The 70,884-nt window shown below is 43.3% G+C and overlaps 3 protein-coding genes and 2 long non-coding RNA genes across 7 annotated transcripts in view; 1 reads left to right on the top strand and 4 right to left on the bottom strand.

Annotated features, from left to right (window-relative positions):
• Positions 1-11,279: 11,279 nt before the first annotated feature.
• Positions 11,280-19,832, bottom strand: LOC119717681 (uncharacterized). Its single transcript, XR_011811567.1, has 4 exons — positions 17,446-19,832; positions 13,735-13,867; positions 12,268-12,428; positions 11,280-11,708 (listed from the first exon to the last, which is right to left on the bottom strand). It is a non-coding gene; the product is annotated as an uncharacterized lncRNA (long non-coding RNA).
• Positions 19,833-20,222: 390 nt separating this feature from the next.
• Positions 20,223-32,068, bottom strand: MFSD1 (major facilitator superfamily domain containing 1). Of its 2 annotated transcripts, XM_027464713.3 has the most exons (17): positions 31,893-32,068; positions 31,707-31,759; positions 31,184-31,296; positions 30,800-30,842; positions 30,430-30,497; positions 29,694-29,802; positions 29,362-29,464; positions 28,607-28,705; positions 27,871-27,982; positions 26,973-27,029; positions 26,331-26,487; positions 25,729-25,826; positions 25,315-25,427; positions 24,768-24,815; positions 23,980-24,040; positions 21,941-22,055; positions 20,223-21,688 (listed from the first exon to the last, which is right to left on the bottom strand). In XM_027464713.3, exons 1-17 carry the CDS (start codon positions 32,032-32,034, stop codon positions 21,629-21,631), a joined length of 1,551 nt encoding a protein of 516 aa, XP_027320514.1. In that variant the 5' UTR covers positions 32,035-32,068; the 3' UTR covers positions 20,223-21,628. The 2 variants fall into 2 exon arrangements, with proteins under 2 accessions (XP_027320514.1, XP_038039312.1); XM_038183384.2 differs by lacking the exons at positions 20,223-21,688; positions 21,941-22,055 and adding an exon at positions 22,240-23,039.
• Positions 32,069-38,666: 6,598 nt separating this feature from the next.
• LOC106019553 (uncharacterized) lies at positions 38,667-55,857 on the bottom strand. The gene is made up of 6 exons (XR_011811513.1): positions 55,734-55,857; positions 50,847-51,177; positions 49,366-49,417; positions 48,644-48,856; positions 47,864-48,063; positions 38,667-40,648 (listed from the first exon to the last, which is right to left on the bottom strand). It is a non-coding gene; the product is annotated as an uncharacterized lncRNA (long non-coding RNA).
• Positions 55,858-56,786: 929 nt separating this feature from the next.
• RARRES1 (retinoic acid receptor responder 1) lies at positions 56,787-65,114 on the top strand. Its single transcript, XM_027463907.3, has 6 exons — positions 56,787-57,085; positions 61,609-61,671; positions 62,572-62,746; positions 63,418-63,554; positions 64,386-64,448; positions 64,542-65,114. The coding sequence occupies exons 1-6, from the start codon at positions 56,846-56,848 to the stop codon at positions 64,698-64,700; spliced, it is 837 nt and encodes a 278-aa protein (XP_027319708.1). The 5' UTR covers positions 56,787-56,845; the 3' UTR covers positions 64,701-65,114.
• Positions 65,115-67,786: 2,672 nt separating this feature from the next.
• The window catches only part of GFM1 (G elongation factor mitochondrial 1), a 22,111-nt gene continuing 19,013 nt past the window's right edge, over positions 67,787-70,884 (bottom strand). For both annotated transcript variants that reach the window (XM_027463905.3, XM_072042671.1), the window contains exons 15-18: positions 70,086-70,230; positions 69,561-69,721; positions 68,644-68,697; positions 67,787-68,181 (exon numbers count right to left, since the gene is read on the bottom strand). In XM_027463905.3, coding sequence (XP_027319706.1) covers positions 68,050-68,181; positions 68,644-68,697; positions 69,561-69,721; positions 70,086-70,230 — 492 coding nt within the window. In that variant the 3' untranslated portion in view covers positions 67,787-68,049. The remainder of the gene's footprint in view (positions 68,182-68,643; positions 68,698-69,560; positions 69,722-70,085; positions 70,231-70,884) is intronic.

Raw genomic sequence — 70,884 nt, 5'->3', positions numbered from 1 at the left:
GATGCAAGTGCTGTTGACGTGGATGGGGATCTGCAGCTGTGCCTTCTTCAGCCTCACCTTCATCAGGATTTGGGCCACTTTATTGAACAAATTCTCCACTCGGCAGCAGTTTGAATAAAACCTGTCCCTAAAGTGTAACCCATAGGTTTCCATGTTTGTTTTAAAATGCTAACTGTATGCCACTGGGTTCTTGTTTTTCTACCAGCTCCTGCGAAGAATCTGCCCTTTCTCTGCACAACCACTTGTTCTTTACAGAGCTCTGGGTTTTATTTTATTTTTTAATTTTCACTGTTTTATCATCTCTCCATCAGACTTGCCTCCTGTGCCTGTATTATCGAACAACCCCTCACAAAATTATGTATGAAACAGTCTGTTCTAATGGTTTGGATGCAAGCCATGTACAATACCACGAAGTCTCTCCAAAGTCAAACTCAGAAGACCACCACCACCCAACAGCTATGGCAATACTTGCTTGTTTTCATAATTTGCTGCATGATTCAAGTACCATAGAGAATAGAATGTTATCAGCCAAATAAGGGGCAATTTATAGTTACACCAGATATTGATAGAAGTTAAATGGAAGACTCAGTATTTAAAAAATAGCCACTTGTAGGAGAAGATAGCTGGGGACTGGGGAGGGCTTGAATAAATGTGCTTGTGGATGCTTCAGAGCATAAATCACCGTGGGTGATAATGTACAGAAGCAATGTTAAATAACACGTTAATTCATGTATCAAAGAAAATTGTGATAGCTTCTTTATTACATTTGTATCTTAGCTCATTAGGGAAACGAGCTCTCCTCCACCGTGAAGCAAGCGAGGCATTTATTGCTGCTGACATTTCATCAATGCCAAGGTGAACCAGTCCTCACTTCTGCAAACCCTCGCAGCCCTCGTTACGGGGACCGATAAAGATTCATGCACAAACCTGGAAGTGTCTGGAAGGAAGTAAGACGTGTGATGAACTGAGGTTTGAACAATAAATCTGTGGCTGACTGACGACAGCTTGACTGTAGTGTGCTAAATAGGGCTTTATAAACTGAAATGCAAAAGACCTGAACTGCAGCATGTGTCAGCAGTAGGCTGAGCTAGAATCGAATTTGTTTTAATTCACGATTCTTATGCCGGCGGTGAAGATGCAAAGAGACTTCCCAAACCCACTTGTTAAAAACACCTCCGTGGCCATCTCCTCCTGCTTCTCTCGTGAGCCTGGCTGTGCCTCGTGCTCCACAGAAGGGAAGGGGGGAAGGCCCCCTTTGTAATCAGCACCCAAAGTCAAGCTACGATCTCTAATGCCCTCATCATAGCAAATCTACTGATCCGCCTTTGTCTTCTGAACAATGGGCATTAATTCTCCCCTGGGGATACAAAAAGCTGCCTTTTCCCTTGATTTTCACCTGCAGACGGAGTCCTGTGCAGCTGCTGATCACCCAGCCCCAAGCACAGCGCTACGGCAGGGGAAGGGCTGAGCGGGGGAATGGGACAGGAGGGGAGAAGAAGGAACACAAGACTGTCAAAGTCATTTTCAAGAATTACTTTATTTTATATTTATCTATAATCACGCATATACATATGTACACGGTCTTTGTCTTGGTTTCTAGGCGTATGTGTACAATGTATAGGATACAGGGTGCATCTCACCAACTTTCTCACTCTCTCATTAGGAAAGCTTCAGCTCAGAGCTGGGAGGACGTCCGAAGGTTGGGTGCCCTGGTGCCATCTCCTTCCCTCTGCACTGAGTCACAGGAGTGCATTCAGTTGTGGCCCAAACCTATGGAGGAGGAGATGTGCTGTCGGGCACAAGGACACGCTCCAAGGCAGCGAGTTTTTACATCAAGTTCTTAAACTGCAGAGGCAAAATGTCTAAAGAGATCTACCTTCAAACAGGATCTTCGCAGGAAAAGATGATAAGCATTGGAAGCTCTGCATTTGGGGCTGTACCTGGGGGAAAAGCTGGTGGAACTCAGGCAGTGCCATTTCAAAGAATAATGTGGTTGGACCTGGTCTTTCCCAAGCTGCATCTCCACGAACTATCGTGGGGCAGGGGGCGCCTGGCACTGTGCCCCCACGTGTGACTGGAGGGATGCTGCGTTACCTGGCTATAGGATAAAGCACAGAAGGTTTTTGGAGTAGCTAAATGTCTAAATGACTTATTCCAGCGACAAAACAGACAGAATCTTCCCCCTAATTAATACTTTTCCTCAAGTCTCATAATTCTACCCACTGTTTTAAGTCAAGCATTCGTGTCAAGTTCTTTTGATCTTCCTCCTCAATTACAGTGAGCAATTACCCCCTCCGCCAGGCTCCTCAGCCACCTAATCGCTCTTATCTCGTCTTTCTCCCCGAATCTAATCCTTTCGGCTTTTCGGCAGCTCTCTGCCAAGACAGTGCTGCACGTTTCCCAGGAATTCAGCAACCATATGTCACACCAAGGACTCCACCGCCATTAGCGTTCCCTCTCGTTTGCCCATCAATTAATTTCGGAGGCGACGTGTGCCCTATCGTGGCTCGGATCTCTCGCCTCCAAGGGGCCTTAAAGCCTCTCTCATCAGAAACATGTTTGCTCCGATAGCTGTATTTATAATTTTTCCTCCCAGCTGAGGAGCGTTCAATCTTTCCTCCCGAAGCGATTAGCGCTGCAGAGCCTCCCTTCAGAGAACCCCCGTGGAGCCGAGGCGTTTCCAGCCCGACACCCGACAGAGCCGTCCCTCCCCTTCCCACGGCAGCTGACAAGGTGCCGAAGCAAGAAGCTAAAAACCATGCATTTTTAATAGGGTAAAACTCATGCAGTCCCGGGTTTCTTCGCTAAAGATGGGACGTGTAACGGGATCTTATTTTTACACATAATTAATGACCCAATCGTCATAAAGAGAAATTTTGCAGTAGGTCAGGAGTCAGTGAGGGAAATGGAATAATATTTATTCAAAAGCAGCACTCTTCATCCCTCATTTCTTCTTCTCAGCTACTAAATGAGCGCGTACCTAAAATACAGCATGCTGCCTCATTGCACACATCAGGTTCATAACTTTCAGCATCCACAAAATTTGGGGTTATTTCTGCTGGAAAAAATAGTCGCAAGCATGTTAGCTTCTGCAGATTGCCATTATTTAGGTAACTACTCGGAATGTATTTAATACACTTGAGATGACTGGAAAAATATTACTTACAGAAAAAAAAAAAAATCTGCATTATCTAAAAAGACAAAAAAAAATCTTTATTTTGTGAAAATGTAGACTGAACAATTGTCTTCTGCTGTTTTCTGTTCAAACGTTTACTGCTTTTTCCCTTTTTATTCCATTTATTTATCAGAAGATGAAGAATAGGGGGAAGACAGTGACATGGCATAGACCACAAGGAGAGCCCATGTCAAGTGCTTTCCCTTTCCTGTAGGCACACAGTTCAGAAGCCAACAGCTCTGAAATTTTAAAAGCAAATGTTGTTGACTCCAAACACACAAGTTTTGGCATTATCACCAACACAAAAATTAATTTATGTTCTTAATCACACAGTAATTCTGCTCTCACAATAATAATTCATTGAATCAATTTAATTACGGACTCCGGGCCCAGCAATTACAGAAATTATTGCTACTGCGAATTTTCTAATTGTAAGAAGAATTTCAGCTAAATAAGATGTGCAGAGGCAGCGGCACGCGTGTTACTCGCATGTAGGCCAGTTAATAACCCATGCTGCTATCTCATTAAAAGCATTCCATTTTTCACACCACATAAAACCACGTAGCTTAGGACATGCCAGCCAGTCCTGGGTGTGACAAAAGCAGTTTTGCCTCAGGTGTGGATGCAGTCTGATGATCCCTTTCTCAGCGGTCACATCGATCCTGTGGTTCTGTTTGGGTACTACAGGAAAAGCTTTGAATCCACCCAGAAAAAGCCTCCTCCTTCCCCCTGCCCAGGTTCTCACAACGTAGGGCAGGTCCTGCTCCTTGGGTGGAGGCGGAGGTGGGAAACGGGTGGGAACCACCTGAAGGGGCTCCTTCCCCTCTGTTATTTATGCTTTGTACCCCAAATCGCCTTTATTTAATACTGCTTCTACAGGTTTCCTTCAGTTTTAACCCGTGTGCGGGGCCGTCAGCTGGTCCAACTGTTCTGCCATTAAACACAATTTTATTTTACAGCGCACAGATGTACTCCAGTTGAGTTGCTGCCAGATTTTAATGATAATCTCTCTTAAGAGCCATTTAGCGAGGTAGAGGTGAAGTCTCGCACTGCAGCAGAGAGCAAACCAGATGCTGTGCTCACGTTCTAGTTTTCAATTACACGGCTCTGACCTTCACCTGTTACTTGATGTCAGCCTCCAGAAAAAGCCACGACGATCCCAGTGTTTGCTGGAAAACTGTTCATTAATATCAGAGTGACCAGCATCATGTGCATCTTATTTTAAAAACACCCCGGTGCCACCCGGTGTCCTAGATATCAAAGGGAAGAAGCTCCACAGAAGAAGCCAACAAACGAGACACGAGTGCATGTAGATGAAAATATTCAGCCTCTGCAGAGCGCTCTGGATAAACCCTAAATTTTCAGGGAAACCACAGAAGGAAAAATGAACTTAAACTAAATCAGATCCATTTCTGCCCTAGCACATGCCCTTGGGTTCGGTCAACAGCCCCCCAGCTGGGCCCTGAATGAGGTCCTTCCCTTCAGCCTCTGACAGGCTGTGGATTTCCCAGCGCAGGACCCGGGTTTCCAAGGGGCAGACGAAGCTCCGATGCGGTGGCGCTTGCAGCTCCTCGTGGCACGCGAACATCTTCTTCCTTACAGCCCCACACTGCCGAATTAATTTAATACTTACAAACCCTTGCAGGGAAATAACACAGCGAGCGCAGGAATTTACAGGAGATGTACAAGGCAGCTGTAATCAGAGCCATCTCAGCAGCAACACCACGTAATTTGTGTGTCATCTTTCAATCACAGCTCCCTTAATGCATCCTTGAAAAATGAGGACGGCATCAGTCACGGCAGATTTAATAGCCAGGTAGATTTATACTGGAACAAAGCCAGAGGCAACTTCACACGCTAAATAGCAGTGTTGGGATTATTTTAAATGCTATTATCCTGCTCAGTTTTGTTTTTAAACTGCATTAAAAACCCCCAGGAGATTCTGCAGTATTACAGACCCTTACAAGAAAAAAAAAAAAAAAAAAGAAAGAAAAAAAAAAAAAAAAGGAAAGAAAAACCACACAGCATTACCAGAAACATTTACTGAACTGTGTTTGTTAAAATAAATCTGACAATTCCCACCTTGCTCGTGCTTAGCAGGTGGCAGGGAGGGAGGCAGGCGCGAGGAGCTGCCACCCTCGGTGGTCCCAAGGAGTGGAAGTGGGGAGCAGGACAGGAGAAAGTCCCTGCTAAAGCTGGCGACCCTTTAAAATAGAAAACCCTATTTTGCTCCACAGAAGGAGATGTGTGGAAAATCTCTGCCTCCTGGCATTTCCCCGGGAGTGCCCACACACCTTCGTGATGTCTCCTCCCTGGGAAGCTCAGAAATTGGCCACAAGCATCTGTCCTCACACCACAGTCCTAGAAAACCGAACCTTGTTAACACAACTTTCTACCAAGTTTTCAAACCAATGTGTGCAAACGGAAGGAATTTACCCCAAAACAGTGCAAAGAGCAGTGGTACGGCTGGAGCCACCTCTTCTGTGTGGGGAATCCCCTGCAGAAGGGGGTTTGCACATCTATACACTCAGCTCGTTTGCCACCAGGGACAACTCATCAGGAAACCTCTGGTGTGGCAGTTGTGAACCCCCTTTACATGGGTCTGGGGGCTGCGAGCAGACCTCTTTGGCTCTCCAGGAGCAGAGGCAGTCAGCGGCTGGCCCCCAGCAGGGAGCCTGCGGGGACGGCTTCCACTTAAGGCAAATGATGGCTGTGTGCTCTTCAGAGAAAAAAAATCCCAAGCAAATAAAATGCATGTCACCTGCAATCTTAAACCTGACATCCACTCTATTTATTTTTCCCTCGGGATTTATCCCCCTTTAAATCAATGCCCTGAAATTACAGCCTTCCCATGGGCGCGCAGATCCCATAAATCTCCGACTTTTAATACTACTTTATTTCATGACTGACGAGCGGCAAGCCCTGTCAGAGGGGATAATTAAGGAAGTTATGCTCGGTGTCACCGGACGGTGCTGAGCAGTGCTCTCCTGGTGCCTCTGCTCGCCTCTCGCTCCCCAGGAGGCCCCGGCTGGATTTAGGGCGCAGCAGGCAACGCTGTCTGGAGCCACCCCACCTCCCTCCTGCCCCTGCTCAAGACCTCCCATTTGGGCAGCGTCCTGCATACACGATGCACAGACCCACAGGAACCCCCGTGGACCTCTCCCTGGCTCTCCTCCAGCTCCTCCTGTCTGCATTTCACCCAGGAGCGGAGTTTAATGGGATGGCACAACTGGAATTTTGAAACCCGAGCTGTATCCGTCAGGAGATTTAATTCTGATCTGCACAGATTTGCCTACAGAAGGACTTGGTGTTGGGGTAAAGCACGTTCTCCCCAAATTCCTGCTCATCAGCTTCTCTCCCCATGGAAGCCCTGACACAGCCCCGCAGCCCCTTCCCTCCCTGGGACTGCTCTCAGGACCTGCTCTGCGATGCTGGGCACATTTGGCCAGGTGCTGGCTGAGCCAAGCAGAACTGAGAAGCCATCCAAGCTCAGGACCTGTTGCCCTCATCCTCTGCTGCCCACCCAAGTCCCTGGGTGGGATTTTCTGGGGGATTTCTCTCTTTTTCCCCCAAAACAAGCACCAGCGGCCAGACAGGGAGCTCAGCTCTCAGCTTGCACTTTGCCAAAAGCCCGGCGAGCTCAGCTCGCGCAGCAGCTGGGGCTTTCTTTAAATGTCATTTTTAATATTTAATCACACTGGATGGCCTCAATATTTACAGCATAAGCCACTTCATTGGGAAGTTAAATATATCGCCGAGATATTTAAGGAAACTGATTCAGAGCCACATAAATGTAATTGCACTTAACGTGACCTGGGAATGAAATCACACCCAGTTCACTTTCCTGCAGGATCCTTAAACCCCGTTTTGAACGCGTTATGCTAAGTCCATTTCTCTCAGTGTGTTTCTGAGGCAGAACTCACTAACGCAAGAAACCCAGAGCACTGGGACAAAAAAATAAAAAATAAAATAAAGAAAAAGGAAAAAAAAAGAAAAAAAAAAAAAAAGAAAAGGAAGAGAAGTAGGATGTTTTTCTGTGATTTTTGGGCTGGTGTCGAGTCATTGCTACCTGGCCCAGGGGCTTGCTGTGGCAGGGGCTGGCTCTGCCCACGCGGGCAGCCCTGGCCTGGTCTCAGCACCCAGCAGGAATCGGTGCCAGCTGCTGCGGGAGGAGAGGATTTTCACAGCTGCTCCCCGCGAGGAGCAGGGCAGGATCAGATCTGCCGCTGATTAATCAGGAGCCGAAGCAAAACCGCCAGCTGTGCCAACGTCAGCTCTGCAGACAGGCTCCTAACAGTTCGGGGCTCACGGCTGCCAGTAGCTTTTTCTGCATAGGACAGGAAAGTTTCAAGTCCAACGCAGCCCAGAGAACTGCCTTGGTTTCTTCTCGCCTGCCCATCACCGAGAGATTTGGGCTGAGCACCCCGCTACCCCACGGGATTTACCATTCTGCAGCTTTATTTAACAGGGAAGCGGAAAACTGTCAAATGTTTTATCGCCTGTGGCAGTCAGGGCACGATACGTGCTGATAGCAGCCCAAGATGATAACGCAACGGCATAAAGTCATGCTGGAAAGAGAAAGGAATCCAGAAATCTTGGCTGGTGATCCTGCCTCCCTTTGTAATGAGCTCCTGCACCAGCAGGGGTGAAATTGCTTGCCAAAATCACATGTAATTTATCCCGTGTTTAAACACACACTGGCAACCCAATTACTGTTTTCAGGCTCGCAGAGTTTAACATATCCCTGAGTTATTGAACAGAAGCTCGCTCTCATCTCCCATAACGGGTGCCTTAATGGGTTGTGCCACCCCGCAGTGCCCCAAAACCCAAATCCCACCCAGAACACGCGGATTTGCTGGGGAACTCAATTCCTCCATCTCCTTGAAAGAAATGGGAGGAAAACAAGGTTACCTTCAAAGACACCATCTAGATGGACAACTGCTTCTTGCTGCACCCACACCCACGGAAAAACCACAGCTGTGCCAAACCAGGGGCACGACCTGCTGGGGCCTCCGGGGGTCTCGGAGATGATACAAGGGGAAAAAGAAGCCAAATATCAGCCAGCCCGGATATTTCAGCACAGGACGGAGCTCTCAGGCACACGGCTTCCCCTGCCATGTTACTATGGTGATTTCGCGATGGACAAAACCCCACGATGTGGCCGTGAGCCCCAGCTCCCAAGCAAGATGCTCATCTGCCCATTAAACAATACCAGGGTTTGTGAGTAATAATCAAAAAGCAATTACACCACACACAGACCATCGGAGCTCACCCCACCGAGCGTGAAGGTCAAATCCATTATATTAACTAGGTATCTGCCCGCTGGAAACCCGCAGCTTGGTGGACAGAATCATTACTTCTGGCGTTAATAATAATGACAAGGATCGCCAGCACTACTTCAGTTACTTACACCAACGAGAAATGCCATAAATATTGTACTAAATCACGTGCAAGCAGGCTGCATGCAGGAGATCAAACTGTATGAAGCTACCATGCCGTAGAAAAATATGTATATACACTTTAAATATGCTTTCCATACTTTATAGAGACACGGTGAATTTTGCTAACTGTTCAGGGACCCAGATTACTGAGTATTTAGGACCCAAAAGTACACGTTTTGGCAGTTAGTGCTGTACTGGGAATCACTCCTTCATTACAAGGTGCTGGTGATGCTGAGAGATGCTGGGGTGGTGTGACGGTCTTTTTGTGCTGGGGTCTTCCTCATTTTCTTTCTGCCAAAAGGTAAAGCTCTCTGCAAGGCTCCCAGAAGAGTTTGCAGGATTCCCAAACCTGTTTCCCACCGGGAGCAATGTGCTTGCACAGGCAGGGCTCTGTAAGGGGGACACCAAAGAGGAGCAACAGCAGGAGGCAGGCAGCAAAAAGGCAACAGATGGCCCAGACTTGTCGGAATTACAGCCTGTGGTACAAGCAAGAGCTCGCCATCATCCTGCCCAACAGAAGCAGCTGCCCTGGTGTCCTAAATCATTTGTTTGCCCAGCCTCTGCCCCCATCTCCCCTCAATCCTCTTCTCCCGGGAGATGCACGCAGCATCCTCGGGCCGGGCAGCAGGGTAAATTCCTTCAGCAGCACGTGTAATTTCATTACTTGAGTGACAGCAACCCATTCACTGCCTACACCGGGGCCACTATTAAAGCAATTACCTGGGATCGATGCAGGACGGCAGCAGATTTAAATCCTGCCTCGCAGCAAGGCGCTGGAACTGCTGCTCCAGACAGGTCGAACTCGTAACACCGTGTTCCCTCGGAGGCACCCAGCTGAGTGCAGCCTCTGCAAGGTCCTCGCTCATGGATCTATATAAAAACACCCTTAAAAAACCCAGTGAGGTCGTGTTGCTGCTGTTTATTCCTGCCGAGCCCTCATACAGGCAGTGTGCATGATGCCAGGGTGAATGCCAGCTCTGGACTGGGCCATGTCCCCCCAACAGCGAGCCGTGCACCCCAAAAAACAGCTGGTGGGCTTCAGGGTAGTATAGAGATCGTGAATTTTCTTTTATGGGAACTGTCAGATTTCTTGTATTTGCAGAAATCCCTGGGTAAAGACGAGCTGCACTATTAGTGTTTAAGATGTCCCGTGTTTCACGCATGCTGTGACCTGTTTGCCCCACGGCCCCAGGCCATGCAAACACTGTGGCACCCGCATGAGCTGCCCAAGTTTTTTGGCTTTTTGCCACTGACTCAATGCTCTCAATGAGGTTCTGGCTTTCCAGGCGTACTTGGGTTCACCAAGGCACCGTCCAGGTGAGTTCAGGATGCTCTGTAATGCCTGGGGAGCTGCTGGGCACTGGTTATTTTTGCAGCTTCCCACTTTACGACATTCTCTGGTTCTTCAAACTGTTATTCAGCGTTTCTTGCCTTATTTGCAGACTAAATCCCTGCCTGGTGATGGCTGCCACGGGGGCTCAGGGTTCTCTTTCCTCCTCCCTCCTTCCCCTCCCATCCCTGAGCCCTGCAGATACCAGCAGCCTCTTGCAGGCACCGTATCTGCACATCTCAGGCGCGTTACGACGGCGGCGAATTGCTTCCATGTGCAAAGATCAAGACAGCTTTAAAGGGGAGGCTGCTGGCTGCAGCTGATCCCATCGCAAGCTTTTGCTAGGCTACAGCTTATTTTATGGTAGGCCTTAAAACATCCCAGCACCTTACAGCGAGGGACCTTCACTCAACGGTGTGAGGTTTGTGGATGGAGAGTACCAGCAGAGTACGGTGGCAGAGGAAACCCCAAATGAGCAGAGAACCCCAAACCCAGCAGAGAAAAGGAGGCAGAGGAAACCCCAAACGAGGAAACCCCAAACGAGGAAGCAAAGCGTTTCGCAGAAGGCGGGCTTGGCCCTGGGAGCCCGGCGATGATGGGAGGGAAGGAAGGACGTCATCCAAAACAACAGCTAGGCGGCGAGGCGAGGGGATGAGAGGCAGCTCTCCCTGCAGCAGATGGTGCAGATGTTCCTCTTCATCCACCCTCCATATGTTCAGACGAAACCCAACAGCTCTGCAGCTTTACTCTGGTGGAAACGGCGCTCTACGGGTGCACCAGGTGCCACGCGAGAGGCACAAACACACGGCACACATCACGTCTCCTCCCCACCCATCACCACAGCTCATCTTGCCAGGCAAGGAATCCTCCTGGGGCACCTGTCCGTGCAGAGATGTGATGGGAGGCTCAACCCAAAGGCCTGGGAGGAAAGGAAAACGTGATCTGATGCAGACCAGGCGAGGAGTGTGACCGCCAGCCACCTCCAGCAGGTCCCCACGCCAGGGGGATGTCAGACGCAGCACCTCTGCTGCATCCCTCCCAGCAGCCAGTCTCTCATCCCCGCCAGGAGCCCGAATGCCAAACTGGACATAAAACGCGAGGCTGCAGCCCCCGCTCTGAAGCCTGCTGCTCATCACAAGGCAGCCGGTGATGGAGCCTCACAGCGCTGTAATCTGGTTTAATGGATGGCGAGAAGGGTGAGCTGGGCTCCGGCCAATTCGGAGCACTGAGCACCTTGTGCCTCCTCCGCACGGATCGATTTTCGCATTGGGTTTACAGGCGTAATTAATATTCATTCAGGATTAAGCCGAATAAGATTCCCAATGCATGAAGATGTTTATTATTTATTCATATTTAAGGCTTGTTAGATTAATCTATTTTAAATTACTGCATGCTGCCAGGCACAATTATTATAATTTATTAGGATAATTTCGGTGCTTTATTTCCATCTGAGACAACCTTGCAGAAGGTGCGTGCTGCTCCTCGCCTGCTCCGTAAAGCAACCCATGCTGCTGCTAACCGAGCAGTTCCCTTCCAGCAGCAGTAGCTCAAGGCTTATCCCAGCTGAACACCGTAAAGCAACGGGCATCGCTTGGTAGCTCCAGGAAACCCTGAGGATCCTTCCTGCCTCTGCTTCCTGGGTGTAAACAGCTCCGCCTGACCTTTTGCTGAAGTGGTGCTCAGAGCAAGGGGTTAAGAACGTGGAAATCAAGTCTTCAGCTCCACGCTGTGCAAAAGACTTCATCTCATTTCTTTTTTCTTTCTTTAAAAAAAAAAAAACTACATATTTGCTTAAAAGCTGCAGAAACCATTATTACATTTAATTGATGCCCTTAGGGGCTCGAAGCTTTCATGAAATTTAATTATTTTGCACTAGGGCTTGCAAGGTAAAGGTGCAATTACAGCAGAAAAGGCCGCTGCTCGCATGGAGGGAGGGATGGCTGCCACGAAAGCCCCGTGGCAGTGCCGCCACCGCTAAGCACAGATCCAGGCTGCACCATCATCTGCTGCAGCCACCGCAGGTCCCCTCCACTCATTTTGGCCTTTAAAAATGAATTAAAAACAAGGCAGACCAACGTGACTCAATACAGGACATATGAAGCTGCCATAATTACAGCGAGCATTGCTTCGTTCAGCAGTGTCCTCCCAGCAGAGCTGAAGACAGCGCGCACCCAGCAGGGTGCAGAAACGGGAACCCCCTGCTCCTGAGATGGGTTTGGGGCAAGCCCTTGCCACATCGATAAAATAAAGGAAATGTCGAGACACAACTGGCTGCTAACCAGTCGGTCCATGCTTGTACATCACCATAAAAATCTTCTCACCTTTGGAAAGCCATGAGTTTTCCCTGAGAGCACTCGGCGTGCCAGCACAGGAGGACAGACAGATGAGAGCTGCTTTGAGGTGCCACCAGCACCCCCGTGACTTCTCCCCCAGAAGGGCCACGCAGCGCACGCTCTTCTGAAGCCAGCTGCTTAATCAGAGTCTCCCAGGAGTAAATGCAGCCAGCAGAAAAAAGAAAAAAAGACCAACTTTTTAACATAAAAGAGAAAAAGGCCTCCTTTGAGTTAAACAAATGATTTTCTGACAAAGAACGTCCTGGGGACAGGAAGACAATGTCTTGCTTTTGATGCTGCAGTGCTGTTCGTGAGATTAATGGTTGCACAGTTAAGATTTTACCCCAATTATAAATCTCCCTTAGCAAGTAACAAAATATAATTTAGTCTTATCTAATGGCAGACTAAATTTTAGCTATGCTTTGACTGGTAGTTTTCAGGCAGAGAATTTGAGAGCATTCACACAATTATTCCAGTGTGCCCTTCCTGGAATGCCTCCGACTTCAATATTAGGCTTTTGACATCCAGGGTCATGTCCCATCAGCAATAAGCAAACAATATTGGGGTGTTTGCCTTCTTCTCCCATGTGGGGCAGCCTCCAGTTTCCTGTACATTGATGAACAGTGGAGGAAAATCCCTCTCTCGCTGTGGCCAAACTCCCAAGAGGGAAAAAGCTGCCCATTAAACTTCGATCCAACCAAAGACCCAGAGCAGATTCCACCCCAAGTTCTAAATGAAACGACCAAAACCCAAACAAAGTAAATGCTACAGCCCTCATGCTCCTTTAGGTCCCCAGACTGAACTGCAATGTTTGCTGGGGAATCAAAACCACCATTTTCAAAGCAATGGCTTTTCCCCCCAGGATGTTGGACCAAGCAAATACAAAACACATCCAATATTTTTGACACCCCGTAAGCTGTTATTTTAAACACAGTTTCAATAAACTACAAAAGTTGATACTGTTAGAGGCTTGAAAATATACGATCTCATTAAAAAACGCTGGCACTTAGAAAGATCTCTAGTGGCCAATCACAGCTTGGGGAGTGCTGTAATTTATAACTTTGATCCCCACAGCTAAACCATTTAATCTGATAATAAACATCAATCACTGATTTTTATTGCACCATTTTGCAGCCTGAGCAAAAAACCTTGCTCTCGCGGACAAATTAGGCACCCCAAAGTGACTCTTGCAAATAAATACCGACTTTAATATTCAGCAATATAATTCCATGGGATCAATTTTTTTATTTAAGCACTACTGGAGCTAGGAAAAAGTTTGTAACTACAGAAGTATCTACAAAGGCAATTCAGTCCAGTGTAATAGCACCTGGCAAGCAGGAGCCTGCCTCTCCAGCAGCTCAGTGACAACACATACTTACCATTACGTCTGTTACAGTTGTCGTCAGAAAGTTATTAAGTGTGTCCAGATATTCTGTGTGACAGCCCATAACTCACCATTAAAAACGATGCAAGATCCTATTACGTTCCCATGCAGACTGGCGTTGGCTCGAGGTACTAATCCACAATCTACCACTCAATAGCAGGGGAAATGGATCAGTCAGGCATAATACATTGTGCAAATGGATAACTGCCAGAAAAAATAAATCAGTTGGAGCCCATTAATATATAATGATGTCCAAGCTACCATTAATTCAGATACTCTTTCCCAACCAGAGAGCTATTTAAGAAGTAACTGAAATAATGATTTTCTTTTGGGCACATCAAACGTCCATCACTGCTTCATGATGGATTCTTGTAGTCAGTGGAACAAGGCAGCTCTTCAGTATGCTTTCTGTCATGTTTTCCTGTAAACTGATATTTTCCAGGATAGAAAGATACATAATAATTAAGTTAAATTATTTATAAAAGTTCCAGTCCAGGTAGAAATGGAAAATTAAGAACAGCATAAAGGCCACCCCAGTCTTCCCCATGAATGCCTGCAGGAATCAAGCAGGCAGTCAGCAGCGAGACTATCAAAGGCTGCCAGTTACTCTCTTTTTAGCAGGATTACCCAGGGTTTTGCTCCAGAGGAGGAAAGTTAAACTTAAATGCCACTGTCCCAGAATGCACTTAGTAGACGTGATGGCCTTTTGAGAAAAAAAAATAAAAAATAAAAAATTGTTTCTCCCCCAAAAGAACATAAAGAATAAAGTAAGGAATATTTGTCTTGAGACAAGCAACAGGAGAGGCTAAAACGGGCTTTTATATGTCGCGACATGCCGACAGTGTGTGCTCAGGCCCCAGCTCTATCAGCCAGCACATCTCCATCCTCCTTAATCACCTCCCCAGAGCACCCTCTGCTCCAAGGAGCTTTGCTTACATGAAAAATGTATCACCTTTGTGCCGAGCACGGAAAATAGATGAAGGCACTTAAATTCGTGCCTTTTAGTCTTGCAACTCCACGAATGTATTTTAGTTACTGATTACAAATGTTGGAGCTCCTCAAAGTGAACTTTCCAGTTGTCTCCCGTACGCTCTCCAGTGTGTATATAAAATAGCTTTAACTGAGACTCACATCAGCAATTTCGTAAGTGTTGCATTAAATCTAGACAGTGTTTTTCATCTCAAGACAGAGAAATGCATATTAATCCAGCAGCAAAGCAATGCAATGAGAATTTTAAACATTTCTGTCAGTATCAGAAAAACCATAATACATTCTTTGCTAGACGAGATACTGAGTCATTTTGGTTCATTTGGAGGCCATTTGCTAACTTTATTAGGCAATATGCAGATGATGGATTTCAAAAGGATATTCACTGTAGAAACAGGCTTTGTTTCTGAAGACAGTAATTAGGTTAACCTCATGAATAAACTCTTTATATCAGCAGCCTGTACAAAACGAAAGTAGAAAAATGCAGGAGAAAATGAGAAAGTAAAAAAAAAAATCATACAAATGGAAAAACTTAAATCTATCTACAGCACCCTCCGTCTCACACTTCAAAAACATTTCATATATGAACAGAAACGTCACTGGACCAGGTGTACCAAAATGTACAGTGTTACGGGAGTGACACTGATGTTATTGTGCTCATGGTGGTGGTTGTATATGTGTTATTACCAACGCGTTGTTTAAAGGTTGATGCAGACCTGTCCCACCACGAGGGCTCCCTGCACAGCCAGGGCCTGGGGCAGCAGCAGGGAGCAGGCCTGCGGCCACCTCAAAGCCCCCTTAGGAACACACTGAGGTAAATTCGCCTCATGGCGACCCACAGAAGTGTTTCTTGGTCAAGTGGGGCCTTCACTGGCCGCTCCTGGAGCCGCTGGTGTGCATCGAGGCCTGGAGGCCACCTCAGACAAGCCCAGTGCCACCAGGCCATGGGGACAACAACAGAGCTGTGGGGACAGGCCCTGCATCTTGCTCACCGCTGAGCAAGGAGCCACGGACACTTCAGACATTACACACGCTCGTTTGTTACAAGAGAGATGCTTAGTGGTGTGAAAAGGGGTGAAAGCTTGTAAAAATTGCAAAAGGAGACTTGAGTTAACATGGTGCGGTTCGGCATAACTTCTGCAGACTAATGTAAGCTAAGGAACAGAAGATACTCAACACGAGCAACACCTTCAGAACAGATAAAGGACATGGAAGCACTGGATCCAAGTCTAAAGTGAGCAGGAAAGTTCACGCTGGGGCTGACAGAGAGGGAATGGCAGCCCTGCTGCAAGGCTGCAGTGTCCACTGACTTCCAATGGCTACAGCCAACATCAATTACCCTGGTCCCAAGGGTCACGTTGCTTCACTAAATATCCAGAGATTTGACCTACAGAATTCATAACAGAAGGTGAAGGACAGAAGCACTGAAGAAAAAGGGTGAATCCCATTTCCATTAGACTGTTCACTCAGTGAATAGCTGTCTTTTCACCCCAAAACATCCAGTAATTGCTCCATCCTTAGCAAGGTTAGTTCCAAAACAAGTTTTTTTTTTTTTTTTTTTTTAAAGAAAAAAAAAGAAAAAAAGAAAAAAAGAAAAAGAGCATACAGACCTCAATTCACATTTCAAATAAGGTCATTTGACATCTTAGTATGGGCTTACGGCAAGAGCACACAGCCCACAGGCTTGTAACCCATTAGTTTAACCAGTACAAAGTGCACAGTGCTCATTACAAAGCCGGGACGAGCATTAAATACTAATGACCAACCTAACGGCCAACATGCCGTGAAGTGCGGACGCAAGGACTAGCAAAACCTGAGGTCATTTTAAGAGGCATTACAAAGGGTCTTAAGAAAGAGGTTGTTTTGATCATACTTCTATAGGCCTTCCCCTTCAGCAGAACAAAGCATTATATTACAGCACTAACAATGAGATATTTTTCCTTGAGTCAGCTTTAGAATAATGTTGACATTATAGTCAATACATTATATATCACTATATTTATGTCAGAACCTATTGGCATAAAAATAAATCAATCTAAATGCATAGCTTTTGTATTTAAATGAAGCCTGGCAATGCCATATCTTTACTTCAATTTTCACTCAGCTTCTTATGTGTGTATCAATCATTTCTGACAGATTTCATACACTGGGATATCACCTCTAGTCTCACTAAAAACTATTTTAAGTGAATTTTATATACAGAGACTGGAAAATCTGCTTTTGGGAGCTCTTTTTATAAGCAATACAGTTTTTGATAACTCAAGTTTTATTCTCGACCTCATTCAAGGTAAGCCTGAATTGCAGGCCAGCACACTGGTAAATGAGGGGCACCCCGAGTCAGCCAGGCTGCACTGAAGCATCAGCAGAGATGAACAAGCTGGTTTCCAGCTCTGGCTAGCAGGTTGTTTCACCCCAAAATAGTGGCCAGAAGAGATCGCCCAGTAACCATACAAACCAGTCCAGTATAGAAGAGGCACCATGTAAGCATTTTAAGAGAGATTTCCCCAACAGACTTCATATTGAGTAACAGACATAAGCTGATATGTTTTCATTGCTAGTCCATTAAAAAAAAATGCATCTAAAAATATAAAATATCCCCCCAAAATGTAAAGACAATCTGTAAGACGTTGACTAGCTCTGTGACTAAAGTAGAATATAAAAATGGCCGTAAGTCTTCAGTATTAAGTAGGTTAACCAATTTCCCATAAGTGACATCTGAGATTTTTTCAGCAATTTGCAATAGCCATATGTGACCCATTTCACCCAGGATGCCATAAGGCAGTTACTTCACTTACCTTAATTTGAAGTGGCCAGTTATGTTCAATCATCATTCCAGCTGACAAGAGAAATGCAGGATGCCAACTCCACTCTCTCTGAATTATTGACATTAACAGCTGTTTCATATCTACAGACAGAGCTTTGCAAACATGTAAACAAGTCAATTAATTATGATACTATAGTAAAATTGATTTTAATAATTTGAGGAACATCCTGATATTTTCAGATCTGCAGACACTATATAAAAATTAAAGATACCAGAAAGAGTAAAATTTGCTTGTTTGGAGGAAACAGAACAGGAACTATTTTCTTCCGTTTGCTGCAAGGCCCCACCTTCTGCGTGCAGAACAAAAAGACTCAATCCTAAATGCACGGATGACCTCAGATGGGTAAGCAGACTTACCATTGCAGGTCAGGTCTGCTTTCACAGCCCAGCTGGAACCTCTCCAGCAGCACTCCTCCAGCCCAATGTGACAATATGCACCCCAGAACCACTCAGAAACCCCTAAACTACTGCAATCCAACAAGCCTGTGCCACCAAAATGAGCTCTCAATAATGGGAAATTAGAGAAGTCAAGAGATCTTTGTGATGGGTACACCATGTCCTGATTGGAAAAGGGATTGGAAGTGCTCACCCTGCTCAAACATACACCCATATAGGAAATCACCAAGTTTGCAGCACTGTTCTCTATGGAGGACACGATTTAGGTCTTAACCTGTAGAATACAGGGACTTTTTTTGATCACTCCTTCCTTTTTGGGGCTTTTTGGATATAGTTGTTTTAAATAAGTTTATATATATAGCAGAAAACAAGGCAGGGATCACTTCAGCTAGAGACTTAAATCTATGTTGTTTTACGCAACATTCAGGTTACACAAAACACATCAGGTTGGGGTCAAAAGGATTTTTGCTGAGGATGCTAACGTTGCCAGTCAAGAGCTCCAGTTCATGGATGAAGACCATGGTTCAGCCCATCCACCAAACAGAAAACACAACAGCCACCACACTCACTGCGTTCATGTCTGGAGGAATGGCAGCAGCTTCAGTCATTTGCATCCTGGGCAGAAGCTCAACCAAAGACAGTTGTAATGGAGTCAGGGCAGCAAACTACAACAGTCTGAGGCAGGGGCCTTAAACATGCAGGTATTTCAGGAAATTAAGCATACACAGTTATAAATGCAGGGGTTGGACTAGATGATCTTCAGAGGTGCCTCCCAACCACAGTCATTCTGCAATTCAGCTTAAATATATAAATATATATATAATATGCATATGTGGGTGCATGCACGTGTGTATAGTTTGGTCACTTTATTACCCTACCCTATTTTACTTGCATGAGAAGAAATGAGTGACCTCTTCCTGCTGAAGACTATTGGTATTAGCATCTGCCTTTTGAAAGCAGCCTCCAGAATCAGGTAAATAAGTCACGGAAAAGCAGCAATTGCAGCCTTGAAATAAGACTTTTTTTTTCCTAGTGCATAAAACCTTCCTTGCATGTTGATGTTGCAGCAGTGACCTCTAGTGACAAGTACCCCAGAACAGGGGAGAGTTGGGATAAACTGCACTGCTCACATCTTCCCTCCCTTCTCCTGGTCCAGCTCCATCTCCCCTATGCTCAGAGGATGAGCAAACCCCATCCACAGCCTGCTCCACCATCTATCTGGTGAACCTGCCCGTGGCAGACCTGCTCTGCCTCTTCTCTTTGCCCTTGCTCATCATCAGCTACATGCAGCAGGACGCTGCTGAGAGTTTATTTTACAAAATCTGGAGGCCACTGGTGAACCCCAAAATTTGCCTGAACTCCCTCCTCTACTTTCTTTCTGGTCAAACCAACCAAGCCAGGCTCGCCTGGGAGCTGAGGCTGCATCGGGCTGGCCCCCTTGCCAGGCCTGCCGTGAACACAAAGGGGACAGGCACCCCAGTAAGACTCACCCCTTACTGAAGAAGCACATCCCAGCTGCAGATGCCATCTGCTTGGCTGGGTGCGAGGCTTGGAAAAGTCACCCAGCACTGGAACTGTACAGAAGACAAGAAAAGAAACTTCACTTCAGATTTCAAAAATCCATTTTCCCCTTTTCTGTTTGATGGTCAACCTGAATCCAAAATTATGCATCAGAAATTTGAAGCACCAACACAGCAGTGAGAAGAAGGCTCCATCTATTAGGGGAATGGGTGACGAAGGAACAAAAGTCAGACAGCTCCCATGCTCCACAGCCACAAATGGAAAAGCAAGGTAAAAAAATAATAAAAAATCAGTGAGCTGAAAAACCCTCAGGAAGGAAAGGCTGGGGTGTTTGGAGCTGAGCTGACACGGGTGTTACACCACATACAGAAGTGCACCGCAGTACTTCAGCAAGATGCTCAAGAGTACAGAGAATTTAGGAACTGAAAGTCTCAACAAGACATTAAGTTCCTCATTGCTGTCCTGCATGAAATGCTGATCCATGGGGAACAGCAGAAGTTGTCTATAATCATAATGTGTCAGTGCTAGACCAGGAGCAGAGATCTGCGACTGGCAGAAGCAGCTAGCTGAAGGAAGTGAGGAAGAGCAGTAGAACAATATCTAATTTCTTCCCTTCCCGAGAAGGACAAATGCACCAACCCAACAGCAAAGGAACCCGGGGGGAAATTTTTCCCTTGGATCCTCAAAGAGACGCTTCATCTAAGTATTTCTCAGGGGAAAGCAGAAATTGTACTTGTTAAAAAAAAAAAAAAAAAAAAAGTAAGTCAGTCTTAACTACCTCCAAGGGCAACAACACATCACAAAACAGTAAGAACAATACAAGAGCCAACATCCATTTAAAGCTTTTATTAAAAGAGACCCATAATTCACAAGTCTACAAACAAAAATCAACCAAGATAGTGTTTGGTTCTCTAAGGGAGCACAGAAAGCACCAATAAGAGTTCTCACAGGTCAGTGTACTGCTCCAGTTCAGAAGTAAGCTCAATCTGCCACTTTGTTTTCCTAGATTGCTCTTCAGAATACTTTACTATTAATTAAAATAGTCCTGGCTTAGTCTTTCACAAACCTGTTAGCCTTTTCAGAACATGAAAACAATCTCCACTTAGTCATATCTTTAAAAAAAAAAAAATCAAAACAATGAGTTGCAGAAGGGTTAAGTTACTGCAGGCAAAGTAATATAAATATAAATTTTTATTCTAACAAAATATTTTCTCTCCAGTCAAGCAACTTGTATAAATTTCTTAAGCACTGGGGCACACAAGAACCGCCTGAAGTCAGCCAAGAAAAGCTCACTCACCTCTGTGCACTTCATCATCTACTCATACAGCAGCTCTTCGCTCAGTGCAGCCAGTGCTCAAGAAAGCCAGATGCTCTTCCCTTTTAGAGTATGATTAGTTTAGTGTGAGAACTTATGTCCAATTACATAAGTGAGGCTTTATGGTTAACAAAAACAAAAGAATCTGATAAAGCACTCCGCAGGAGTTACTAAAAATTAGCTCTGTTCAGGAACAAGCCTTCCACAGAAATTACGGAAAAAGCGTAATTTTCATGATGAAATGTAACAACATTTTTCCAGAGTGCCAGAACTCTTTCCACAGTTTTCAGTGGCAAGCTCTTAAATACACCAATTTTCATGTTAATCATGACTTACATGAGGTTATTGCTAAGTCTTTGATCTAATATTAAATTCCAGGGCTCGTACTTTTTGAATAAAAGCATTAGAATTGTATAGTTCAGACTCTTCAGAAATAGTTGCTTAGACCAAAAATAAGAGGTAGTCTTCCCTCACATTTTCTACAATAAAAATGAAACAGATTGTTTTCAATATGGCAATAAAGTTGTCCAACTTGAGAAGTTAAATATTCCATGACTGCATCGACTCATTTCACAGCAACTTGGTTACCGCAGCAAAGCTTCCACACTTCAGCCATGGTTGTATACTGAGAGGAGATCAAGTCTCAGCTGTTGAGTTGAGCTACTCACTGAGTATTTTAGGGTGGTGTAGCACATGCTCACGGGTTCAAATAAACAGCCAGGTGATTCTTCCTCAGTATCTGTGTTATTTACCTCAAGGTGCAGAGGGGAGCTTAAGCCAAATACTTTAAAAATAGGGTCTATGCTTGCAGAAAAATGTGGTGCATGATTCTGCTTCTGCAGCGTTAGTTCTCAGTACTGGAAACAAAGTTGTGTGTGCAGGAACTTCAGTGTGTTTCTGCTTTTGCAAGTAGGGCAAGATGTTATTTCAACACGCTTCTGTGTGCCATTGTCGATAAATAGGAAGAATAATTGTCTGGTAGCTGCAAAAAATAAGATTAAAAACATGCATCATGAGGGGCATGCTCCTCAGCTTATTTGGTCTGATTCAATTCCATTTCCCTCATTACATTTTTAACTACCATTAGTGAGACTGTTTCTGAGAACAAGCATACATTAAGCATTCTACTCAGAGGTTAATGTGCTGGCTATTTGAAACAATAAACCAAGGTTTTGAAACAGCCATTTTAGACTTCTACTCATTACTACTAAAAACCCTACTTTGTTACTAATACCTGAGCGCCTAGTTTGGAGAGGTATTTATTCCTGAAACTAAAGTCATCAGCTTTTGGCCGTAATTTAGCCAAGTCATCTTCATTTTGACGTCTGAGTCTCTCTTGTTCTTCAGCTCTGGAAAAGAAAATTCATTTAAGAGACTTGCACTAAAGAGTGCAAACCCAGCAACTATCTTGCATACGGTGGTTTTATTTCCTATAAATAGAAATGCTTCTAATGTTTGTAGATGAATTTTGGATATTAGATTAAAAGAAAGCTGTGAATGAATTACACTAAGTGTAAAGAAAGAGAGAGGCTATTTTCTGCAGTTTCCTTTTATTTAGATTGCAAGACTTCAGTAGAAAGATAAATCTTTTGATTTCCACAGATTACAACATGCTCAATGAGCTTTTGTAAGAACAATTTAATATCCCTTTATTAAACAGGTCTTCTTCACTCCTTAAAATATAAGATTACAATACAAAAAGAATCGATTGTCAAAAACGCAAGTAAAAGACCGCTCAGCAGTCTTCAGAATTGACAGCAGTCGCCTGCAAATGAGTCGATATTTGACCAGACCATTGTCGGTCAGTCATTTCCTACACAACCTGAAAGGGAAACAGGACTGAACAAAGCTCTGAACATGTTTAGCTTAAGACAGTGGTTTGCATTGAGACAGTGACAAAGGCAGTAACAGTGACCCACTTCTAAGGAAGGCAGTGAACCTTATTCCAGTACATAAAACGCTGTTAAGAAGTCTCCACCCACACCAACATGGTACAGTGCTGTACATAGACACTTTATGCTAGTCTTTATTTTAAAGATGAATGTGTTTGTCCTGGGCTGCAGAGTGCCCTCTCCAATGACACAGCTGAAACAGTGTAAAACACTGTAAACCAATTTTGTTCAAGTGTTAAGAGATGAGTTGGCATTAGTTAAAATTAGTTACAAAGCATAAAACTTAACCATTTCCTGTAAAATTCTCAGTGTTAATCTTTTGAAAGAGAACTATTGTCCAGTGCTGACCACCAAACTAAGCAACATAAATTCTTCAAGTTGACATGATGCTGATCAAATGCTCCCCACTTCTGGATGATATTTGCTAATCAACTTTCTTTTCTGCAAAAAACATTGTAATAAAAATTACTGAAAATATTACTCTAAGGCACTATATCCCACAGCATACTCTAAGACATCTTTCACAGTAAATTCTGGAGTGTTATGCACATGGTCTGGGCAGACTGAGAAGCAGCTCTATTTGGACACAGGTCTCTATTTGGACACAAGTGTAGTTACCTATTAAAAAAGGTAAAGTATTTCAACAACATTACATGCAAACAAACTTCAGGATCTGAAGGGACTCACTGAGCTGAATTAGGTCAGAACAGGACATATATCAAAGAAATTCCACGTTGCTCATATGTAAGCAGCTCAAATTCCACAGAAGTTATCCTGAAAGCTGTGACTGGGTTCCATATTAACATTTGTCACGGAAAAGCTTTTCACTGCAGCCAGCATTTATGGCACAGATGTGACCACACACTGAGCTTGACACTACAGTTTTCAGAGACATTTGGGTTAAGACTTCTAAATAAAACAGCAAAAGGAGCAAGCTGAACAGGAAAGGACCAGAGTAGGGTTTCTCCTGAAGAGGGACCTAGTTTTTAATGCGACTCTTAAAAAATTAGTCCATGCATCACTTGACATTAAACCTGAGTAATGTCTCTTGCTGACTCTGTCAGGAACACACCATGTAAAGTGGCAAGTTTTAAAATAAATGATACAAACTTTTAAAAACTACACCTCTATTCTGCTGAGTTGGAAGGTTACTGAAGTTAATGAGGAGAAATAATAAGCAGGAGTGCCAGGAAGGGAGACCTGGTTAATTGTTACTTCCTTTAATTATTCACAAGAGGTAAGAGTATGAAACCCTACTACCTTGAAGAAAAGAGTGGTTTTCAATACAAATGTCTGAACTTAGTCTCTTGTAGGTCTGCCAGTAATCTACTTAATTACTTGAGGTTCAACATTTTGTAAGGACACCGTTCTTTATACTTACTCAGATGCAGCTACTTTTTGCAGTTTTTCCCTTTTCCTTGCAGACCAGTTAAGATCACCACCTGCAACAGATGACGTAACTACTTTGAAGCTTTAATAATCAATGTGTTTTTTTTTTTTTAATTCTGTATCTTTGATATTATACCTCATTACAGAAATTCTCAGAGCATTTGACAGAAGAGATCAGTCATTTTTACAAAAAACGATGTAAATAGAAGAAAGCAACTTCCTCATAATCAAATACGCAAGCAAAATCAGGAACTACACTAAGCTCTCAAGCCTGACTCAGGTTTTTGCTGAGTAACAACGAAGTTTCTCTACAACTCATCACACTTCCCCATAAAATTAGAGAAAGCAAAAGCAACTTGGAAAGAAACAAACGAAGGTAACCCCTCTAGATCTTCCAGTGGTTACAGCTTCAAGAAGTAGCTGAGAAAGACCACTATTTGAAGGAAAGTCTACCAAGTTTTAATATTTGCAGATACATACAATCAAGCAGTTTACACATAAAAATAGCTTTTTCTCAACTGCTTATCTGCGTGATATCCTACACATTTGTTCAAGTTAGCTGGAGGGGTAGGTACTTCACCCTGCTAATCAGCAAGGTTCATACTACAGCACCAAGGAAAAACATTTGATGAGGACAAGCCTTATCCAAGGGATAGCACCAAATCCATGTGTTATAGCGTTTGACACCCAGCTGTACACCACCAACTGTAAACACTTCATCTTAGTAACTTCATGAATTACTATGAAAAACAAGCATCAAGAGACACTAAAAGCACTTACCTGTAAGATGATTCACAAAATACAGCATGACTACAGCTATCAGTGACACTAAAAAATAAAAGAAAAAGCAGTTTTAGCTGACAGAAAGTTTACTACAATAACATAAAAGCAGCTTTAACATCTGACTGAGCAACAATTAAGATTTTTTTTCATGACAATTGTAATGAAAGGAAGCTTTTTGCAGCAGCATTTTTATCACTTTTGAAAATTCTGCTATGCCCACAAGCAGCATGGTAACTCAGAGAAAATTTTTTTCTTCATACTAATAGAGACCCCTGATACAAACACAGCCTTTAAGAGCGTCATTCACCTACCCTTTCACTCACTCTGCATTTTTTCCAAACATCCACGCTATTCACAAAGTCACTTCAGAATAAAACACAAAATACTTCACTAGGTATAAGTCTCTTTCAACATTGCTTCAGCTGAAAATGTCTATCCAACTGCACAGACACAAAGGAGTCACTTAGCATGTTACAGAAAATATGTAGAGAAGCCAAAGCCTCCTCAATGCACAGGATGCATTTTCAGTGTTTTCACTACTTACAGCAAACGCAAGCGCTGAAGAAGACCTCAAGAAACAAGTATCCTCTTGTGTCCAGAATCATCCCAGCTGCTATAGAAATAATCGCCAGACCGAGATTCTGGATAGACTGCATGCTAACAAAAACAAAGGATTACCACTGTGTAGAGGCTTTTTAAAGAACAATCAATAATTTATTTTTAATCGAACAGCAAGATTAACTTCTCTCCATATGTTAGGCAGAGACACAACTCTGTTTTTGCAGAAGCTACTGTGCATCTGCTGCAGCCACCCACTGAAACTACAGGAGACTTCTTCCCAGACTGAGCTTGAACAGAACCAGCAACCTTTAACTTGTTACAACTACTTGGTATTAAGTGGTTCCACAGTACAGGGATGTCATCACTGTAGAGCAGCATAACAGATCCCAGTACTTACAAGCCATAAGCAGTTCCCAGCTGATGTTCTGGAACAACAAAGGCCACCATGGGCCACAGGGCACAGGCAAGCAAAGAGTAGGCCACTCCTAGTAAACACTGGTGAAATAAATAAATGACAAGATGCTGGATGAAATGTGTTTTTGCGGTACGTTTCTAATAAATGCATGTATTAGTTTTCCCCTTCTCCAAAAACAGAAAAGAAGAGCAAAAGTAACTTGTTTTTGCTATGCTCTTCTAAATAAATATGCATATTTAGAAGAAGAGAGAACTTTTCCCAGAAGTGGAAACACTGGTGGGCACTGCATTCAAATTTGTAAACCTAATTTCATGATCTATTTCGCAAGCCCTAGGAAGAGGAAGCTCATAACAAAAGCTTTTATTCAAGTTTACAGTTATCAAATATAGCATGCTAGAGACAGTTTAAAACCATTAGAAGTGGCCTAATTATGATATTAACACCAACATAACAAGGGAATATTTATATAGGTTTTAACACTATGTAGTCAGAAGACACATAACTTGTACGGAATAATTAATCAGCAGCAAAAATTCTTATTTTGTCAGATTTAGCTATCAAAGTCTCTTTGAGACACTGGTTACCATTGCTATCCAGGGGTTCCAGAAGGTGAATGCCAACATAATATGAGCAGCAAGCGTAGTTACTACAGCACATAGAACCCAGATGATATTCTTTCCAATTTTATCCACCAGGAATCCAAAGACAGGGGACATGGGTGCTGATATAATATACACAATGCTACAAAAGAGTGAAAAAAGAAGAAAATTCCCTTGTAACTTCAAACCATAAAATCCACACACACAAAGAAAAATAGATTCCAGAACTCAAAACTCCCCAAACGTCTGAGGATGTGAAGACATTCATCATCCAAGAAGGAAACAGCAATATACTTAGAGCTTTTGGAATCACACACCATCAAGTGTTTTGCGTTTTGCCAGGTCCCAAATTCTTTTTCAAACAAGGAAAATGTATTTATCATTGCTATTCAACTGTTGCCATCTACTCTGAAGAAAATCACTAAATTCCACAGTAATACACTTCAGATAGAACTTTTTCTTTCAGATCCCTCAACCAGCTTATCTAAGACATCTTTATTTAAGCAAATGTCTCCCGATTATTTCTCAGCCCATGCCAACTCTACCCACTGAAGCAAAACACAGATACACATATACTCCTAAAGCACAGCCGTAGGGCATCTACTCATTAAACTAACCAAAATATACCTGTCAATTGCACTTGCTTCTTGAGATGAAAATCGGAATTTCTCAATAAAGAAAACCCTAGAAATAAAGAAGTACAAATTTAGAACAATGCATACATGAATAATTATCAAACACCCCAAAAGAGATCTCATTTAGAAGACTATTAGAGTCTCAAGATTTTTGTCAAAGGACTATTTACATTGCATTTTGCAGAAAACATTCAAAATACAAAACCAATACATAACACAGTAATGAGACATTAGCAGTAAGAGGTTTTGGAATAAATGCACAAATGAAAAATAGGCACCTACATTGCTGGCCATTAAAACACCTCCAAGTAATCTCAAACTTTCCACTTTACAACATAAAACACGCACGAAGCTCACAAGGTCTGCTTCTAATTATATTCAAAATCTAATTGAGTTCTTGCACATAGTTCTTGAGTTCACACGGTTCAGGAAAAAAAAATCTACACACAAATGCTTCAAGCTTCAGCTTGATAATATTAAAATTAGCAGCAAAAGAGCTTTAGTCCAAAGCTGTAACTGCATTTAAGCCCCCAACTCAAATTCAATGGTGTATGAGCATTGGAGGAATCCTATACGACAACTGTCCACAACTTTCTGCACCAAATCTTGTGGCATGGTTCAATCTAAATAGAGTTTTAATCTGGCAATGAAACACATGTTATGCTTTCGGGTTCTGACAACTCACCTACAAAAAATGAATGGTATTTCCCACAAAGCTCAGCAGATAAGGAAAGTGTAAGAGTTATGCGCAGCACAGACTTACTAGGAGACCAGCAGTCCCACAGCCATCTGCATTTTTTAAACATCAGCCGCACCTCCTACCTTATAAACCACATTACAACCTGGCCAAACTCAAGGGGAAGAAGAGCTGCACTACGCGAGGTGCTTACTTCCCAAGTCCGATGAAAGGAAAGACCGCTCCGTAATAACAGACACAGATTAAAAATATAAGCCACAGTGACAAAGAGAAGTCCTTCACATCAGTCAGCTTAATCACTTCACCTGGAACAGAGGCAAAAGACAATATTGTTTCAGTCAGCACAAACATTTCTGAAATTCATCCACACTGAATAAACATTCAGGTGACTGAGAGTCACTACTGAAGCATTATGATCCTGACACTATCCACATTCTTGTATAAAGTTCACACAGTGAGCAGAAGCTAAGAACACAGGTCCTAGATCAACAGCACTAAAGCGGAGAACTCTATCTCCTACATTAAGCCGGATGTACAAGTTCTCCAAAGCTTTTTTTTAAAGCTGTCTTGTGCAGTAGAATTAAATATAAACGCTTCCTTGAAAGAACAGCTTGATCAGTTTGTGAAATTAGTGCCTGAAACATCACGCTATATACTCAAACAGAACTTGAGAACCAAGTGTATTTTCAATTGGGCTAAGTTCTCCCACACAGAGAACTCAAAACACCACACTGGTGGAAAAGAGCGGCATGTTTCTGCACACCCACTGAAGGAAAGAAGACCGACTTCAACAAAACAGAGTACTGGTCCAAACTGGTGTGAACTGGAAGGTTCTTCACAAGCTCCATAAATAAAACATTGAGCAAGCGGAACGATCTGCTCTAGAATGAAAGAATCAAGTCCAAGGCACGTTTGCCCACAGCACTCACCCGTTTTCCCTTGCTCTTTGCAAAGGAGTTTCTCTGCTCTCTTATCCAGATAAGCGAGGATTAGCGCACAACCCAGTGAGAAGAGACACGTTATGCCACCTGCAAGAAGGTAACACAACACAGTTAGCTGTCGAACCAAGCAGTAATTTGGCTTTTAGACACACATGGTAACATATCTTCACATATCTAATGCCAGTTCAGTCAGGTTAACACCAGTTTATGTACAAGACTCAAGAAGCTGTGCAGCTCAGAATAAGGTGTAAATATTGAAGTCTACCAGAGGAGGCACCTGTTTGGAACTGCAACACAAACAAAACCATATTTATTCCACAAATATTACCACCACTCCCACTCAGTACAGCTGAAGTCCTTATCTGCGCCTTGCAATAACAGAACCAAAGCCAAGGCCTCGTTAACACCACCAAGGCGTTAACACTAACACACGTGGCTCTGAAGAAAAGGAATGCTGATCCAAAGGGAGACGAAATTCTGCTTTTACACATCAGGCAGCTACACACAATTTGTGACTTGGTGCCCTTCAGAATAATTTATTTTTATTTTTTAAGTCTGCCCTTTACTCAGAGTACATTGAATGTTTCATTGCTGGAAGACACAAAATTGAGTTCTGCAGCCAGAAAAATCACACAGCATTTTACTAACTTCATAGTTAGTAGGAAATCAGTAACGTATACGCATACCACTCAAATTCAGAAACCCAAAATATCAAGTGACGTCAATCCAAAAATATTACTAACCTATCATGAGAGTTACGCCAAGAGTACTGTGACCACTGTGCCCCAGAAGATGTTGAACTCTGGAGTAAATCCATCCCATGATATTCATGTTCACTGTGCTCCCCTAGGCAGAACAGACTTACGTAAAGAATAATGCCTGCCACAATTACATGAATTCAAAAGGAACATTAGTCAAACTGCTTACTGAACATGTAAGGACAGATAAACTGTCTTTATTTATAAATATCTGTTAAAAACAGATAAAACAACACCTGGAACATCAGCCACCAGCAACACAGACAAGCCACACCCGTTAAAGTCCATGAATCAGAGCTACACAGCTTTAAACTTACAATTCTGGCCATGCTGAGTTGTAATCCAAACACGAGATTTAACTCTTTGCCTTTAAACCAACTGACTGCATACGTGTTCTGTGCCACCGCTAAGGACTCTCCACCTATTCTAAAAAAGGGAGGCATAAAACAAAACACGTTAATGTGGGAAATAACAAGAAACAGCCCATCACTTGCTATCAATACCAATATGAGAGTATTTCAGAGGAGTTTCTCACCGCACAGCTGCTGACCCCAACGACACCAAAAGCAGCATCTTATCAGAACCCAAAGAACTGTCCACCCCCCAGTAGAGTTAGTCAGACTTTCTAGCATTTTCATTCTGTGGAACATTCCAAAATAGAAGGCGATATGACATTTGCTCTCATTTTTGCCACTACTGCAGCCCTTTTGTATTTGTTGTTGCTAACAATTCCCTTTATTCGAGAAAGTAAAAATTAGAGAAAGACTAACCCAGTTTTGTCAGACTACTGAGTGCCAAGTCTTTACTTGGGGAGTTTTGTAATTTCTGAAATCAGTAGGTGGATGTTCCAAACAAAGAACAACTGAGAAGCTGTACTTATTTTATAATTTTGCATTAGAATGGGAACACGACTGAAGCTTTTTGCAAGTCACAACTTCAAAGATGCCTCAACAGCCAATGATTTTGTCGGAGCGCAAACACAGCCGCAGCTTTCTAGGACACAGAAAGCTGATTCTACATCATAAGGCACAAAGCACGCTCCTCTAGACTTACCCAAATACCAATCTGCCTGCTTCCATCAGCCAAAAAGCATTAAACAGTGCTCCCAAGGCAAAGATCACCTGTCAAATAAACATTTAAGAATTATCATTTCAAATTTGGAGCGCGAATCAAACTAGAACCATCTCAAAGCAAGATCGTTTTCCCTTCCTGGGCCCAGAGAACTATTTCACATCCACTTCCTGCTCATTTCTTTTTATTTTACTCCTCTGCCTTATGCATTACCCTGCTGGCTTCACAAAATCCATCCTGACCCACCCTGAGTACACACTACTATCAGTGAAGCCATCCAAGCTTTTTTCTACATCCCACTCCCAGCAGTGATGCTTCTGGTATCATCCTTCGCCCTCTCACTTGCACTTACCTGCCCAACACAAACAAAGATGCTAAATATTATAGTGCCCAACCTGTAAGAAAAATAAAACAACTTAATGAATAGATTCGATTCCTTTTCCCCCCTGTAAAACACAGTATTAGACATACAATAAGGAAAAAGGGAAGGCTGATGTACAATGAAAGTTCTGTGTAATACATGTGATAGCTTGACAATTTCATTAAAAAGAAAAAGATGCAGACTGGTATTTTTGAAGCTGTTTTACTGAAGACATAAAAGGAACAGAAATTGGTTGTACCAGCAGAAGTTCCTAGGTGGTATGAAAGAAAAAGAAAGAACTCTGCTGCGTTAAATTCTGCATGTACTTTACCTCTACCATCCGCTAAATGCGAATGACAGCAGGATCACACCTACCGTATTCCAAATACTCTGTCTATCAGAAAGCCTCCAAAGAAGCAAAGAACCACATTGGGCCAGGAATACCAGGCATAGAGCGCCATGAACTGCGCTGTGTTCACCTTCATATCCTACAGGAACAGGAGGAAAATTTGAAAGTAAGTAAGCAAATAACTTGCACCTAAGGTAACTACAAAGTCACAGAATACGCATATATGTAAGAGTACTTAGAAATAAGCACGCTTTCTGATCAGAAAGTGCGAGGGGATGTTTGGCGATAATTTCTGGGGAAAATGGCTGTTTTAGAATGAAGTGATGCACGCTGTTTTAACGCATAGTAATTAAGACATTCTCGGGGGCACCTAAAAGAAAATCACCCACCTCTTTTCAACCAGAACGCGGCAAACAAACGCCGCCAGCACCTCTGAGGGGCTCAGCGCTGCTATTTTAACCCCGCAACCCCACGCACCAGGCCGGGCACCCCCCCAGCAGCGCCCCACGGAGCACCACCCGGGGCCCGCACAGCCCCCAAGGGACTCACCGCCTGGACCTGCGTCTGCAGGGCGGCCGGGTTGTCGTAGCAGAAGTAGCTGCCTGCGGGGAGAAGGGGAGGGAGGCCTCAGGAGGAGAGGGAGGCCTCAGGGGAAAGGGGACGCCTCAGGAGGGGAGGCCCCGACCCGCACCGGCCCTGCCCGGGGGCTGCCCCCCCACCCGCCCAGCCCCGCACCGAAGCCCAGGAAGCACATGAGCGCCAGGACGAGCAGGCGGTGCGCCAGGCGCTGCGGGTGGCAGGGGGACAGGCGGCGGGCGGGCCCCGCGGCGCCGCCACCGCCATCGGAGCCCAGCAGCGCCCGCTCCTCCTCCGCCATCGCGCCGCCGTCATGTGACCGCGCCCTCACATGATCAGCCCCCACAAGGCACCGCGCGGCGGTTGCCGTGGTAACGGAGCGCGGGCTCCTCCGCGGTTGCCATGGCAACGGGCAGGGCCCGCGCGGCCTCTGGTGGCTGAGGGCCGCGGGCTGCGCCTCAGGCGGGAATGGGGACGGGGATGGGGATGGCGACCCTAAGACCATCAAGTCCAAATGTTAACCAAGCAGCCGTGGCTACCACTAAACCGTGCCCCTAAGCACCACGTCTACAGCTCTCTTAAACACCCCCAGGGGTGGTGACCCACTGCGCCCTGGGCAGCCACTTACAACCCTTCACAAAGCTTTCAGTAAAGAATGTTTTCCTAATATCCAACCCAAGCCTCCCCTGGCACAACTTGAGGCCATTTCCTCTTGTCCTTTTGCGTGTTGCTTGGGCTAAGAGATCGTTAAATTCATTAAATTCACATCTTCTCTGAGACCCTCTTTATTTTTCCACCTTTTCTGGCATGTTTCTTCACAGCGTGTTACCTCCCTGCTGGGTGTTCTGTCCTGGGTCACTCACGCCACTGGACAGGGCCATGTGAGCCTGTATCATAAAGGTTCATGTGAGAACATCAGAAAAGTCACCTGCGAAAAACACAGCAGGATGTCCACTGTATAAAAGTCCCTGATATCTCAGCAATGATAAAACTGTGTCTTAGGCACACTCTTGGAAGGACGTCATTATTTTATTTATTTATTTTTTTACATATATGTAGTCTACCTGCTATTTAAAAGGGTTTTAATGGCAGGCACATTAAATGTGAGCACATCAACAGCACGCACATTTGTTGCATTTTGTCTGACCTGCAGTGAGCTAAGGCCCACTTTCCATCTGCTCTGTCATTAATTTGAGCAGTAACCATTCAGGAAAACCTAAATAAGTTTTCAAAACACATTGGTATAGCGTGCTTGTAGTGGCTCTACCGCAGACTACTATTGGGAATAAATTGTTTACATTTCACTCAGTATGTGCCTTCCAAAAGCTACACATCTGCCAAAAGACAACTATGTTATCGAATGCCTGTCTTCCTAGAAAAGAGAAATTACTGGGTCACATTTTCAGCCACCCTAAACTAGTCTGCATTACTCGAAATTAGTGCAGTTCTTTGAGTTTTCTCTTAAAAACCTGGTCTTAAACTGCACGGCCTCGTTGCAAAAGCATCGTCCAACAAACCCAATTTCAGGGCCGCTGGAGGGAGCTGGAGGGCAACGTGCGGCCATACAGGGGGCATAGTTAGCTGTAGGTAGGTCCTATACAAGCATAAAAGGGATAAAAAGTTATATCTAGTGAAAGTCTGTGTATGGAAGAAAAAAAATATATTATTTCCTATCTAACTATCCCCATTATTCCAGGAGTCCGGTGTCATGTCACCCAGTACTTTTCTTGCTCTCTCTGATCCACAGAAAATATTTTTTTGGTCATTCTCACACTCTATTTTCCCTCCAGAACACAAACATGGCTGTTGCAAAAGTCTGAAATTCCCAAACTGCCCTCCCACCACGATTCTCAGAAAGAAAATGCCGAGAAACCTCAGGAGACAGCTGGACCCATTGCCAGAGACAGCAAGGGAGCCCCAGCCATGCTGATCGTGAAGTACAGAGCCAGAATCAACAGAACCAACTTCTTTATGGTTCATGTCTGCTTCCCCGAGAACTTCTGCCCCATTTAGAGCTTAATCTGAACCACAGGAATTTCTGAGGCATTATAGTGTTGGTCAAGGAAGAAAACCCTCAGAAATATTAAACAAACTGCAGTCTGTTCCACAAAATGATGGTTGCCAGTTCAAAGCCGATGTATCCTACAAAGTTAAACTTAAAATAAATAAATAAATAAATAAATAAATAAAGAGCCAGAATATTATCATCAAAAATATATTGCCCCTGTAACTATTTTTAAATGTTGGTTCAGAAGGCACAAGTAAATAGAAGTGGTGATTAAAGATGAAAGAGGCAACCAACACACACACAAAAGTGCCATTTTAATGTTTTATCATTGTTGTTTGATTTTGTTGTTTAAGCTATAATACTCTTAATTTCAAATCAACCCAGTGTATAATCCGTAGTTGAAGGTCTCCCTGCCTGCATCGGGGGTTGGAGTTCAGTGATCTCTAAGATCCCTTCCAACCCAAGCCATTCTGTGATTCTATAACTCACGGGCAGTGACATGATACCAGCATTCTGACTAAAGGATCCAACAGAAACTCTCCTGTAACTATTGATCAATTTTATCACCAAGGATATCCAGAGGAAGATCTAGAAAAACAGGCTGTATCTCCTAAGTCTCAAAAAGGCTCTCCAGCCCCATAACCAAAGAAACAGGCAAAAACACAAAGCAAGTAAACATATTAAAGTGCAATTTGTGATTTAGGATGGTGATATTATGGCCTGGATTCAGCTGTGTACGTCAATGTGAAGAACAGAAATGAAAAGCTTTCAGAGGCTCTGCAGATATCCTCACCACAGCTCTTGTTTATTTGACTTTGATTAATTAATCAACAAGCACACAAAAATCCTGCAATCTTTAAAGCTGAGTGTGGATCAGGATTTCTTCCTGGGTTCTTTGTTGCAGTGTTTTGTATGCTACAGACCAAAAAATACGCTCTGCAAAAGTGTTTTTAAGAGCTTCTGACAGCCGTGGCAATTGCCTCTGCCAAGTATGATGACAAAGTATTCCTGGAAAAATGAGTACTCAACGAAGAACATCATTGTGACTTTCTGCTAACTGAGCGGTAGGATTTTACTGGTTTCCTATGTTCTTGTCCCATTTTAGTTTATGCAGCTCTCCGTAATATTACAGTCTGTTTTCCTTATCGTAAGAAATTCAGTATGCCACTGCTGATCCAATACGTAACAGAAACACGAAAAGACAGCAACAAAACCCTCCTTTTCCTGTTAAAACAGTGAGACAGAAGGCTATTTCAGAACGTATCACGTCAAAGGTCAAATCTTTCTCTAATTTTATTATTTATACAAAGGCATCCTGGATTTGTCTTGAAAACTTCATGATTTCATAACGTGGCTTGCTTCTTCTTGTCCTCTGTTCTGCCTGCTTTTGGACACAAGGGATCTATCTGAATTGCATTATTCTGTGGTTTCCTATGAAAAAGGTGCAGGAGAGTTAAAGCCAATGAAGCCTTTGTCATTCATCCCTTACAATATCAATTGCAGTACTGCCACTCTCCCATGCTATTACTAGCATACAAAAATATGCAAAGATGGAAGGTTTAAGATAAGATACTTTAAAAGCTACCTAAATCATTTGAAAGTATTACTTAATTTGTTATTCTTAAACAGGATCCACCGAGTATAATTGATTTAATACCAAAATAGTAAATTTAATGGTGGGAAGATTCTTCCCGTGGAACACGGCCATGGCAGGCTCTAGTACAACAATGGGTTTCTGTGCTTTCATTCATCCTCGAGGGAATTTTTGCAAACCTGAAACACATTTAATTTTATGGTATTTATTTTCAAAGATGTCAGTGGGTTTCTCAGGTTATTTTCATGTCTGTGTGCTTAAATGTTTTCGTATTAAACAAGACTGGATTTGTACTTTGTCTTGTTAGGTATAACATAGAGCCCTTTACAGTAGAGTAAGAAATTACATTAATGTATCTGGGATATTTAATAGGAGAAAAAGGGTGTTTTTCCATTAGCTATTACAAAACGTTTGCCATGCCACCCCTTTCTTCCCATTCACTTCAGTCTTCACCTTGGATGTGACCTTGCTGGAGCGCGGTGTGGCTGCAATGTGCAGTGTGAGTTAAGCCCAAGATGATTCTTAAAGGCATTGCTGGTGAGACTTTATGCCACAAATAAATACAGTAGATTACTCTTAACCTCATACTTTAGAATGTTTATTACAGATGCAATTTCTGTCTAACCATAAATCAAAGTACTTAAAGTGCCATATGATACCAAATGTTTAGTTTAACAGCATAAAATTGAGCAAAAACTGTGTACAGTACTTTATAGATGCTATAAAATCCCTATGTGCTTGTGGCCTCACCTTTTTGCATTGCCCAGATCAATCAAGTTCACTGAACACCCTGGATAGTAAATACCCACGTGAAGCAACGATTAGCTTTCACAGTTTAGTTCTCCTAAGTTATTACTGTCCTCAGCAAAAATGCTTCAGAATACGACAACATTGCAAAGACGTAGGAAGTGTATTTAACATGATAAAATTTACCTCACCATCGTTAGCCTATTAACCGTTCTTTGAAACAAAAATCTTGTGCTTTGCCTCCATTTTGCATTAGCAACCTATTATGAAAGATCTGTCATACACAGGCATACAAACATTTTTTAATCACCTCATGTGGTAAGGAATGTGTTATTATAAAGCTCGCTGCGTCCTGTGCTCTTCCTGTCTCACTCAAGTGCTATTGGACTTACATACAAACTCCTTAAGACGTGTCTAATTTCTGTAAACTATTTTACATCAGAGAAAGCTGAAAAAAAGGCTGAGGAAGCATTTTTGCACCATCAATCTATGTGAGACCAAAGATCTTGGCCTAGGAAACCTCCTGAAGTTCAGAAAGCAACACTGCCAAAGCAAACACCTCCTCCCCTCTCAGCCGAAGAGGCTCAGCTGAGTCAGACAACAGACCACAGAACTGAATGTCGTCGGTTTATTGCTCTTTTTTCTAAGCTCATCAAGAAAAACTGCTCTTCAGATTTCCCAAAATTATTTAAAGCCCCTCGATATTCCCCAAGGGAAGCGGCTATCAGGCCATACCTCCAAGAGCAAAACCTGCTCAGGTAATGCATAAGCAAAATGCCTGCAGTGAGAGCGTAAGAGCAGTCATCCACAAGGTGCAGCTTCTTCAGCACTTGCAGTAGGCTTTCTTTTAGTATTACTCTCTGGATACTTTAACCAAGGTGGATTACAAGAAACAAAGCCAAAAAAAGAACAAGAAACAGTGCATCAGAGGCTGCTTAGCACACCCATATGCACCTAGAGCCAAATAGTGTCCAGAGCTGGGGAGGGAAATATGAATTTTGGTTTGGGGGACTATGCTTGAATTACTAGATAACACTTCTACTTTGCTCAACATATATTAACAGTGGTAACCCTTAAAAATCTTCTGGTTAGTTGGTTGAAATGCTGAACGAGCAGAGATGCCTGTGAAGCGCTCTAACACAAACACCGAGCCACAGCATTTATCGGATGCTCTGTCAGTGAAACGAGGCATTCACATAACATTTTAACTTTTTTTTTTTGAGAAGCGTACTCTTTCTCCTAACAGGATGGACACTAAATCTTTTATAACTAAGCCCAGCGGCTTAGGAAGGAAGCTCTGGTGTTGACTGAAGCACTCAAAGGTTAGTGCAACACACCGCCACCGCTCTGCCCAGCCGCCCGGGGCTGGAGGAAGTCCGCGCCCCTGCCAGGGACAGCGGTCACTGCTGCTGGCCACAGAGCAGCAGAAAGCAGCATACAGGCTCTCTGTCACCAGGGCTTGACCACTCGTTTTTTGGAAACACAAGCATTTAGGGTAACAGAAGTGGTAGGAGGAAGGAGCTGGTTCCCGCTGACTCCGTTGCAGGCCTTCCCGTCTGCCCTTTGTAGCCCTGTAGATGTGCAATGTGCAGAGCTCACCCCACAGACAGCATTCTTCAGTGGATGTGTATCAGTACCACCACCCAGTAACTTGGGTACCAGGCTACGACACAGGCAAAGTACCCAGCAAGAACCTCCTCGTTCTAACTGCAGCATAAATCCTCGTAGTTTCCAAACCAAGGCCTTCAGTTATCAGCCTCCCTTAGTTACTTGTACTCCAAATACAGATCTCCTTTCAGCCCCCCGCCTTGTCCCCCATCCCCTGACCCCCACCGATGCTGAGTATTTTATGCACATCAAGCTGTTCCTCATCAGGCATTTCCTCTGCCCTCCAGTGACTGAACTTTTCTGGAGAGTTTCCAAGCCAAGGGCAAGGTGTTTTTTTCCTCCTCTCTCCAGACAGCAGCCCAGCCCCGAGCAGAGCTTCCCAAGCAAACAGCTTTACCCCGTGGCTCCATCATCTTCTGAACTTTGGGATTCGTTCCTCGTTGGTACATCTGACCCTGCGGCTTGCTTCCTTGCACATTGCTCTGAACCGAATCCTCTCGCCTTTATGCAATTTGCTCCTCACCATCTCCACTAGGCCCCAGGCCCAAGGAGCTGCTTTCCATGTTGGAGCTGTAAGGCTGTTTGTTTGGAACATCTCTTTCCCTGTGCAACCTCCCACTTGGGATCTATTTATCTAGGTACAGCCTGCTTCACAGCAAGGGCTCTTTCCTGACAACACCCTGATAAGCAGTGCCCAGCTTTATGCACGAGCTTATCCAGCTGTTGTTATCCCAGGAGACTCCCTGCTAGCAATTTTTAGTTTCCTGACTGGTGGACGCTTCCCTTTGCTCCAGTGCCCCAGCACTTAGAGGAGTTCTTCTTCCAGCTGCAACGCTTCTAGCAGGCAGCATAGTGTACATAGATACTTTATCCACTCCAGGTGTTCTCAAAATTCGGTGATCCTGCACAATTGTTTGCAGAGATCAACAAAACCAAGTGTGGTATAACTTCACCTAGCAGTTTATAAAAAAAAAAAAAAAAAAATCTATACGTGTATTTGACAAGCATATATTAATTATTCTTACTGGATTGAGACTTTTCAAAATAAAAACAAGAAATGCAGAATCAGTACCATGCCAATAATTCTGAGTCCTGTCCCCTTTATCCCCGAGGGCATGAGGCTTTGCTCTCTTTTGTCACCCCAGGAAAGTGATACCATGAGAAAAAACACAAAAAGCACTCAGGACAGTTAGACAAATAAAAAGAAAAAGCATAATTCCTTCCTCGTTGGCAAAGAACTGGAAGCCAGCAGTTTATCTACCTGGAGAGGGAAGGAGAAAATTTCACAAACAGATAATCAAAAATAAAATGAGGGCATGATATTCTGCCTAAGCATTTGTTAAAGTGAGGGGCTGGAGAAGGAGATGAAATACACAGCTTTCTTTTTTACTTTCCTTCAAAGAGTGAATGAAGAATTATTCTGCACAGCAAGAAAATCACATGCAATATCATTCAGAAAATATATTGTTTCCTTTAAAAGCATCTTGCTCAACACTTGATTTCACATTTTCATTCCTTAGAGATTACCGTTCTTTGCATTTTTATATCTCTGAGTTCACCACCTTGTGGTTTCGAAGTACAAACAACTTCATAAATATTACTCAGAGCATTAGGGAAAAAAAAAATCGGGCAGATTCACGTCCTTCCACATAAATGACAAGTGAATAAATACAAGTTGCATGGGTGACTAACTGAAATATAACATCAACCCCTTTTCCTGGCACTATGGAAATACCAGCAGTGCCGCACGCAGAGGTGAGCTCAACACTGAGCAAACGTAGGGTAAAGTTAACATGGTCCCAAAGCCTCAATGGCCAAAGGCCAAAGTTTCAATGAAGAGACATTCTAGCTTTAATTTTTTTTTTAATTTTTACCTTAAGATATCCATATATATAGTTATATATATACATATACCCATGATGGGTAATATGTATATATCACAAATACTTCTGCCTGCAGTTCTTCCATGCTGTTGATCTACACTGGAGATGTGTGTGTGTGTCTTTGTGCCTGGAGAAAGCTGATGCCCCAGCCCAGACCCAGAGTGGGAACCCAAGCACCAGAGTGGGTGCTTCCGTTTGAAGGGGAAAAGGAGCAAAGGGTTTTTTGGAAATGATGGTGTGTGAGCATAAGTGCATGGGGGAAGCAAAAGTTCTGAGAGGGTTCTCACCAGAAACTATGCTTTGCTTGTATCATCTTGCACTTATGACTTGTTTTATTTATGTTTAGACATCTGTTTAGGTGAACCCTAAATTATGGCATCCTCTTAGCACCGTGCAGAAGGGCAACACAACGCAAAACGAATCACGGTGACGTGGGAGGGCTGTGACCTTACCTCTCCCCCCATTGTCAGGAACAGAATTCCCAGCAATGTCAGTGCCTAAATTACCATAACTGGGCATATACATGTAAGCCATGACTTCACTGGGGTGAGGGAGGCAAATCGCACTACGCTGAGCTGCTTTGGGACATTTCTTTGGCCTTCACACATGCAGATACCTTTCGGATCTATAATGAGTCATTTGCTTTATTTTAACAGAACCAAAGTCTCTGAAGGGGAAGCTCATCTTGAGGAAGAGCTCCCACCACACAGACACCTGTACTGGAAACTCTGCTTTGTCTCTTGAATGTTCCCAGCCCAGGGCTTGTGCTGGCTTCTCTGACCCCAGGCTGCCAAAAGTCCTTCCTGCTCAGGTGCCCCAACAACTGCAGGCTCCCCAGAACCAGCTGCAGCTCCTTTCCTGCCCCGCCTGGGCAAACCACACCTGGCACAGAGGCTGGGCAAAACCCAGCTCACTCTTAGGGATTCCCCTGCACATCCACTGCTTCTTTTAGTTCCTCTTCCCCACCTGTTTCTGTGCCTCTGACTGCTTGCATTTCCCACAGATCTTCTCCAGGAGCCTCAGGGTTTGATAGCGCTGCCTTGCTAATTTGTCCAACCCGAACATCTCCGAAGCACTGCAAGTATAAAATAGGTTTACAGGCTCATAAATACTCTTGTACACCCCCAGGAAATAAAGTTCTCAAGTTCCTCACAGAAGGGAAACTTCTTGGATAAATTCTGTTGCAGCAACACACGGGAGGGTTTTTTAGTATTGAGCTCCACTGCAAAAGGTTGGCAGTGATAACAGGACATCCCGCAGCACTGGGTGAGAGCTTGTCTTACAAATAGCAGTTATGAACCAAATCCTGCAAACGCAACGCTAAGAGATGCAACCTTTTATTATGATCTCAGTCAAAAGCCCAGGGTCTGCACTGTAACCATCAGATGAAGTCATAATGTAGAAGAAATTGAAGAGGAAAAAAATACGAATTTTTCTTCTTTTCCCTTATCTGGAAAGCAAAGGCTTTTTTTTTTTTTTCTTTTCTGGAAACTTGAGCACTGAGTTCATGTGCCATATCTACAATGTGATCAACAACCACAACATATTCAAATAAAATACAACAACACGGTGAAGTGATGTGACACTTATTTCAAGTATCTATTATCTAACAACAAATGCCAAGCATGCTGCTTTATAAAATTATAGGGAAGTAACATGGAAAGAGAAAACTGAACTCAGGAAAGGGAACAGATAAAAATCTTGCTTTCAAGAATGATGCCAAGTCATAACATCCCATCCTGGCCCCTCTACAAGACCTGGCGAGTTTGCTTCCCTTGGCAAACTGTGCAAAATCACACTTCGTCCAGCTTATAGTTACACTCTTAACAATAAGAGCCTTGGGACAGACTTCATCTCTGAGAGCTCCAGTCAACTGCCCTGACAACCAATTTACACACAACCCGCTGGTGAATGAGCTGACTCCTAATTTATTTGGGGCATGTGTCCCTTGGAGTCTTTCCAGGCACCGGTAACCACTGTGTTATTTTGGATGGCTTTCCCGCACTGCATGGGAGTGTTTACATCGCTACGAGAAGAAAAGAAACAATCAGTGGTTTTATAACTTCTTAAAACCTGATTTTTCTAGGGAATAAGATGGCCAGTAGATTCATCAGAGGTGAGAGGGGTCAAACAAATGCTCTCACATCCCAGCCATGCTCTGGTACGTGCTGTGGAGGGCTGGGACAGCAAGCCCAAGGCGTTCATGCTTCCTTCTCCCCCTCTTGCAGCCAAGCTGCCAACAGACACAGGGCTAATCTCACAAAGCAGCCAGGATCTTTGTTTAAAGAAAGAAAAGAACATTTTGCCATGACATTTTTTGTGCCATAAAGTTTCATAGAAAGTGGCGCTGTCCTCATTGACTCCTCAGCCAGGAGCAGCCTGTACTGCCCAGGGTCACATTTTCTCCAGTAATTTAGTGCTGAATCCTGACAAGCACCTCTGTGGGACTGAGGGCGTAGACCTGCACATCTGGGTAAGATTTAGCTAAAACAGTGAACAAATACACAGATATTTGTGAACAAATATCTACTGAACAACAACAAAAAATAATGCGTGAGTATTCACATTGAGCAAAAGTCTAGCTTTGATAGTAAGGTGTCCAAAATCTGCACCATGTAGGAGACAAACTTTTCCAGAGTTCACAGGCACCAAAGTCACACTGCAAACTACTCAGAATTTCTCATTTTTTGCCTGGAATCTGTATTTGCAAGTTTTCTTTTCCCTTTAAAGGCTGCCTGTTCCTGTGCCTTACACTACTCTGCTTGGTGAGCACTGATCAGATTGTTCTCAGTGTGTTAGCACGCTCGAGCAGCCCCGTCACGGTTATTAAAAATATTACATATGCCAAAATATTTTGACTGAGAACGTGAAAAACATTTACAGCATCCACAGATCCCTGTCTGCTGCAAGCCTTGCGAAGAACAGGCTCAAAATAAAACAACATTGGTGGTTATTACCACTGCCAGCCTGCTAATTAGCTAATTACCAAAGCAACCACCATGACGAGGAATGTGCGGATCAGCCCAGGCAGAGCCGTGGCATCAAAATGCCCAGAGTGAGCAGTGGGACAGAGGAGAGATGGGAGAGATGCAGGGGCAGCAGTGATGCATGGAACTGTTCCTGCCTACAGCCTGGGTGCAATGAAGGGAGCCTTGGTTACTTGCCCCTACAAGATACTTTGTGCCACAGAAACGGAAAGCAGAGCTGGGAATCCCAAACTCATGACAACGATAACCCCTGCGAGCCTGCAGAGGAGGCTCTGAGCATACGGCGGAGCAGAAACACGCTTTATTTAACACACTTCCAGGTGTAGGCTTCCATACTTTGCTTTTTTCATGAATGCAAACAACAGCAGAACAGAACACCTCGATATAAGCTTGCTCCAAAGTGTGACTCCTTGTACAGATTTGCCAAAAAGGACCATCCTGTCTCCATCCCTAACCATCCCAGCATCATTTCAGCTTCTGCTCTCCCTTCTCCTAGCCCTGGCTCCCAACTTACTGCAATTTCTGCCTCACGAGCAAGGCCAAAGTTTCTTATAAAACCCAAAAGAGCAGAGCTCCTCTCAGCACGTTTCCGGCCATTATTCCCCTGAAATATTTCCCACCGGCAGCCTCACGCCCAGTGTCACTCTGCTACAAAGCCGAAGCGCCGGGCAGATAACGTCACAAGCGTTACGCCCGGGAGATAAGGTCCCGATAGCCAGCTCCGGCCATGGAAGGCATCCAGCAGCGGCGTGCAGCCCAGCAACCTGCCCCAAACACCGAGTGAGTGCTTCCAGGATGTGGGAGAGCAGCCCTGCGATCAAAACCAGCCTCCCAGAGGTCCTGGGGAGAACTGATGGCTGACTCACCGCTCACAGCACGTGCCTTCAAGGAAGCCAACAATAAAATAAACGGGGTGACAAATGGACTCAAAATTGGCTCCCCGGGGCCGGGGGCACCCTGAGCTGCAGCCTACAGCAGTTTTCAGACCCTCCCCACCCCAGCTGGATGCAGCAAGTGCTGCAGTGAGAGTTTGGGCAGGGGGTCTGTAGGAAAACAAACAGCATCTAGATGTAAATGACCTGCTGCCGCAGCCGATTTGTTGATTCTGTAAGAAAATCTTGGTGCTGTTGCAATGCTTTCCTCACTTGCGTCTGCACTGGATACTCAGCAAATAAGGATTTAGCAAGAAGGCATTGTTAAACTAGGAAACACTCCTCCTTCAGGACAGATTTTTTATACTCACTATTAATAATCTGCCACGACACTCCTGCAGTTCCTCTGAATTAGCACTCAATATAGCCCCCAAAGTGACAATTTACTGTTGACATGGTAGTCTTAGGCTAAGCCGTGAAGCCTGACAAACGGTGGTCAGATCTCTAACCCCCCCAAAAAAAAAACAAACAAACAAAATAATAAAAAAAAAAAAATGCCAAGTACTCAAAATTTTAGTATAACAGCTGGTACATCTGAGAAGGAAGGTGGTTTCAGAAGCGGTCACTATGCACAGCCATACTTAGCGTGTTCCCAAAACTGAGGCTGAGAAAATGTGAAACTGGCATCTGCCTGGTGCTGCAACCCTTGAGAGCATGGCTTTAGGGAACATAAAGATGTTAAAAAAAGAGCAGCAGAGATATTCCTCTTTCCAAATGCAGGCCCGAACACACAGAACTGTGGCAGTTGCTTCTTGTGTCTCCAGGCTAACCCTTAGCAAGAAATCATTCCTTGGGGGATGCTGAAAGGGTTGCTTTAGTGGTTTGTTGGGAGGTCATGAGTTTCTTCTTTTGTTTGTTTGTTTGTTTGGTTTTTCTTTACACCCAACTCAGAGTCCTGCAAAAGCAAAAAAGGAAGATTCCTGCAGATATTTGGCCTTCAGTTGTGTCCTTCTGTGCACCCATGTTGGGGCCCTGGAGGACTGGGGAAATCCTATATAGCAAAGGTCAAATGATCCCCACCTGGCAGACTTCACTTAACAAAGGTGGAGCCAAGAGACCTTGTGGAATAGGCTCATCTACCTGGCTTCAATGTTTTAAGGACAATTGCTCCTTACCACTAAGAGAAATAACCTGACGAGGGGGTTAGTGGTTAGAGTTGACCTAATGAATTAACTACAAAAGGTGCGTAAGGGTCATATTTCTCTTAGTCATTCTGTGAGGAAAATTAGTACAGAGCCTGTTAAATTAAGATAAACAAACATAAATAAAAGAAATAAATAAAAGAAAATGACCTTAAAGGCAAAATTGCTGTCATAGATTTTCATCTGTCTAGTCATGACAGATAAAGAATACAGCAATCAGAATGACTTTTCTTGACAATGTTATTTAAATTTGCTTTTCTGAGATCTCTTCTTTATGCAGGACTTTTCAAAATCTAGCGCCATGACCTCTGACTGCAGTATTTACTTTGGCTGCATATAAACTATCACGTATAAATGCCAGGATCTGGATCCTCACTCCCTATTCAGGTCAAGGACCGGGCTGAAAGTTTTCATCCTAATCCGCAACGTAGCACCCTACCAGCTCTTAGGAGGAAAATTAAGTCTATCCTAGCTGAAAGCAGGACAGCTGTTTTCTGACAGGTCATGGCAAGAAGATTGGTTGGCTTGGGGGAGCTTCTGTACACAGCTTTTAGGCTGCAGCCAAAGTGTTCCTCTAGATCTGGAAGTCTGAAGATGGTTGAGTGCTTCGAAAGCTGCCTGGCAGAGAAGGACCTTGGAGTATTTGTTGATAGTGGGCTGAATATGAGCCAGCAGTGTGCTCAGGTGGCCAAGAAGGTCAACAGAATCCTGGCTTGTGCCAGAAACGGTGTGGCCAGCTCTATACTCAGCTCTGGTGAGGCCGCACCTTGCGTACTGGGTTCAGTTTTGGGCCTCTCACTACAAGAAGGACGTGGAGGTGCTCAAGCAAGTCCAGAGAAAGGCTACGAAGCTGGTGAAGGGCCTGGAGAACAAGTCCTACGAGGAGTGGCTGAGGGAGCTGGGCTTGTTCAGCCTGGAGAAAAGGAGGCTCAGGGGTGACCTTATTGCTCTGTATAAGTACATTAAAGGAGGCTGTAGAGAGGTGGGGGTTGGCCTGTTCTCCCACGTGCCTGGTGACAGGACGAGGGGGAATGGGCTAAAGTTGCATCAGGGGATGTTAAGGTTGGATGTTAGGAAGAACTTCTTTACTGAAAGGGTTGTGAGGCATTGGGATGGGCTGCCCAGGGAAGTGGTGGAGTCACCATCCCTGGAGGTCTTTAGAAGACGTTTAGATGTAGAGCTCAGTGATATGGTTTAGCAGAGGACTGGTTGGTGTTAGGTCAGAGTTTGGACTAGGTGATCTTGGAGGTCTCTTCCAACCTAGATGATTCTGTGATTCAATGCTTTTAATACACAATTACTGCAGGCCCCGACCCGGCAGCTGACAGCACCAAGATGCGCTGGCATCCCTGACAAGTGCACAGGTGAAAAGTAAATCACTCAGCTTTAAGATTGGGTGCTAAATCACAGGTTCCATTTTTATAATGTTTGCCCTGACAAAGCCATGGCTTTTCCTGAGGTAAACAATCGCCTTTGTTCTCAGGAGGTCACTCACCCAGGGATGGGCTGCATGACCTCCCCGGGTCCGTTCCCATCCCACTGTCTGTGACTTTCGGTGCTGATCTTCCATCGCCTCGTATCTTGTTGTTCAGAACAGCAGATTTCTGTTCCCTTCTCTACCTCATTTCAAATTAATTTAATTTCAGTGACCTCCCTTCCTGATATGGTCTTCTAATTGGGTCCTCTCCAGATCAATAGTCTGCTTTCACAAGTGAAATATTTCTATTGAAGGCCCCTCCATTTTGGGTGGCCTAATTATTGCAATTAATTGCTTCAGGCCTAAGTAGCAAGTTTTCAAGCCAATGGCAAATTTTCTCTGCTCCTTCTAAACTGCTGCCTTCACTGCAAACACGCAAGGTTGTCTGTTAGGATCCCAAAGGCCAGAAAATAAAACATTAAAAAGAAATACCTAAATCATAACAGCTGCATAATCTCAGCATAAAGTAATCTTTTCCAGTAGGTTTTTGTTCTTTTTACAATTTCAAGGTTTCATACAGAAAAATATTTTTATTTGTCTTCAACAGAAGTTAGTAAGCGTGTCTGGTTTGCAACCTCACTTGTGAAAGCAAATGGGAGGCACTTCCTCCTACCTTTGCATGCACTATGTTCCTCTAAGTCTTTTTTTTTTTTCCCTAATTCCTCAGCTACAATTAAACACGTGCGGATTTGAGAATTCACTGTGTCACTACAGTCAGGTCCCCTGAGCAGCGCCAGTGTCACAATGAGGCGCTTGCACAACTGAGGCTTTTTTTTAAGCAAGGTCACACTTCATGGATTTAATATTACAAAACCACATAATTGCATTGGGCTCCAACCTAGAAGGCTGCATGGAAGCCCTGCACAAGTTACACGAGGCTAAATCTGAAGTCTTCTGCACTGACAAATGGTCAGAATACAAAGTGGGGATTGCACGTATGCCCATGGGGGAATATGGCTAAGAAGTACCATCCTCCCCGTTTTGCTGTCTCCAGTGATGTATTACTAGGCAAAACTAAATTGCTCTCACAAGTGCTTTATAAAATCCTTTGCATTCTCCACTCTGTCCATTAACGCATTGTGCCTTGCCTGCATTTTATCTGTGCAAATTTGCAATTGCAATCTGCACAGGGCTGAGCACTGACTGCTGAAAGCACCCAGCTGCTGTGGGACCACTTTATTTTTCCCCATCTCTGTCTGCAGCTCATGCATTATGGCAAAGTTAGAACAGTTAAAAATACATGTTTAGCCTTCCAAAGACAGCCTGCAGAAAATGGCATAGCAGAATACACAGAAACAGGAGCAATGAAGGACCTGGCAGTCAGCTACCCAGCATAAACCACGGCTGTGTTACATCAAATTACTTTGGAAAATACTTTAACACGGTCAGTACAAAGGTCCAGTTATTAAAATTAAGATTTATCATTGTATAGATGCCAAAAGCATACAGACTTCTTAAAACCTAATATCCTGCTTCTCAAAAATGTGGAGGAGAAATCCAGGAAGCATACACTCAGCGATGTTTTTATTCAAAGTGAGCATTATTAGTACCTCACCAAGTGTTTGTTAGAAATTTAGCTGGAAGATGTTACTGAGAGAAATCTGTTATTTAAGACTGGACCGTGTGTCTCACAAGCAGCAACTTATGCACACGTGTCAAAGGTTTATTTTAGTCCTGTTGTGATGAGATACCATTGTGCCCTTAAGATGTCACCACTCAAATATAAATGTTTCCAATATTGATATCAATTACCTTACTGAAGGGGCTCACAGCACCAGGATCCAGCCATGCAGTGACAGTGACACGCCATAATTTTTGCCAGGGGAAGGAAAAGGACTCAATGGAAATCGGAGGTCATCAGCACTTCCCATTATTGTGCTTTAAATACGCTCAGCACTCGCTCTCTTGCCATTGTTCTTCGCGTTCACCTTTGGAAGCAGGGTCAGTCAGAACTGTTTAAAACAAAGGCAAAAGAAAATTTCAGAATGTGCCATCTGCATGCAAAACACTGCAACTGTAGTTGTATCTTACACAGAAGAAAGAAAAAGTTCTCCCTTTCTTTGTTTACTCATTAATTTTCTTCAAATCATTTCGAGTTTTTTGGGGACCAGGCCAAGCACAGAATACCGCTCTTGGTTAAAAATTACTGGGGCAGGTTGGTGGGATAAGTGATTCAGGAAGGAAATCTTAAACACAGGATTCACAGCAGTGCTTCAGCTGTGTGTTACAGCTCTGCCAGTACAGCTCTGTTTGTGCCACGTCCATGTGGTGGGGTTCTCTGCCCATGACCACCTTACAGCTCTGCAGCTCAGCCCCGTTCCCACCTGGCAGCACACCTGCTGCCCATTTCCAGTGGAATCACATCGGGCTATTAAATTAGCAGCAGGCCCTTTCGTCTGAGATGTTGATAGAAATACCTCAGCACGTTATAAAAACACTTGGTTAGTCATACCAGGCAGAGCAAAATCCCCCAGCTGTGGATGCACCTTTTCTTAAAAAAATGGTAACAGAGCATCCTGAAGATAGCTTTACCTTGTAACCCTCATCGCAGATCACGTGCTGACATTGATTCAGTACAGACACCGGCATTAACCCCCTGCCCCCTGCCAAAACCAAACAGCAGAGGACTTTGTTTTATGCATCGCACGCTGATCAGAACTTCCCTCATCCCAGGCTTTCATTGCTAATGCTTCAGTGTCAGCAGGAGAACCAGAGCTCTTCCAACAGAAAATGTCAAATTTGCATCTGTGAAATATAAAATATTAATCTGGTTTCAGCCATAAATTGCATTTTCTTAAAGCCTTGGGAGGGTATCAAACCAAAAGCCCTGACGTTTCACTTTGATTTAGTGAAACAGCAGAATAATTTCCCCCATCACGTTATAACCCCTGCTGGAAGGAGCTTAGCTAATGAATTAGTGGCTTTTAGTCAGTGGTAACAAACACGGGGCTAGAAGCACACTTCATCAGGTGACAAATAATGTGTTCAGCAAACTGCAGGAGAAACCTGGTGACTGCTCCGTGCCTTTATGGCTCAGCTCCGGGCATGCAAAAAGTGCAACGAGTGCCCAGTGACTTCACCTTTATGCGAGATGCCAGAGTGACTGCAGCTCTGTGGTTTGTCTGGGGCTGGGCATTAACATCCCCTGAGCTATGTTAACACCCTGATCGTTACCAGATAAACCGATTTAATGTCTCATTCCCCATCAGTAAAGTATCAGTAAAGATCCATAAAATTGTTAGAGCTTGACTTACCAATCTGCTGATGTGTAAAATTAGAGACCGGGGTGTGGAATTCCAAAGCAATCTGATAAAATATGGAACATTTGAATGTATCAAAGGCTCATTTTTCCAACAACTATTTAGACTATACTTGACATTAAACATTTCTCACTTTAATTTGCTCTGTTTCTCGTAGAAGCTCTTAATATAAAGGAAAAATACCAAACATTAATACCGATTTGAGCATTTTTGACTGAATGCACAAGAACATTTTTTACAATGGCATGTGGTGAGAGCCAAGGATACAGATGGTCAGTTCGCTGTCTGTTGTGATAGGATGCAGGTCTGCAGCACTCAACTCATATCACTGGAGATTTGCCAGGTTACACACATTCTCCTAAATTTAATGGCACTGAAAGTTGGAGGGCTTTCTCCTTGTAGTCTCTCCAACTGGCATTAATGTCTCTGAAAATTACTGGGTAGTGCTCCTCTACTGTTCTCCACACACTGTGTTTTTGTTGAGCCTTTTATTCAGTCTTATTATGGGATCAAAGCCACTGCTGAGATCATAGCTTTCAAATGTGACTTGGATTTTTTTCAGTATAAACAGTGTTTAAGTGACTATAATGCTCATGAGCAGTACCACATTGGCCACTCTGAAGTCTGTGCTCTGTAAGCGATGTTGTTTCTCCATATTTTCTTTAATCCTCAAACCTAACAGAGAGATTTCCATTTCAACTCCACTATCATCCTGCTGGTTAAACCCAGCGGCATGATGTGAAGAAATAAACACAAACAGTTTTTATACGTATACACGAGGAAATGAGCACACATTTGTCAAAACAGAATGACTAATCGAGTAAAAAGTTCATTTTCGTAGAAGTTCTGGGAACGCACAGTGATGCAGAAAGGAACAAAGAAGGAATTATTCCTAATCAGAACCAAGAAATGAGATTACTCTTAGATGGAGCAATGGGAAGGAAACTGCCATGGACCAATTGGAGAAGTGCTGAGAGAACAAACTGTTCGTTAGCACATAGAGTGATGTATATCTGAATTTCTCAAAGAAAAATATGTTTTTATTCCATATTTATCTAATGCTCAGAGTAAAAATGTAGCTCCAGTTTATTTTTTACACTGCATAAGTAGTACCTGTGATAACTACACGTGCCTCCCGGAGAAAAATCCCAAGTGTGAGATGAGTTTAGAAGGTCCTGATGAGAAACCTGCCTTTATTCAGGGTCTGCATCAGGACTGAATCACCTGGTGTTACAGGGAACACTGTAAGAACAGTAAAACTAGGGACGTGTCAATTGTCACCATGCCATTTCATAGGCGTGAGCTGAAAAATGGGTAGTAAACCTACTAACGTAAGTATAGATTAGATTGTTTTCCTTTGAGTATATCTTAAAAAAAATAAGTTCAAAATTCAGTATATGAATATAAGTTTCCACATATAAATCAAACGATCTTTGAAACGTCTCCCTGCAACAAAACTGTATCTTTCTTCTTACCAGAGAATTAAGGATAAAGTTTACTTCTTTTCAAGTGAAAATCACCAGCTGATCTGGGGAGCCTTTCAATGAGGAATGTTTAGTTGGGTGCTTCATCTTTGTTCTGAGAGATTTCAGAAACTTTGGAAAAGAAACAAAGAATGAGGGCAGGTTTTTTGTCTGCTCAGCACCGTCTGTTCAGGACGACTGTCGCGCTGTGCCTCCACCAGTGCTTTGCTCATTTTGCCTTCTGACCGTACAGGTGCTGGGACCTTCCATATAGGCACCCCCTGCTCCTGGTGAGAGAGGACAGCTGGAAATGCTCCCTGCCCAGAGAACAACGGTCACAAACCTGAGGAGAAAAGGGAGGATAGAGTGAGCAAGACTGTGAAAAATGCATTTCCTCTCAGCTCCTACCTCTGCTGGATCTTTTTGAATACGTCACCTGCAAGAAGACAGTTTGTGATGCAGTGGTAAGGAATCCGGGGTAAGAATTCACTCATTTGTCCCCACCTTACTTAAAACACTAACTGAGCCGTTGTTCCCTTATTGTGCAAACATTTAATGCCTTGTTTAAACATTGAGCAACTAAACAATTCAAAAATGATTGTTCTGTTGCAATGCTTATTTAACAGTGACATACACTGATTCTTTAATAAAACAGTGTCAGAAACGCCTGTGTTTCGAGGTGATTTTTATTGCTGTCAGCTATGAGGTAAAGGTTAACCTCAAACAAAATAAAACCCTGTGTGTAAGGCGAGGGGTCATGACTTAGCATCCATCCAGATCTGCCAGGAGGAATTACATCCGAGCAGTGCTTTTAGAAGCTTCGTTTTAGACTCCATCTTTCGGAGATCTGGGGTGCTGTCTCCACATCTCTGGAGAGGCAGGAAGGCCATGAGAGCTGCACAGAGGACAGAAAGAGCCACCAAGCATCCCGGCTCTGCCCAGCCTTTTGGCTGAGTTCCTCCCGTGGTGACCACCAGGAGCACAGAGTACTCAGTCACGTTTGTTTTTCTATCAGCAACACTTCGGGCTTTAAATGGCTGCTTTAATTTCCATGTATTTTTGAACAGGCCTGAACATGTGCCCAAGATCCGTTTTGTTTTTAGAACTGTGATTAAGAAGCATTGTTCATTGTTTATGCTCACACTCGTCTCTGTAGTGACTGTATCTCATGGGGCATGTGTTTGCTGGGGCCAGTCTATAAACCGAGATTGCTCTGAAGTGTGTTAATGCCATGCAGAATCAAAAGAAAATCTAAACAGATTAGCAAAATGTTTTGTACACCCTTTTAATGTTAGAAGAATAGCAGTAACAAGCTGCAATCATTTACTCTCCCTTGTTGTAACACACAGCCTTTCACTTTTCTTGGGTTTAGGTCATTTCATATTTATTCCCATTTTCTAGCACAAGATCATTTCTGATTCCATTATTTATGTCTCAGATCAAGCCATCTGCTGTAAGCTCCTCTCCTTTCTCAAGCCCAGCAACCCGTAGGCAATGTCTGTGCCAGGAAATACCCCGCAAACCTTTCCTGCTGACAGGCCGGGCAGCTTACCCCTCTCCCAGAGCAGCCTCTGCAGATGCTGGCAGTGCAAGGCGTGTGGCATTGGTCTGCACACTTGATCCCTTATAAAGGTTAAGAAATTAAAAGTAGCTGTAGAAGTGGTACATTGTAGCTTTGGGACTATTCCCCAGCACAGATGAGTTTAGATGTGGCCCTATTATGAGATACACCCTCAAGAAAATCCCAAAGAATCAGCGATGGTATTGCCATAGCCAGTTGCAATAGTTAAGGATGCAGCCCAACGATACACAATTTCACGCTGCATTCCCCAGATACACGAGATACCACCATTAAATGAAGAGGAAAATGGATCCAAATTGTATGCACTTTCAGTTGCTAGAATTGATGCTAGCACATTTATACTGCTACCACTGTTCGTATTTTGGGAAAAAAATGTTGCTAACCTGAGGGAACGAAAAACAAATAGTGGGTAAAATCCACTGGCACAGTAAGATCCTATAGTGTGCTTGAGAATTTCTGTGTTCTTCTCTTTCACTAGGCTCACAAAGTTTTTCCGTATTTAAATGTTTGATGGGCTGTCAGAGGTATTGATCTGATACACTGAAGCTACAGCAGATTGCAAGAAATGCCACATGGCTTCAAACATCTGGGGAGAAGAGAGTGCAGTGGGAGATTAAAGGTGATTTACACCTCCAGACATAGCCTCTGAACTAGAGGAGCCTCTGAGCAACAAGTCCTGTTGGATAATTCACCGGAGAAGTTTGCCAGCAGCACAGGAGCAGTTAAAGGTAAAACTCTGAAGCTTACTCATGACTCTGAATTTTAGAGGGTATTGGCACACATTTTAAAGGCAATACACAAAATACACAAAACAATGCAAGCAGATGGCATCAATCAATTTGCATATTTTGGCTAGGAGGGATTATGGATTATTAGACCTTGACTGACACAGATATCAAAACCCCTTACACTTCAAGCGTTATTCCCCTGTACTGACCCAAACAACTTGCACTGAAGTAATGAGCAGCTTTCAAGTTTTTACACTTTCCTTCATATCCCAGCTCCAACAGTTCTGGTCAAAAACAATCCCATAAATTTAATGGGAGAACAAGTCAGAGTCCTTGAAGCCAATAAATATTTGCTGTGACATGAATTACCTTCAACCGCCGTCTCTCATCTTGATTTTTTTTTTTATTTAGTTCCCTATGGAACTATTACAGCTACACTGCAAACCTCCTCCTAGTCCAATCAACACAGGTTTTTAGAAGACTTTTTTACTATATGCTCACTCAAAGTATAGAAGGTGTCACTTTGGCTTTAACATTGCCTCCCTTTTTGGAAAAATACAACACACATATCAAGAATGTTAAGCACTAACATCTGCAGGAAAACACAGTCTGAGCTGAGTCACAAATACACAAACCATTGCAAAAAGTCTGCTACCTGGATGTGCAAAAATGGAAACTGTTGTTCGGGACACAATGTATATGTTCATCTTTTTTAAAAAAATCTTATCTATGATCAGAAAGACCTACAAATAGTTAGAAGCCTTTAAAACCAAATTTCCCTGATAAAAATGAGCCATACTAAAAATGACATACATTTTTTTAAATCTGAGCTTAACCATAGGCAAGGTCAACCCAGAAATGCATAAAATGATCAACTATTAAAAGCTTTATTTATCCAGGGGAAAAGGAAAAAAAAAAAAAAAAAAAGACAAAAGAAAAAAAAAAGACATTACACAGAAAATAAGCTCTTGTGATTAATTATTGAGAGTAAAAATCGAGATGTAGTTATTGGTGGCATAAAAAAAAATGCTATGCATAATTCCCTTAAAATTAAATAAGAGGGCCATAAAGAGCTTGTTTTTAACTACAGCAAGACACTGAAGTTAGAACTAGAAAAGTTGCAAAACAAAATAAACTGAATTTTGTCCAAATTCAGTGTATTACATTACAGTCATCTGTTAGTGATTATGAGCCAGTGAGGTCTGTTGTAAAATGCTTACAAAGGATATAGAAATAGTCTTCAAATATGAAACAAATTAGGAATAACTGGCCTCTAAACAAGTATTTGATGTATGAAAAAGATGGTAAGAAAACGAAAACCTCAGAATGCTTTTTAGACCAGCTGTCCAAAACAACCCTCGCTTCCATTTCTGAAGGGCCCAAATCAGACGTGACATAAGAGTGATGTAAACTGCTGCACAGCTTTGATGCTGGGAAACCTGCCATAATGTACCATTCGTTACAGAAGAGAGAGCGAGAGGGGGGTTATTAACATGTAACTTACACCACCACCCTCCTCTCTAACATGGACCAAGTGAATCAGGACGAGAGGTATGAAGATACTATTGAGTAACAACTGCCTGTGCCACATTCCAGCTAACTCGAGTACGTGTACCCCTTCGAGCTGGATCACTAGCTTCTGTTCTCTCTGTTCAGACATTGCACACTCCATTTTTACTGTCACCAAAAAACCTGAAGCAAACAAGCAGAGCAGGGCTTGAGGCCTGGCTCTTACAGGATGCACTTTCTGCCTTTAAGGACCCCAGAATTTCCCTTACAGTAAGGACTTAAAATAAATACACTTTCAAAATTTTGTGAAAGCAGCAAATGCCTGTGTTTATACATATTTAGGAGCATGTCCCCAACCCTGACCTAGACCTACTCAGCATCTGAGCTTTTATTTTTCCAAGTAAAAATGTTTTTAAATGTGGAGTCATGTTAGATCAACAGCAAATTATAGCAACATAATCTCTATGGCAATTTAGGAAATTGCCATGGAAATTCCTTTTTGTCCCTGCTCTGCGATACAGGTTTTCTGCCCATATTGACCCCAGATCTCAATTACTCACAGTCTTTGTTGTGCTCTGGAGGAAGGAAACAACCGTATCACTGACAGGGATGCTGACAGAGAGAGCAGGAAAAGGAGGAGAACATATGAGGGAAAAGGAAGCACATAGAAAGTTAAGGATGGGGTCAAAGCCTCAAGGCTCAGCACTGAGACATCAGGGATTTGCAGGTTTTCCAGAGTTAGTGACAAAGGGCCAGATCTACAAAAGGTATTTTAAACTTTTACCTCTTCTTTAGGACTCTGAACTTCCACAAAATCCAATTGTGAATGTGAAGCCTCTGAACAGGGTGGTTCTAACTTCTTCCCTTGAATGGGAACAGCTGTGGCACATGAGCGTACTAATGCTGTGTGCTGGAAAAGCAGGCACCTAGCAGTCCTAACCTCCTCCCTGCCCACCCTGTTATGCCTCTTGCACCACAGCATTTCTCACCAGATACCCCTGCTTCACGCCGTGGCTTGCCAAGGCCTTTCAGCAGCCTGCAGTCCCTTTGCCCAAGTGATTTCTCCACTGCTTGTCCTACCTTGGGAGCGCTGCTGTGAGGAACGAAGTGCGTGAAGCGAACTGGCAGCATCAGGAAGCAATTGGCACTGCTCAGGCTCCCAGTGTCAGCTAAGGAGAATGATGCTTTGTATTTCATTTTAAAAGTAACATCTGAGTTGTCATCGCAGTGAAGATAAATGAGGAGAGGCTGGAATGTGGTGGTTTCCTCTCGCTAAACAGAGAATATTGGAGACAAACATGGCAAGTGTCCGCGTAAGGAAATAATTTGCCTGTTCCCTCGGCAAATTTCTATAAACATTTCCCCACCCAAAATGTATGGAAAATGCCACTTTTCTCTGAAAAGCGGCCGTATCACACCAGATATGACATTAAGCAGTGCGTCGTGAAACCAGGAGAGGTGGCAAGTTAACCAGAAGTCAACCTTTTGATACGGGATACAATTCCGGTGTGGATGAGAAATCTGCAGGACACCAAGCACACAAAATACCTCTCACACCTCAGGAAACCCCAGAGTTGTTAGCGGTGGGAAGCTGGGACAGTATTCCTGGCAAGTGTCACCTCATTTTCCTTCTTTCTCCGGGTAGTCACTGCCAAAGAATACTGGGCTGGGTGAACTGGGCTGAGCCTGCCAGGATGGCGATGTGTGTAACTGCTTCTTGTGTGTCATTCCCAAAACTTTTCAGCTGTGCCTCGGAGGGATGCCTTCAGGGTGTCTCTGAGAGAGCAGGTTTAGTTTTGGGGGGGTTGTAGGATAAAAACGGTGAAGAGACAACAGCTTCTTGTAGCGCAATGGTCTATATTGGCTCTGCTATCTGTCATTAGAAGTGTTTCACGCATGGTACTTGAGAAGGGGGATGTCCCCCCGCCTTGAGGGGACATTCGGGCTGGGGGAGCCTGAGGGGAACCCAGGGGGGCTGAGGGGAGCACTAAGACCCCCCGGCTGCCCTCAGCCCCCTCAGCCCTGCAGCAGGTGGGAGGGCTGAGGCGAAGGGGAGTCGCCGCCGAGCCCGGACCTTCCCCAGCGCTTCCCGGGCGGGGAATGGAGGGCGGGAGGCGGTGGCCCGGGCCCCGCTATTAGTACCGGCCCCTCCGGGAGCCCGCCTCAGTGCTCAGCCGCCGCCTGCCGGCACCATGCAGGGGCTCGGCGCCTCTCTGCCCGTCCTCCTCCTCCTTCTTCTCCTCAGCGCCCAGCTCCCGCCGCCGGCTGTGGCGGACCAGCTGCTCTGGGCGCCGGGTGTGGAGCAGGCGCTGGACCCCAGCAGCCGCCTGGCCGTGGGGGCGGCTCGGGTGGCGCTGCACAAATACAACTTCCAGGCGGCGTCCCCCAGCGGGCTGCGGGCTCTGGGGCAGGTCCGCAAGGCCACCATGAAGGTACCGGCACCCCGCGGGGCGGTGGAAGGAGCGGGGGGGTGAGGGATGGCTGCGGCTCCTGAGGAGAGCGGGGCGGGCAGGCGGGAGGCGCCCTGCAGCGGGGCGCTTGGAGGGCTGCGAGGGCAGAAAGCGGCGCTGGGAAACGAAAAATTAAATAACGTTAGTAATTATAATAGAACGGGGCGGTGGGCAGCAGCCGAGGCGCTCTCCCGCCTCCCCTTCCCCTCAGGGGGCTCGGCGCGGCCACATCCCCTCAGGCGCTGCTGCTCCCCTCAGGGCACCTGGTTCCCCCAGCAGGGAGGGAGGAGCTGCCCCGAAAGGTCATTAATTAGCTGCCTAATGATTTAACTATCCCCTAAATGCTAGTTGTGATAGGTCTGAGTGGCCCAAGCTGGGACCCAAAGCATCACAGCGCAGATGGGAGAGGGGAAACTGAGGCATGGGGTTTGTGCCCGAGGCAGAGAGAGTAAAGTCAACGTTTCCACCTTTTTTATCCTTCATGGTTTTCAGCACAACTCTGACAAAATACGAACTGCTGCATAACGGTTCAGATTTTGTGTATTACCTTGTGTAAGACGAGGCTGAATGATAGCATTAGTCGTCCTATCTGGCTGGGAATGCCAGTGAGGTGCCCTGGTATAGATTTACCTGAAACCATAGCCTGTAAGGAGCTTACTGTGCTTATCGTCATTCCCAAATGCTTTGGTAAACAGACAGCTTAGCAGATGCTGAAGATGGATGTGCTGGTGTGACATCTCATTCTCCCTCTGAGCTTGCTGCAGAAATCAGTGACAGAGCTTGACTACAATATTTGACACTTCTCTTGAAATGTACCGGTGGCCCTTTTGTATTTACTGGGCACTTTACAAGGTACCGTGCATACATGCATGCATACATATTTACATTTACAGGTGCTTGTGCCTCTTTTAAGCATGACAGCACTGCCTCTGGGAGCAGTGTGTGCTGCTGGAGCACTGCACTTCTCTCCTAAACCGGCAGGTATCAGGAGGTGGTTGGTGCAGATCCTCTTTCCAACCCCAGTGTAACTGGGTATTTGTGAGGTACTTTCAGCTGGAATGAGGGAAAAGGAGTTTCTCCACCCAGTATTGTCCACCTGCCTTTTAATACAGGAAAGAAGAAATTGGTTCGTTATGGAGAAATGAAATGCCTCATTATTTCCTCACAGCACTTGATGCTGTAGGAGCTTGCTGTAACCAATTTAAGCAGCTTACTTCCCTTTTTTCTCTTCATATGCTGTAAAAACAAGAGAAGAAACATTGCAGACACGGTCACTTCCCTGTTTCCTGTCCTCCACTGTAAAAAATGAAAAGAATTTCCTGGAAGGAATGTGCTATCTAATGTGAATATAAGAGACAGAGATATTGTTTGTTTTTAAGAAGGCTAGTTACCTGTTTGCTAATGTATTATTGGATCTAGCAGAAAGAGGATAATTTTATTATTAAGTGTAATCATCAGCGTTGCATTTAAAAACAAACATTGTTAGCCCACTGACCAGTGCAAACGTGTTAATTGGAAACAGGAGTGGAGACAGTGTCCAGTACAGTAACTCTTGCTAGATGTGAAGGATTTTTCAAGTTCAGGTAAAAGGAAACTTCAGTGCTTTCCTCTTCTGGCAAAAAGCAGCAGGCATGTGCCAAGCATATGATGGTTCCTACCTTGCCATTGGCTGTATTTTTCTTTCTGTCCCTTCTCATCAATGTGAGGGTATTTTAATTAAACGAGTATCTTTCAGAAAACAGCAGCATGCATCTCAAGGAATTGTTTACAGTTGTGCTTTAAAATAGATTATTTGAGAAGAGAAGCCTTAGCGTGTGCCAGCTGAAGATCCTAGAACTGAAGAGAAACTTACAGAAACTGGCTTCCAAAACCAGTCTCCTATGCCTCTGGAAAGTGTAACTGTGGTTAGGTTGGTGAATCAGCAGGTCAGGTGCAGAGGTAATGCCAGGTGATCCCTTGACTAAACTGCAGCTGCTTAAATTGGGCTACAAATACTAATCTATGATGGAAATCTCTCTTCACAAGCTCATCCTGACACAAAAGAGTAATGTCAGGACTGTGGTCCTAGTATTAGAAGTCAGTTAAAAGGTTTCTGTGAATTTCCAGCTGTCAGGACCCCAGGTTAGGGTGGGGAAGGTGAGATCAGTGGCAGGGTAGGTAGGTTGTCTAGGAAAAGCTAGATACTGAGGGGCAGAGAAAGTGGCAATCCTTTTTGGCTTTTCCCACCCCACTAGCCAGGAGAGAAGCCACCTGAGCCGTCTTACGGAACAGTGGAAGGTTGCAAGGTGGGGACCCCCCCCAGGACCCTGTGGCAGTGTGTGGGGTCGGGTCAGCCTTCTGACCCCATGAGGGAACACAGAGGAGGTGGGAACATGCTGCAAGGGGTGAGAGGGATCGCCCCTTCCAGTGCCAGCAGAGGGCTAGAGCAGCGTAAACTCATTGTCAAACTGCCTCTGTCAGGACCTGGAATGAAACTGCTGTTAAACAGCTGCTCTGGCCTTCACCGCACTAGAAATCTGTGATGAAAGTTGCATTAATTTTGAGCCTGGTAATAAAACAATCCCGTGACCCAGCTGTTCAGTGGAAAAATGAATTACTCACTTGTTTTCCTTTTCTTTTGGACACTTTTATCTTTGGTTACTTTCAGCCTGCCATCATTGTGTCATCTACAATATCCCTCAGCACTTATTTAATTCACAGTATGCAACGGTTTACAGCAGTGCACTGTGGGGTAATAGTGAAAGTAATTGTGGAAGTGCTTTTTTTCTTTCTTAGAAACTAGGAATACATTTGTAAAAAATAAAACTATTTCATGCCAAAGGTAAGATCTTCCCAGTGAGAGATCAGAAGTCCTCTGGTATGCACATCCTTTGTATTTCAGCTGTGTAGTGCCACTTGAAAGCTTTCTAGGTGAGCAGTGCTGCTGTGGTGGTGGTGTTGAAGACAAACAGAATACCAACTCCAAAACCACATGAGCACAGAATTGTGTGTTCTTTTCTAAAGTAAGTGTTTAACAAGCCATTAATCATGAAGAGTTTTTCTTCTCTTCTGCTGAGAAGAATCAGACTGGGTAAGAAGTTCCACTGTGTCTTTTCTTTACTAGCATGTGATACCAAACAAGTGAAATAAAACTCCTGAGATATTCTGTCAGAATATGGTAACTGTTGTCAAAGTTATCAGAGCTACAAAAATGATTTTTTTTTCTTTAGCAGACAAGGCAGGTGAAACCAGTGCAAGGAAAGTAATTTTGGAAGAAAAGTTGAACACTTTTTTTTTTTTTTTTTCAATGACTGAATATGCTGGACTGCAAAGATCTGACCTAACTATAGAAGAGCTGCTGTTAAGGACCAAATCCCCAGTGTTGTAAATGGGAGCGTGCAGCCTGGCCACTGCATTGTGCTGCTTGAGGAAGAGGTTCAGCAGGAAACCCCCTCCATTATTTGTTAATCCAGAGCTAAGCTTCCGCTTCAGGAGCATTGTAGTCCACCTGACTCTATTTCAGGTTTTCTCATCTGTAGTACTGATGACAAGAAAAGGAGTAAGCCTAGGTCACTGTGCTTAAAAATACCAATACTTCATCAAAGGAAAAATACTAGGAAAAAAAAAATATCTGCAGTAATAGTATCTTTAGGGTACCTTTCCAATAATTAGAGGCTTAGGCTTGACTGCAGCAACTATGAGATTAGATCCTTCTCATAAGCCTGCAGTTCAGAAAGCTAGTTTTTACCATTTTGCTATGGTAAGATTAAAATGTACTGTATTAACATGTAAAAACCTGTCATTTTGACTTAAGACTAAGTAGATCAGGCCAACTTTTTAACCAGCGCACAAAGTGAAGGCAGGAGAGAAGGGCAGAGAAAAAGTTATAAAGGTCTGAACTTACCCACTGTTTCTTTCATTCCCTTCACGGTATTACGTGGCCCAACTCCAAACTTGGCTCCCTTTAAAGAGGAGATTTCACGAAGGTAGAGCAAATGGCTAAACCAATTTTTCCTCTTATCTGCAGCGCCTAACGTGTATGTACTAAAGGCAGGTGCTGGGCTGATGGCCTTGCCCTGTAAATGAAACTCTGCTAACAGGACGCTATTAACGGCTTCGTGGAAGAAAGTACGATGGAACACAAAGGGCCAAGTTTAGATAAATAAAATGTGCACGTTTCCTCTGGATTCTAACTGCCAGCATTGCGCAAACAGCCAGAATGCCCCTCCTGTTTACCTGAAGAGTATTGTGTTTAGAAAAGAAACCAGAGTACCAGAGGTGTTGCTCTATTTATTGTTGTTTTTAAGATCCTTTTATAAAGGTTATTTATTAAGATCCTTTGCGTTTGCTGTTCGGATCAGCTCCATAGCCCTCCCCTGGCCAACTTCGTGGCATTACAAGGCCATGAGGTAGTCAAGGCACCCGCAGGTTCCCTCCTCTGTGCTTGTGGCACACCTCGGCGAGTTACAGAGTTTAGGACTGCAGCTACACTGCGGGCTGACTCCTCCTCTCCTTCTCTCTTTCAGAGCATTCCAGGCATGGGTCAGAAGTATTACCTGCAGTTCACTACCGAAGACTACAGAAGCAGGGTAAGTTTGCAGTCCCCCACGTTTCCTCTTACTGCGTGCATAAACTCCAACTCCTTCAAAACAAGGTATCTTTAAGTGCTTCTGTAAATGGAACTGAGGCCTTACTTTCATGGTTATACCTTTCCAGCATGGGCCATGGTTTGCAGGCACTGCAGCCACCTGCTTTGCTCACTGCCTGCAGAGGCTGTCTTGGCTAAGTCACATCAAGCTTCTGAGTCAGACCTTGTGGTGATCCAAACTCAGTGTCACAGTATGGTCCTCGTTATCCAGTTGTAGCTCCTGTTGTGTGTACACACCAAAGAATAGATACTGTTGCTTTGTTTTTAATTATAACCCTCTTTCCATTCATTCTGTCACAGTTGTCGCTAGTGATTTAACTATGAGCATCTTTTTCTATTACATGCTTCTTATACAATTCAAATTATTTTTAGAATTTAATCATAGAATCATTAAGATCAGAAAAGACCTCCAAGATCATCTTGTCCAACTGTCCCTGTACCACCAGTATTACCCACTAACCCACGTCCCTGAGTACCACATAACATGAAGCATTATTTTTGTTTCAAGGCAGAAGTGTCATACAATGAAAGGCCCCATTATCAATTGATATTATTTCTTGAGAATTTGCAAGTGTATTTCCAAGATGACTTGGTACATTTCTGCTACATTGTAATTATTATATTAAAAAAAAAAACAAACACAAAACAGTTTAGCCTTGTTTTAACTTCTTTACCTTTCTGGAAGAAAAAAAAGATAGCCTCCTAAAGGCTTTCTACGACCTCTGTAAGTGTGTACTTAGTCCATATATATACTTCACATATTAATGCCAAGATTTACATTAAGAATGTGTTGCTGGTAAATAAAATGTTAAAGATGAGTTTTAAATTCCTACTTTTATAGGAAAATGCTGGGAGCTGCCTTGCTACAGTCTTGTATCCGAAGAAAAAGTCTCCACCTGCTGTCAATATCAAGTGCATAAACACCAAAGACCAGAAGCAAATCCAAGAAGAGGACAACAGATTATATCAAAAACTTAAGCGCCAAACCAAACCAATAATTGGAAGCAATATTCCAGGTATGCTCCTCCAATAACCAACTGTGCTTCATTTCATATTAAAGAGTTTGGACACTAAAGGATACAAACAAATGTGTGTTTTAAAAAGCAGAAACACACAGTGGAACCCTAAAACTATAGAGCTATCTATCAAAACAACTGTCTTGCCAGCAGTTCCTGGGGAGAAAAAGACCTTCACTGTTAAGCAACAGGGGGAGTCCTCACAACGTTGTGAGGGTGTTCTGGATTTAAAAACAAGACCATGCAATTTTGCATCGAAGTGAATGCAAAATGTCCTTTAGTATCAACTGCCTCAACGCACACACCTTCCCTAGCTGTGGATAGAAATTCACAAGGGATGACCAACAATTTTTCCATCCTGGAAACCGAGGGCACTGCTCTCCTTTCCTTCAGGTGGCAATGACCTCTGTGGACACTAGGTTCCTTACCTCCCTGGGGGAACCTGTGAGTAATGTCTCTTGCAAATTTTCACTTCCATCATGCTCTCATAGTTCTGTGGTTGCAGTAAGTTTAGCACAAGTTCATTCTCCTCCCTGTTCCAAGATTGTAACACATCTGAAAAAAAGAACCAATTCCCAGGCAGAGTGCTATGCCAGGCAAAAGTGCTCTGTGGTTGTTTGTTTTTCTGAGGAACAGCCAGAATTAATCATTTTTATATTACCGCCTTTCAGACAGCTTTGGAATTATGGAACCTGCCTTTGAGCCAGTGTGGGCTTTGGCTGTTGCTGGCAGCAGTTACATGATGTGGGAGAAGTCAACAGAGAAAGTGGGTTACTTCATGTCACAAGTCAAGACTGTGAAGCAGTGGGTAAGTGAAGTGGAAATTCCACGTCTGCCTTGCAGAGGCTGACAGGCTGTTGAGCAGCAGAGAATAAAACGGCTGTCAGCAGCCTCACACACTGCAGTGGGAGTGATTCTTCCCAAGTCCCAGTGGCTTCACAACATACAAGTATCTCCATCAGAATGAATTATTTTGCCAATCCAGGTTTTGGCAGAAAAAAACTTACTCATTTGGACAAAAGTTGGTTTTCCTTGTTTGCACGAGTGGATCTGTTGGCTTTCTGCAGGTTTAATCAGGAGCTAATTTGAACATCTGGGCCTGCAGTTCATCAGCTCCACACTAAATCACTCCTAGTGCTATCTGCCCTTCTAGCCAAGCTTAAGTGGAGCATCAGTCCAATTCATGCTCTCTGCTGAACATATCTTACACCTACATCACATGGGATAGGAGTTCCCCAAGCTTTCTCTCACTCATCCATGATCAACATACATTGTGTTCCATTATTACTCCCAAGTTACACAGAACAGCATCTTCCCAAAGGAGACTTTAGTAGTCAGTCCAAACTCTCCAATTTATTTGACAGTTAACTCACTGCGTTTCCATCTGTGTAAGCCTAGTTTCATGTCAGGCTACAGCTACACCACAGCTAGTGCCTTCAAAGTTCTTAGGCAGTGAGTGCTCCTAATTCCTTCTCTGTCCATATACAAAAACCTGTCTTCCTCCAGCCAGCTACCGTAAGTGAGCCCTGTTCATCTCACTCCCTAAGCAAGCTAGCTGCAGTCACGTAAATCAGGGTAGATCCTGAACTTCACCAATATAACTTGTGTTCTTGTTTGTTTTCCTTTGGTACATGTCCAGATGAGGAAAGATGATTCCCTTGAGTTTGACTACACCATCCTGCTCCATGAAATGCCAACACAGGTAAGAAAGCAGATTCATAGAATACCTACCTTCACCAGCAGAAAAACAGTATGAAGACACTAAAAGACAAATATTTTTAAATCTGTTCTCCAGGAAATGATTTTGTGTCACATGCGCCTCATTTGGCTTCCCGGTCGCCCTCTGAAAGTGAAATACACCTGTGAATCAGACAGTCATCGGCTTGAAGATGGATCTGGAATGGAATCTGGGTCGGCTGCTGGAATTATACGTGAAAGGGAAGAAAACTTTTAAAGAGATTGTCAGCTTTATGCACATATTAAATAGAAAACCTTTGTGTTAATAGGCCTGAAGTTGTGGTAATTTTTCTATACAAGTCTCACTACAGTGAATTTTACTACAGGAAGCTTGAATGCTTCCACTAGCCTGTTTGTTCCAAAATGAATCTCTATAATTTCTCTAAATTCATGTTCTAGAGATCTACCTAAAACTTTGCTACTATGTATACAGATAAACATACACAAGTTGATTTTATGTCACTAACTTACTGTTACTTATAGTAACATGGTTTGTGAACAAAAGTAATATATTTGGATAAAAATCTTGAGGAAAAGTGTTAATCTGTCACTAAGAAATATTTGCTGACTTTTTTTGAGGTAGATATATGCTGATTTTTAATTTATCTCCAATAAAACAAATGCCATTACACATGGTGGAAGCTGGGTTTTCTTTCATGATGCTGCTGACCCCAATTTTCCACCTTCTCCCAGTGCAAGGCCTTTGAAAGGATGTGGATGAGTAAAGGCAGCAAAACCGCCGCCCAGAAACCAGTAACCAGCACCTCCCCTGTCCTAGTCCTGCTGATGCACAGCTCTACCCTGCTGTGTAAGCTTACATAAAGTTTTTTCTCTCATATTTGTGAAGTCAACTCAAAAAATATTGATATAAGAAAAACATTTTATTGTCTTGCCACCATCTGTCACCAGACCAGAACACTGCAAGGCAGTGTTTGACAGACGGAAATGGAGAATGTTGTCTTAGTGTATTTGCAGTACAGATGCAATTCTTGCTCTTACCTTCAGTAGTTAATGTGAAGGTTCTCCCTGGGGGAGATTTAGGCTGGGAGATCTGATAACCTCCCACATTCAGGTGTTTTATGCAGGTGTATCAGTGCCTGATACAAAAAGCTTGTCAGCAGAAGTATATCAGCACATAACAGCCATTACAATAAATTCAGTGAAGCAGCATTTTACAGATCCTTCAAGTTTTCTTTTGTGCTGGCAAAACATTTCTCCTCAAAAGCACGAAATAAGAGCTTTTAATGGTAATGTTTCTTTAGTTAAAAAAGAACCAACACTGATAAAAACATATTTTAGAATTGAAACAAGAAAATAGCATAGGTTTTGCACTTTGGGGCTCTACTTCAGCAATGCACTTAACCACACGTTTAATTTCCTTACTGTGTTCTAAGTATGGGGAGCAGTGGCAAGGACAGAGGATCACATACATTCAACTTGCCAGACCAGGATTACTTTGATTCCATATAAATAATGCAACTTAGGGCAGTTAAGCAACTGCATGTAGTAACTTCTGGGCAAGTAGCAACCCTGCTGGAATACAAAGGCAGAATTTCTACTGACTTCTGTAGGGCCAAGATTTCACTCAGTGGCCCAGAACCTGACATGACACAGGTTGTACTGAAGCAAAAGTCTTGGTTAAGACAATGCAACCGTTACATATATTGAGGCTCAGGCTGGTTCACAGTGAATTCTTCACACACACATACAAAAAGCACAGCATATCTCAAAGAGCTCAACTACATCAGGTTGCTACAAGTGCTACCTAAAATTTGATTGAAGCTAAAAAACAAAAAGCAACAACAACAAAAACACACACGAAGAAGTAAAATCTCCAAAATGAAGCTCTTGGTAGTGCTTCTTCCCATTCCTTCATCCACCGTCCCCCACATCCAGTAGCCTTCCCCCCACCCGTAGATTTTTCTCCCTCATATTTAAGTTCAACAGACCTCACCGTGCCTCAGCTGTCCCTACACCATGCCTGCGACCTGAGGCTGTGGTCTAAGCATCTGTGTTAGATCTGTGGAGAACCAGCACACATCTGGCAGAATCTATCAGCCAAGAATTCACATCATGACTGGCCTCTAAAAAGCTTAACATGAAAGTCATAAATATAACCAAAAATAATAACTAGCCCCCATTTCTTTCTTTACATCGCATTCACACTGCATAAGGCATCCTTGAACTTTGGCAAATGTGCTATAACATTTGCTTATTTAAGGAAATCTCCACGTCAGAGAACCTGCAGGGCTTTTCTTGAAACTCGTTCCAGCTGAACGTTTTCACAAAAATAAAAGCTACGGATGTAAGGGAATCAAGAAGGATTTGGCCCAAAGCAACACCATACTTACATACAACAGTATGCCTGCACTGAGTTAGCATTTACATGCCACCGACAAATCTCTGACACTGTACGCATTCCAAGTTTAAAATGAGTAATTTTCACCGTCTTTCTGTGAATGCTGAGGAAAAGAAGCCCAGCCATTGCAGTTCTGTGTCTGGTAAACATCAACCACGATCCTGTGCCAGGAATGTAGTTGGTTTTGAACTGGAACTTCCTCCTCTGTTTACTGGAAATCTGCAAAAATGCTGTTAAGCTGAGTAGGTCAGGAAGAAGGAGCACGCAAACAAAATCCAGAGTGGATCTTCTGGTAATAAATAAATGAAAATGGCATCTTCTTTTTCTCACCTATTTCTAACATCCGTGTTTTATCTCTTCTTTACGAGTAAGCAAGATCTCATCAACTGATTACCAAGCTAAGCATCATCAGCGACACGCTCTCCTGACTGAAAGATTCTAAAAAAAGGAATCTCTTCTTTGGCTTTCTGAAAAGGAGCCAAGAAAGCAAACATATAAAATAAAAACATATTGCTCAAGTTTTGGGAAGAGTTAACTTGTATGTACGTTCTTGTCAACTCTTTCCAAATGCCATGTACCATAAGTGATAAGCAGATCTGGTGATAAGCAAGCAGCACTGACAGATGACCTTGGTCAATTTGCCATGACTTTGGGGACTCTTTGCACTGTTTCTGGAGAATAAGGAAGAAATACTGGCATTCCTCTGGACTGTATGCTGTAAGTGGACTGCAGGAGCAAAGGATCTGTGCTTGGGGCACTTACATGAAAAATACTCGGTATTGGATGACAATTCATCCTCCACGTCTATCCAGAGTTAATATTTAGCCTGCTAACCTAAAAATTTTAAACTTTCAAAGACAGAGAAATAGTAACTCACCCACTTACAAAACAATGGTTTATCAATTAAAAAAATAAAATTATTTAATAAAATGGATTGAGACAAATTTCAAGACAAATTATTATTAATGTTATAATATTTGTGTATTTTGTTAACGAGCAGCATTTACATCTGAACAATTCAGCTGTAATCTCCTGGTGAGACTTCTGAGCATACCACAAAGGAAGGATATTGTGATGAAATTACAAGTCCAAGTCCCACTGAAGCGTGCACTTATCCAGCCAGGATTGACTGCTTGTATGGCTTGGGCAACCACGCTTTTTGAGAAGATTGTGAAAAACTGTTCAATGTACTCAAGAGGAAAAAAAGTCAGCTCTTCGCTTTGCCCTTTTTCGCAGGAAGTCGTCCCGTTGCTTCGAGGTATTTGTTAATTATTTCTTCTTGAGTACTGGGCAAACATGGTTGGTATTTACTGTATTCCATTGTATATTCACCCTTTCCCTGGAGGGTTGGAAAGAAAATAGTCAAAGTTAAGATGCTAAACAAGTAGCCTTACGTAGCTGTAGGCCTCACCCAAATCTGTGAAATAACATGCAGCAAAAACTTAGCGAAGTATAGGAGCACTATGTGCTGAGGCATGTAGGTATAAGATACAAAAATAAAAAGCATCTGAACATTGTTTTTTTGATACTGTTGCTTTGTATTATTTACAATTCTGAATGTCTTCCCTCCCCAAAGTATGCAGGGATTTTTTGTCTGAATATGATTCAGCTAGTGATAGCTATGTTCATTCAGAAACAGTTAAAGTAACTGTAATAGTTCCAATGTTATTTTCCTATTCTTTATTTGTGTTTCCATTTTTATCACTTTTACTGCTGCATGTATTATGCCAATGCTGATGCAAATTAGCACACTTGATTCATAGAAATAAGTCTTTTATCAAAAAATTCTGAGAGTACTTACCTCTGTGCAAGACCGCAGCTCAGTGGCGTATCCAAACATATCATTCAGTGGCACCTAAAATCCAAGCATATTATTCTTGTAGGAACACAATATTTTTCCTTCTACTTTTGGTTATCATCCAACTAATCTCAATTATGCTACAAAAAATCTGGCGTGCTTTATAAACAGTACTGATTTTATTATCTGCTTTCGTAAATACCTCTTATTTCAACTAATGTATATTCACACTGTATATTCAGCTGAAAATCCCCCAAATCTCTGTTTGAATGCACCAGATACTGGAGCATGCCAAATTCAGTAACCTGCATCACCTAGCAAGATATCATGATGCTTGAAACATCAAAGGCTGCAGCTCTAAATACTGTTTATGCAGCAGAAGCAATGCACAGTATGGTTTGTCATTACATAAAACTTTGCTGAGGATTTACCCTACCACCACTGTTAGATGTACATTTCGTATGATCTAACATGAGAACAAATACATTTTATAAGGGACATGAAAGGTGTGAAGAAAAATCCTTTGCTCTTATCTGCAATTATTACAGTTAATGCAGTTATCAGCTGAAGGAAGACAGCTGCCAGAAACATCCCCCTTAACTCTGCATCAGTACTGCTGCACAGATTTGTTTCACTCCAAGGTAGCACAGCCAGCCAGTCTTGACAAAATCAAGTTCTGTTCCTTTCTCTGACACCACATGATTTTAGGGTAATAAATATGCTTCTCTGAAGCAGGATGGGTTTACAATAGGTTCACTAATACTGCACAATACGCTTCCACAAATGGAAAATTCATGATAAGCTTATCCGCTGAGTAACTTGACTAAAATGTTTAAAATTCTAGCAGTAAGAAAACCAGTAACAGAGTCAAAAGGCAACAGAGGAGAAAAAAGGGTCAGGAAGCAACTACCAGCACATACCTCAGCATAGAGAGTAAAGTAACCCTCCAAGCCGTCTTGCCCTGTGATGACTCCATGCCGGCGATTAATTCCAGCTATCACAGTTCCCTGGAACTCCGTGGGCGCCATCACCTCCACTGCCATAATGGGCTCAAGTATACGCACAGTGGCATTTTCCATAGCTGGAGTGAAAAGAACATGAAATACACTCTGTGCTGGCAGGCACATAGTTTGATAGCACATTTTGATGCATTTGATAGTTTGGTAGAATGTTTTAATTTTTTTACCCCAATAAATATGAAGTTTTTGGTGTTTCTTTAATCTAATCTAGGAAAAAAGGCCTCTTTCAGACAATTATAAGATTAGTCTGTCTTCCTCAACATTTCTATGAATTCTTGCACATATTCTGCTCTACACAACCAGCCAAACTTTGAATATACGTATGGATATACCAGGCGAGAAACCACCCTGAAGAAATGATGTTAAAATTTGCTCCAACAATAAAGAAGCCAGTAGGACTACACATTCAGACTGCTAGTTCTATACCTTGCTTTAGGGCTCCTTCTCCTGCTCTGATGAAAGAGAACTCATTGGAGTCCACCATGTGATGTGCACCATCTTCTAAGACAAATCGGACTCCAGATATCTTGTGCCCTGACGTTAAACCTTTTTCACATGCGTCTCGGAATCCCTGTCAAGTAACATCTTAAAGTTAGTTTTCAGACTGAGATTAAGCTTTAAAAAGATTGCTATTAACAACGGCCTATAAAAGACACTAAATTTGGTCACCTTAAAAACAGAAATAATGTAATACAATAGAAGACAAGGAAAAGGAACGTACTCGGGACTTTGTTTTGTTAAGGGGCTGTATGATCAAAGAGTGAAAGAATGCTTTATGTGGAAAATAACTACTTCAACTATTGGATTGAAAAACAAGGTTCTCTTGAAACTGTGTGTTTTTTTCTAGGACTTCGAAAAAATCTTGAAGTGTCACATCATGGAATAATGAAAGAATTCTTTTAGTTTGATTAATGATTTCAAAGATTATGAGAAGATAGAGAGAAAAGTATTAAAGTTTTATATGATAAATTATACAGTTACACAAACAGAAGAAGCCCATAGAAGTGGTGAAAAAAAAAAAAAGAAATAGTTGGTAACTGACGCATTAAATTAACTTTTGGTCTCAGAGAAATCACAAAAAAGTTGCATGTTTCAGAATCAAGGATAAGAATTATGTGGTCACAATCGGAAGCAGAACATGGAAATTAAAAAGCAGGATCATCAGAAGGAGGCTTGTTTTACTGTCAGAAAAGCAAGTCTAGCTTTCATACTAAGTCACTGCTAT

Source organism: Anas platyrhynchos, chromosome 9 (assembly GCF_047663525.1).
Source record: "Anas platyrhynchos isolate ZD024472 breed Pekin duck chromosome 9, IASCAAS_PekinDuck_T2T, whole genome shotgun sequence".
Lineage (NCBI taxonomy): Eukaryota > Metazoa > Chordata > Aves > Anseriformes > Anatidae > Anas > Anas platyrhynchos.
Note: the sequence above shows the minus strand (reverse complement) of the source record. Positions and strands in the feature narration are given on the sequence as shown.

Excerpts from the sequence above, each read along its gene's own strand:
- MFSD1 (XM_027464713.3), bottom strand. The coding sequence starts at position 32,034 with ATGGCGGAGGAGGAGCGGGCGCTGCTGGGCTCCGATGGCGGTGGCGGC. Across the intron at positions 27,030-27,870 it reads CCTTTCATCGGACTTGGGAA|GGTTTTCTTTATTGAGAAAT; the intron begins GTAAGCACCTCG and ends CTTTATTTCTAG. Across the intron at positions 24,041-24,767 it reads TTTTGTGAATCATCTTACAG|GTGGTGATCTTAACTGGTCT; the intron begins GTAAGTGCTTTT and ends CATCTGTTGCAG.
- RARRES1 (XM_027463907.3), top strand. The coding sequence starts at position 56,846 with ATGCAGGGGCTCGGCGCCTCTCTGCCCGTCCTCCTCCTCCTTCTTCTC. Across the intron at positions 63,555-64,385 it reads TCAAGACTGTGAAGCAGTGG|ATGAGGAAAGATGATTCCCT; the intron begins GTAAGTGAAGTG and ends GTACATGTCCAG. Across the intron at positions 64,449-64,541 it reads TCCATGAAATGCCAACACAG|GAAATGATTTTGTGTCACAT; the intron begins GTAAGAAAGCAG and ends TCTGTTCTCCAG.